General features: G+C 33.6%; 2 protein-coding genes across 2 annotated transcripts; both read right to left on the bottom strand.

Annotated features, from left to right (window-relative positions):
* Positions 1-23,728: 23,728 nt before the first annotated feature.
* On the bottom strand, positions 23,729-32,176 carry LOC107641234 (cytochrome P450 CYP736A12-like). Its single transcript, XM_088488610.1, has 3 exons — positions 31,716-32,176; positions 29,445-29,816; positions 23,729-24,740 (listed from the first exon to the last, which is right to left on the bottom strand). The coding sequence occupies exons 1-3, from the start codon at positions 32,010-32,012 to the stop codon at positions 23,877-23,879; spliced, it is 1,533 nt and encodes a 510-aa protein (XP_088344736.1). The 5' UTR covers positions 32,013-32,176; the 3' UTR covers positions 23,729-23,876.
* Positions 32,177-51,798: 19,622 nt separating this feature from the next.
* Positions 51,799-52,586, bottom strand: LOC107644326 (putative coatomer subunit beta'-3). The gene is made up of 4 exons (XM_088486177.1): positions 52,433-52,586; positions 52,249-52,272; positions 52,044-52,115; positions 51,799-51,927 (listed from the first exon to the last, which is right to left on the bottom strand). The coding sequence occupies exons 1-4, from the start codon at positions 52,499-52,501 to the stop codon at positions 51,799-51,801; spliced, it is 294 nt and encodes a 97-aa protein (XP_088342303.1). The 5' UTR covers positions 52,502-52,586.
* Between the last annotated feature and the right edge of the window lie 19,503 nt (positions 52,587-72,089).

Here is a 72,089-nt window from a genome sequence, read left to right on the forward strand (position 1 = left end):
CCCAAACGCATCAACAAATTCCTTTCCTCTCGACCCGAATTTAACGGCAGCTTCAATTCACAACTCCGTACACTTTCGTAATAGCATAAACAGCTCTAAATCACAACATGCAACATCGGTTACTAACTCCTAAAACAATAATATCGCGAAAACCTTAATAACACGTAACAGAACACTATCGCGGGATTTCCGAAACAGAAACTTACTGTAATAACAAAACGAATCAGCCGCAAACTCCAAGCACGACATGCAGCACCGATAATCAATCCTATGACAGATAAAGCTATAACACTTCAGCATAAGGTAGCAGAATATCGACTAAAAGGGCTTTTCGACACGTGAACGCTTACCAAGACAGAGGATTTAGCGGCGGTTTCCGACGGCAGAGGCGGTGGAGGCAAGACGCGTCGACACCCAGCGGCTCCTCCTCCCTCCACGTGACCTAGACGGCGGATATCTAGGCTTCGACGACAGCAGAAGTGGCGAGAAACAACGGCGAAGGTGCGGCGGTTCCAGGCCCGTGACCATCTCTCTCAGTTGTGAGCCCTTTTTCCTCGTGACTCTGTTCTCGACGGCGATGTGGCATGGTGGTGGCACGACGGACGGTGGCGGCGAGCTGAAGCATGAACAGCGACGGTTATGGCAGCGGTCTCCCTCCTCCACCGATGCTCTCTCTCTCTCTTCCTCGGATCTCCTCTCTTCTCTGTCAGCAGCGGCGGCGATAGTGGCAGTGACGCCCACCGTGCTGCCTTCCCTTCTCCCCACTTTACTTCCTTCCTTGATCCCCTTCCCTCTTCCCCTTTCTTTCTTTTCTTTCTCTTTTAGAACCGTGTGTATGTATGTGTGTGTTGGTGAGGGTGAGTGTCGTGGGTGAGGGGGTGTGAGAGAGGTGAGTGTAGTGTGCTAGGGTCTGGGATGGTGTGGGTTAGTTTAGATATTTTTATCAAAAATATGGGTAGTAATGTAATTTTATAAAATAAATAAAAAATAGAATAATAATTAAAAACCAAATTAAATTTAAAATATCTATCTTTAAAATATCTTTCAATTACCAATTTGTAAATTATTTTTAGTTAAATGCTAATCTAATAAAAATTAGAGATAAGTAAATTAATTCTCTTTTATTTATAAAATAAGGTTAAAAATCTAAATGTTAAAATTAAGGTGTAACTGTGTAAGACCTCGGATTTTTACAAAATTAAATAATAAATTTGTTTATGATTTATTATATTTAATTAAAATTATATTTTAAGAAATTTTATATATAAATTAAGCAATTTTTTATTTATGATTTAAAACTTTAGTAATTGAATAATAATAAAAAATTTATACGTTTTAAGTTGAATAATTAGGTTTTTAACTTTATTTCATGATTATAAATAAAATTGACTTTTATTATCGCTAATTATTGAATTTGAGTATTTATTTGAAAATAAATTTTAAGTTAATAACTAAATAATATTTTTATAGATATTATTATTGGATTAAATTTGATTTTTAATTAATACTCTACCAAACCCTAAATCCCTAAAGCACAACCCTAACCCTAATTTCCCTAACCCTAGCCGCCATACCCCTTTTCTCTTAAAACATAACACAACACTCACAGCTTCAGTAAACCAGAGAAAGAAAGAAGGAAAGGGAAGAGAAGTGAGGGGGCAACAGAGAACAACAGAGAGGGTGAAGGAAGGAGAAAAGGGAGAAGGAGAAATAGAGAGAAAGATCTGAGAGAGAAGAGGAAGAGGAGGAGGCGCCGCTGCCTCGCCGCCGCCGCCATCGGCACGCAGCCGCTGTCTGGTAGTCATCGCCGACGAACAGAAGGCGAGAAGGGAGAGAAGCTTTGCTCTGTTGTTGACGTCGTGCCACCACACAGCTGCCGTCGCCACTGGTCTGCTTTAGAACTGCCATCGAGAAATAGAACCGCGCGAGGAGGCACAGCCGTCGCGCCACCGTCGCTGTCTTCATCGCATGTGGAGTCGACATCGCTGGCAAGGCCAGTCGCTGCCCAATTGTGTCACTGTCATGAAGACCTTGCCGACGTCTTCTCCTTCGCAAATCGTTGCCATCATTGGAGCAGAGAGCGAGAGAGATATCGCGGTGGGGGAAACGGGGAGGCGCCGCCGTGCAATGCGAAGCTACCGCCGCCGTCGCGCGCTCTATCACCGCTGCTGCTAGGAGCTGCACCGCCGTGACCGAGCTTCTGTCGCCAAGAAACTCTGCTGCCATCACCAAAAAACACGGCCGGTAAGGTTTTAAGTATTGGGTTTCATTTCTTTTGAGTTTCCGAAAATGTTACAATCTCTGCATGTTGGTTTCAGTTGTCGTCACCGGAGTCCGGTCACTGCTGCCGCTGGAGGTGGCTGCCGGGGCTGCCGCCAGACCGGTTCAGAGACCGCCGTTGCTTTGTTTTGTCGTTACAGTAACTATTTATGTTTCGAGAAACCTCCGCGTTAGTGTCCTGTTATGTGTATTAAAGTCTTTGTGATATTGATGTGTTAGAAATTAGTAACCGAGCTTACATATAGCGATTAAGGCTGTTTCTGCTATTGGAAAAGCAAGCGGAGCTGAGGCTTAGGTTGCCTCTGATTTCGGGCTGAGAGAAAGGAGTTCAGTTGACGCGTTTGGGTTATGGTTTTGCGTATCGAGGTAGAGGTGTTTTTCTAAAAAGCTTATTTTATACTTTGGAATTGTTATAAATGTATATGGATGAGATAAATACAATTTTTGGTGATTATGTAAGTATTATGTATTGTCTGGCTGTTTTGGAATGATTATGGCTATTGTTTGATTGGATTATTGTTTGTTTTTGTTAAATTAATTCTTTAAAGTTTTGGAAATAAGTTTGATTCGTGAAAAAATGATTTGATTTTGAATCGATTTCCTTGAGATACGAAAATGATACGAATTTTTGAAATCAGCTTTATTTTAAACTGATTTGGTTTTGAACTCATTAGAAAAGGGTTGTGGAATGATTTGGTTGGGACCCAAAAAGGGTGGCAAGGTCCAAGTTTTAGGGGAGATGCTGCCGAAATTCCTATAAAATCCGAGATTTTATTGAAATGTTATTTGGAAAATTATGAGTTTAAGATTTTTTACTATTTTACTTGAATTATTCAGAAAAGTGATGAACCATGTTTTGAAATGAATTATTAAGAATGAAAATTTTAATTTAGTGGATTTAAAGGAAATTGGACTTTGATTGAGTAACTCTGTTTGTGATGATGTTTTGGAAGAAATCAGATAATTGGTTTTAAAAGTGAACTTGAAGGTGGTATTGATTTGAATGGGCTGGTTTTGTTCTAAGTGATTCTGCTTTGAGAATTGTTTAGGACTTCCGATTTCTGTGATTTGTTTTTGAGAAATTAACATTTGGTAGACTCTCCCTCAAAATCTTGAGACTATGTGGTGGTAATTAATTAATAATTCCTAATTTAAAGTGGTTAAGTGGATGGTTTAAGAATGAAATGATTTTGAAGTTGGTTTGGAAAAATTAGATGGTGTGGAAAAGAATGCTATAAAGAGAAAGGATTTTTGGTTTCAAGGTAAAGTGATTTGAGGAGAACGAGATATATGGCATAAATGAATGTATGTTTGAGATACCTGGGTAGTAGCAAAGATGGTGGTTCGTCCCGCTTGCTCCAGGTCAATGTTTGAGATACCTGGGTAGTAGTAAGGATGGTGGTTCGTCCTGCTTGCTCCAGGTCAGTGATTGTGACGCCTGGGTAGTAGCAAGGGTTATGGTTCGTCCCACTTGCTCGAGGTTGAGCTTTTAAACACCCGCCTGGGTAGTAGCCGCAGTAGTGGTTATTCCACTGGCTCTGGGTTAAGGGGGTTGTAACTCAAACCCACTTGCTCTGCATGGGTGTTTCAGTCCATGGTTAGCTACCAGGACGTGTCAGATTGGCTATATAACCGACAGATGATATCATCAGCCATAGGACAGGCATTCATCATGTGGATCTATGTGATATTGTTTGGGTGTGCATATTGTAATTGGTTTGCCTATGTGATTATTTATGTTTAATTGCTAATTGCTCTACTTAATATAATTGCTTGATTGTGTTTGAACCTTCTTACTTGTGTCTGTGACTGAAAGTTGGTTGGATTGTGGTGAATTGGTTGTTCATTGAGATGCTTGGGTCTAGGGCCGGTGCCGTGGTTGATTATGAGATGGGCCGAAGACCGTGTGGTTTGTGTTTTTGGTTTAGAAAAGTATGAAAAACTAAACTGGTTTAGCATAGACTTAATGAACCTATGCTTGAAACAGCTTGGTCATTCATACTGTTTAGGAAAAACTTTTAAAAGGATTTAGAATTTTTGAAGAATTAACAGCTTCCTCTTTTAAAAAGAATGCCGGATTTTGAATATTAAATTTTTGGTTTTGAAAAGATACATAAAACGGCTATTAATCACGGTACTTTAGATACAACGTTAGTTTCACGTATCCTGTTATAATAATTCCTTAACCCTATAGTGAGAACCAGTGAGGACGATGTTCTCACTCCCCTACAGGTCTTTTCTTTTTTAGGTCATGGACAACGAAGTTCGGAAGAGTTTATTACTTTTCTGTTTATCCTATATTTTGTATTGTTTTAGTATTTATGTTTTCCTCGCTTTTAATTTTACAAGTTTTGTAAGAGGGAATAAGAAATTGATATAAAACGCTTGTAAATTAATAATATATATATATATATATATATATATATATATATATATATATATATGTATTCTTGTGAGTATTGAAATTTGTAATGTAATTATGGATGTAAGTTTTAAGAAATACGGTTTAAGTTTTAAACAGGCTCATATTTTAGTATTAAATATTTTAAGAGTCGTCGTAAATACCCGAGCTATCAGAGTGGCGCAGTCGGAAGCGTGACATTTTGATAGTTAGGGTGTTACATAAGGCATATGAAATACTCATTATTTTTAAATTATAAAAATTCTAAATTATAAATCATAAATAATTCATTAATAACTTTTCAAAATTCGGAGTCTTACAAACACATCCAAATGAGACCAAATTGAGAATGAATACATCCAAGTGAGAATAATTGAAAAATATAATCTGATTTGTTAGTATAATTGATGGTAGGATAATACTGAGTCAGTTTTATAAACGTTTTAAGGATACAAATAGAACGATTTAAACATTAGAAATACAAATAGGACTTACCCCAAACGTTAGGGATAAAAACAATACTTTATTCTTCTTTTTTAATTCAAATTCACAATTAAACTATATAATTTATTATATTTTTGTATATTTGTATACTTAGTTTTATAAAAATATTTCTTGAAAATCATTATAATTTATTCAACTAATATTTTACAATAAGTTCAATTTTAAATTAAATTCGCAGCTAAAAAAATTTTATGTAAACGAATATTCTTGTATTTGAATAAAATATTTTTTTTCACTTCACAATACTCATTTAATTTATCTTAACATACATTGTCTGTCTTATTTTATTTTATTTTTATGTCTTTAGTAAATATTCTCTTAATGATGAATAATATTAATAATTTAAAATTATTGTTCATACCAATTTTATTTTAATATTCTCTTAACAATAAATACTAAAATTCAATACCACAATTTATATAAGAAAAATTAGATACAAATGTAATTAAATTTATTTTATAAAAATTATATAATTATATTATTTTATTTTATTTTTATTTAAATAAAAATTTATTGAAATATAATTTCAATAACACTTTATAACATATATATTTTGGTAGCCTGAAGTCATAACTTATTAGAGATAGAAATAAATAAATAACGTTCAAAAAACTTGATAGATATTATTATCATAATAAATAACCATTTTTAACCATAAAAAATTCAGGTGTTCTGACAAATATAACCATAAAAAATCAAAACTGATGTAATATCTATAGAAGATAAGTTTCTATTGACAAAACTATCTAAATCTTAAAAAATTATTCAAAATTTTCAAACTGTCCTTAATTTAACCTAATCCGAATTTCTATCTATATTCTGATTCTATTCATCCTTAATATCTGATCTCTCACTCCACCGCCATCCTCACCCCACCCTCAACCCAAACCCTAACCCTCTCTTCTTTTCCTAACACCACCTCACTCACTTAGCTTGTAGCTCTTTTTCTTGCTCCACCCACATCGCTCACTATTGGCTGGCCACTATCTCCATTATTGATGTCGCATTTGATCCCATGTATCCTAACTTGATCTCTACTTTCTTCTTGTTCTATCTTCTGTTGCTATTTTTTTTTGTTTTGCCTCCTCATAGACACCGTAGAACACATCAAGAAAATCACAAAAACAATCATTCTCTCGCCAAGAATCCCACGATATCATCCTGCCTCACTTCTTTTGGTGCTGCTGCCAAAAAAAGCCATTAACGCCAATAACTTTCGTGCTTTGGCCAAGACACCATTATACAACCAGAAAACAACGCACTTGGATGACATTCTTTGGGACAGAAGTGGTGGACTGCACGGCGGTGCTGGTGTTGGTGAGGTTGAGACAATTGTTGAGATTAGCTTTGCACTTGGGAGATGCCATCTTGAGGACGCTATAAACAAGATACATTATTCCATAAGTCCATAACAATAACGACAATAATGTGATTAGGTTATATTGGGCATTGTTGAATATGAAATCAATGTGAAGGAGGCAAAGGATGAATGAGAAAAGAAAGAAAGAAATGGAATGGGGTGGAGTATTAGAGTGAGATATTGTATTTGATTTCTTATTTTTGTTTTTAAATTTGTGTGCTTTTGTCATTGTGTTTATGTTGAGTGACAACTCGAAAAGTAAATGATATGGTAGTATTGATGACATTGAATAAGCAAAGAAAAAGTGAATATGGTGGTGGAAGAAGAAAAAGAAAAAAAATTGTGAGATAAGATGGAATGATGTTGAAATATTGTAATTAGAAATTGGGTTAAGTTAGATTATGTTAGGTTAAATTATAAAAGGTCATTTAAGAATTTTGAATAATTTTTTAGAATTTGGATAATTTTGTCGATCAAAATTTATCTTTCATAAATATAATATTAATTTTAATTTTTTATGGTTAAATTTGTCAACGTCTAAATTTTTTATAATAAAAAATAGCTATTTACTCTTATTATCATATCAATAATTTATAGAAATTAATTTAGAAATGGAGTAAAAGAGAGTGTTATGCAGCAATATTGGTACATGCTGTGTCACTACAAAAAAAGGGTTAAAATGGCGGTTTTTTATGGAAATTACGGCGGTTACAACCGCCATTATTACCAAAAATGGCGCTTCCAAAAAACGCCGGTATTCTGGGCGCCATTCTGGTTATTACGGCGGTTTTCAGAAAACCGCCGTAATAACCAGTGGATAATACAGCGGTTTTCTGACGGTTAAAATGGCGGTTTTAACCGCCATTTTAACCAAATAAAACGGCGGTTTTGTTGTTGTTTAATATGGCGGTTCATAACCGCCGTTTTTACCAAGGTTTAATGGCATCTTTTTGTTTAAAATGGCGGTTTTTAACCGCCGTTTTTACCTGAGTTTAATGGCATCGTTTTCATTTAAAATGGCGGTTTCTAACTGCCATTTTTACTAGGATATAATGGCACTGTTTTCGTTTAAAATGGCGATTTTTAACCGTCGTTTTTACCTAAGTTTGATGGCAATTTTATACTTTTTAAAATGAGATTGAAACTACCGATTTGAAGTGATATTTTTGGAACTCAAACTTTAAAATCTATTAATAATCAAGAAGGCATAAAATCTATTAATAATCAAAAGGCATAGCCTTAAATCAAACATTATAACAAGATTTTTAATTCATACATGGTCTCCGAAAATCAAGAGTCATAATCCAAAAATCCAAAAATAAAGTATCAAAGATAACATTTTTCAATAATTTCTCTTACAATATATATATATATATATATACACACACACACACACTTAATACATAAAATCTTTATCATGCAAGATCATGCTTCTTTGTTGCTCACTCCAAACTTCTTAACTCTTTTGGTGATGGAATTTCACTCTTTTGATACAATCCCTACAACAAAAATATAATTATGAGCACAATAAAAAAGGATAGAAAACTGAATCTCTATGCTGTATAAAAATGACAAGAATCAAAAGTACTGAATTTGATTTCATATTTATCACGTAAATGAAAGCTTAGGTGTCCAAGATGTTATCATTCACTAAACTTCACGGTTCCAAGAAATTAAAAACAGAAGTTCCAAGTTATAATACTATTTCTAGCATGGAAATACAGCATACATGCAGTAAGATACAGAGTATTAAGTAAAGAAAAACCTCCTTTTGAGTTTGAAAGACATAAACCACAGTAGAAGAAATTTCTTTATTGATGATCTTGTCAAATCTGTCCTATCACAGAATAAAAGAAAAAGGAAATAAACATTTAGAAAATTGGGAAAAGTCCATAAAACAAAACCAGAAATAATTGTCAAAATATTAATCAAGCAAAAACGATACGAATGGAAATTACAAATTAGTACGTAGCATACCTCAGCTGAAATGGTAGACACTTGTGAGGTGGCAGCCCCTCCCAAGCTTTGGAGTCTCAGGTTCCTAAACAAGCTAATCGGTTACGGTTACTTTTGTAATTCAATAATAACAGTTCAACTAAGATATACATGTATGAGAGAAAACTAGCTAATAATATTATAATGTCTTTTTCTTTTAATAGTGATTTTACCTTATTTGATATTCTTTTCATAATTTTATTAATTTATCTCAACCTTTTTAAAAATGACTTTTTTTTAAAAGATCTATAAGTTGACCATAATTTTTTTTCTAATCCTACTTGTCCTATTACTCAGTTTACTATTTACATGATTAGAAAATTCAAGCGAAACTAAAAATATAGTAAAGGACATCTAAATGTACCAGTAACCTTATTGCTTTTATCAGAATATCTAAATGGGGATTCAAGTTCTGTATTGGCTAAGTTGCTACCCTTTAGGAACAAGAACAGCCACCTGTGAATGTAAAGACAGAAAATTTAGTAGACATATACCCAAATAAGATCGAGGAAGTAAAAAGAAAGACATCAGAGGAACATTAAATTCACTCATTCTTTCACACTGTCAAGTCAGACTAGTAAGTCTGTGAAAGATTTATAAGTACAAATTTCAAAATCTAAAATTTGGCCTTAGGTATGAGCTCAAAAGAGAATCCATTGGTGAACAGTTTCCAATTTTCTCCATCACAAATCTTTCCTCACTTATAACCAACGTAGAAATGATATATAATACAAGTAGCAGCATATATCTTTGAACATGAATAAAAACAGAATCAATCAAAAAATTTCTAGTGCTGATGAATCTTTTTATAAGAAGGCTATTTTGAGTTATTACCATAACTAAGTATAACTAAATGATAATACTGGCTAAAATCACATTCTATTGGTGAAAATTTTCTAGTTCTTATACTGATTTGGAAAATGCTATAATAGATAAGGACCTATGGCTTAGAAACAATTCATCTCAATTATATCAACAAAGCAAAGGAGAATGATTGATGACCCAGGCACAAGAAATACATAAAGCATAAGCTCCTCAAAGAAAATATTAGACTCAAAGACAATAACACAGACAAGAAATTGCATGAAACATGTTTAAACTCAACTTATGAGAAAGATTACTAGAGAAATCATTTCAAAAATAGTCAAGTAACACCATTGTTCTTTAGATACTTCCTCTATGGCTTAGAAACAATTCATCTCAATCATATGGACATATTATATGGATAATGGTTCTGACACATCTTCCTCTCCCCACACCTCAAATTTCTCAACATACACAACAGAAACTCAACGCTTTTCCTTTTGCTTTCAGTTTCTAGACCCTTTACTTGCTCTTGTAGCTGCTTCACGACCTTGATATTATAAAAAGAACTGTGCAAAATTATTTTTTAAGGAAGAAAATTACTATCATCATAATCCATAAGTATCTAGCATACATACAAACAAAATTAGAAGAAAATTTACTGAATGCCTGACCTTGAATTTCTTCTGACAGTGAAGAAAATCAAAAACCTAGAATTAAAGAAAAAGACATAGTCATCGTTAGCATAGACCATGGAATATTTATAAATCATGAGTAAACAGAAGAAGATAATGCAAATTTGAATACTAACCTAGATGCTCAACGAAGCTCGATGGAGATGGAGAAGTCGCAGAACACAACTCGATGTCACAGGAAACACTTGCGCAACAGATCTCATCAATGGAAGAGAAGCGTTGATGGAGGAGATCACCGCCGGAGGAGATTGCCGCTGGAGAAGATCGTTGGAGGAAACACTTGCGCAACAGATCTCATAGTTTTATGAAGTTTCTACAACTTGATTTTCCATTTCAAACTTTTAGGTATCTTCGACAGCAGTAGAAAATTGAGAGAGGGAAAGAATATCAACCTTGCTCTCACACGGAGATTGTAGCAGGAGGAGAATGCACCGCCGGAGGAGAACCTGCCAGAGGAGATCATCGCTGGACAGAGCACACAATCTCGTCGTAGGATAATGCCGCTGAGAAGATCGTCGCCGGAGCAGTCCCTGTAGCAGAGCTCAGATCTTCGTTTCGGGTTTGGTGGCAGGGCGCGTTAGTTTCACCAATAATGGGTTTCTGGGTTAGGGTTTTGGGAAGGGTTTTATTTGGGGCTTTTTTTTTAAACGATGGGTTTTGAATAATGGCGGTTTTAAACCGCCAAAATTACCAAAAAGCCATTTTATGCACATTAATTATGGCAGCACCATAAAATGCCATATTATCTTAATATTATGGTAGTTTTTTAAAACCGCCATAATATAAATGCCATTTTAAACTTTTTTTTGTAGTGTGTTATCCAAATATGTGGATCTGGAAAATGCAGAGACCTGCAAAACGCAGGCTGCAATTTGCATGAAAAAAACAGCAACCGAAATATGTCATATATGTCCCCTACATACAAATAATAACCGACTATTTGACAACCTTGAACTGCCCAAAGCGCAGGTTGCGTTTGGCAAGTGACAGGCACAAAACGTAGCTTATGATTGGTAGGGGCAGAAGCTGCATGCTCGACATGTGTTCGAAGATGGCCGAAGGGAGTCTTTAAAAACAAAATGCAAGTGAGGTTTTGCAAGGTGAGGGTTCAGATTCAGTTTTAGTAAGTGAGGATTTGTGTTGTAAGGGAGAGAGGGTTTGAAGTTTTTGGTTGCAAGGAAGGAAAGAAGAAGAATAATAGAAAGAAGGAGTAGTTTAAGTGAATGAGTAGTAATCATTAGAAAAAAATTGTTTGTGATTTTACACTACCTGAAAAATATATTATTAAATATATGAATCATTCTCAATGGATAAGTATTTTTTTTAATTTTATGAAATATATTTATTTATATTTTATTTATTTGTATTTTAATTTGTAATTTTATTATTATTTTCATTATTATTATTATTATTATTATTATTAGTAGTAGTAGTAGTAGTGACGTTGTTGTTGTTCGTATTTTCCGTTATATTTGAGTAATTATTATTATGATTAAGTCTCCCAAAAAAATTATTATTATGATTAATATATTGTTAGTTTTTTATAATACTGTTTAGGATAAAAATAATGATAATTTATTATTATTTTTAAATAATAAATAATACTGTTTAATAATTTTTTATTTTTTTAATAATTTATTATTATTTTTTCTGATAATAATATTGTTTAATAAATTATTATTATCTTGTTCTTTTTATTATTTTTTAATATATTAATAACTATTATTATCAATATATTATTAACAGAATATTATTTTTAAAAACAAAAAATGATACGGCTCATAATATTTTAGTTATTATCATTCCGCCACAACGTTGTCTTCACTTACGACATGTGAACTATCATCAGTCAGACAAGGCAAATAAAATAAATAGTAGCGATAACTTTAATTAATAATCATAATATATCTATATTCGCATACTCAGGAAATTTCGGAGCATGCATGGCTTCGAGATCTAGAGTCTGCATAAAAGACGGAACACCAAAGGGGTGCTGACTTACAATCGTATCCGCTTCATTTTGCACCACCGGATTGTCTGCTAGGTCTCCGTCATTGTTTTCGTCATCGACTTCATAGTTGGCTTCGAACTCCTCTTCACTGTCGATGTTATCTTCTTCCCAATCTATATCCCTGAGCTCATCAATACTGATCTCTTCGCCAACCGCGTCCACCCCGTATGCTGTTCGAACTCAATGTACATCTCTATCATCGGCACGTGAAATCGGGTTTGTTGATAAATATAGAATATCTGCTGCATACTTGCGTCGTCAGTGATGGACATTATTTAAAACTGTATCAGCCCACAAAATACTTGTAAAGGATTCTTATATAAAATGTTGCTCACCTTTTCTGAAATGTGACTTTATATGTTATTACAAAGACCATTTTGCAACTCTACAAAACTCATGGTGCATGGAATAGCAAATGAAAACGGACATTTACAAACAAAAGTCACTCCTTCGTATGTGTTTGGTATAATCTCACCGTTATAATACACTTATAAATTTGTAATACTTTCCATAATCTCAACTTCACCTAACCCGACTTTTTTGACACAACTAATAATTGCCAAAAAAACTCAACTATGAAATATATGCAAGAAAGAGGAATATAATTGGAAAGTGAAGAAGGATGAATTTGCGTTTCTTATTTATAGACAATGCTCTCGATTAAAATATTGTTTTCTACACAAAACACAACCTGTGTTTTGAGGCCTTCAAGAAAAAATTTCTGACACTAAACAAAATGCAAGTTGCGTTTATGTATTTCAAAAAAAAATATTGCGCAGAGATAGAAATTATTAATATTTAAATTGTAATAAATTTATCTAAGACTTTTTTATTTAAATAAATAAAAAAATACATTAATTCTCTAAATACACAAAGATAGAAATTATTATCAAAATGTGCATAATCATTTCAGTTGCAGCACACGCAAAATGAATTAATCCTCCAATTTAAGTCTGGCGTCCACAACATGGTGTAAGTGATCCATGTTGCTGTTGGCGCCTATTCATGGGCGGCGGACACAAAATAAGGATCATTTCCTATGTACTACACCCATGAATGGCCCCATTTTACGTCCGCCACCATGAATAGCCTATTTCGTGGGTGCCAAATTTAAATTGGAGGCTTAGCTCATTTCTTGTATGCTGCAGTTGAAATGGTGATGGGCATTTTGATAACGATTTCTATTTTTGTGCATTTAAAAAATTAATATATTTTTTATTTATTTAAATAAAAAAACCTTTATCTAATTTATATTCAACATCAATTTAAACTGTATTAAAAATATTTTTTTATTATATTTAGCATTTTTTTTAAAATTGACACATACATGAAGGTGCTTTTACGACTTCACGCTTTTCATAGTAAGACGTGTTTGCATCCAGTGCTTTCTTTATCGGATTTGTGTTCTACTTCAACGCCACCTGCATAGTTATCCGCTTTTTAAAAGAATGCCTTCCAGTCAGCATGTCAAACACCATAACAAAATAATGACATCTGAATAAATAGTTTAAAGAAAACGAAGTTTTAGTAATATGTTTTGAAAATAGTAACACCAACAAATCTTAATTTATTTCTGTTTCAGTTGTTTTTTATAATTTCGATTGAATGTCGAACTTGTATCAAGATTTTAGTTTAAAAAATAAATACGATTTAAAAAAAAAAGTGAGTTCGATCCGAAAATTATTTAATATTTATATAAAAAATGATATAAAATACTCAATGATATTATATGACGGCAAATAATACAAAGAATTATAATAAATAAAATAAATAAAAATTTTAAATAACTAAAAAGGTAAAATTAAAATTAAAAGAAAGTAAAATACTCGAAGAAAGAAAAAAAATATTTAGAAAAAATAATGATAAAATAAATTAACAAAAAAAATTAAAAAATTAAAAGAAAAAAAAACAAAAGAAATAAATAAAAATAAACTCTAGACACTCACATGCACTTACATTCTATTGATTTTTATTATATTAGTATAATTGAAAATTTGTAGAATTTGATATAATAATGATATGTTTAGATTGAAGTCCCTTAATTTTTCTAATTTTTTTTTTATTTATAGACTGTAAAAGTGAACAAATTAAAAGTCATAATCTTACTTTAATCATAAAGAATCTTGATTCTCAAATTTAACATTTTACATCTTTTTTTATCATAGTCTTTAGATCTCACGTTCGCTCTTCAAATTACTCCCAAAATTCGTATCTATGTTCTCACATCTTTTCTTACCTATTATCTTTAGCTAATTCTTTAGATCGACATTATCTGTAATCCCTAATAATAAAAAAATTTTAATTTTTGTGCTAACAATTCCCTTCTAATTTTGTCCTACAAATTTTAATATCTTTCATATCACAAAGCACATATCAACGTTTTGGAGGATAAAATAAAAAAAAATTAATATTTAATTATAATTTAGTTTGAGACTAAATAATTTTTTTCTTTTTTCAAATTCTCTCTACTAAAAATATATGATTAGGTTAAAATTTTACAATAAAATCAAACAAATTAAATTGAAAAATCTCACAGGAAAAAAAAATTACGATCTATTGAAACGAAATCCTCTTGAAATTCGGTCTCACAACATAACGTAACTACTTCTCTTAATTGGTTATTCATTATTAATATAATACTACAAAAATTATAAACTTATGCTTCTCTTTGACATAGTCCAATAAAAGACTAACGCATACAGGCATACAGCAAATATTAAGGGTAAGATGTCATCTAATGCCTTCGCCACATTTTGTTTATAGGTGTAGATTGTTTTGCTATTTACAGCTAGCGGGTACAAATAGGTCGAACTGAACTGAATTTGAGTTTTAACGAGTCTGAATTATATTATAAATAGATGGTTTAAGATTAAATTTGTTATTTTTTATATGTAATTTTTTTTAGGTTTAATTCTGATCTGTTTAAAATTGGACAAGTTTACAAATCTATTTAAAAAATATGTTTTGTAAATTAAATTTAAAAAATAATAAATTTAAAAAATTTAAATTGACATTAAATAAATTCTAAAATTTATAATTCATAATTTATAAAAAAAAATTATTTATATATCAATTTTTACATATTATAATCATATTTATAATCTATAAACTTTTTTTGAATAAAAAACTACAATTTTAATTATTATTGGCAATTGATTCTTCTAGTTTTATTTTGTATTTAATATACGTGAATAGTTAAAAGTCTAAATTAAGAATAACTTATTTTTACAAAAAAACATATATTGACAAACTTACCTAACGGATATCGTAGACTTTTTTTAAACTTATGTCCTGACCTTTATAACTAACAAGTTAAAAAAAAAAAAACTCAAACTTTGTCTATTTAATAGAACGAGGCGAGTCGAGCCTAAAATGAACTGAATCACAAAATTTCGTCGAGTAACCCGACCTACTTTTCCCTATATACACTGTTGAGTGGCTAAAAGTGATGACTGAAAATGGTGTACATGTAACATAATTGATAAACTATATGTACATAGACCTGTTTTGTAAAATGGTATCAATCTTGAACAGCAAATCTGTTTTGTAAAATAGTATCAATCTTGAACAGCAAATTAACAACAAATGGAGATAGAGTTACTGTCATGAAATGACGAGAGAGAGAGAGAGAGAGAGAGAGAGAGAGAGAGAGAGAGAGAGAGAGAGAGAGAGAGAGAGAGAGAGAGAGAGAGAGAGAGAGAGAGAGAGAGAGAGAGAGAGAGAGAGAGAGAGAGAGAGAGAGAGAGAGAGAGATGTTGTGATGATGAATATTCTTATTGTAATTGAATGATACATCATGAGAACTTTACACTATGCTATACATTTTATATAGCTGTATAAAAGGTGTGAAAAAAAAAATAAAAATAACAAACTATATATTAGCTAGCTCTAACAAATTAGCCAGTTGTACAATCTAACAAATAAACAAAAATATACTAACAAATCTTTTACATTTGAAAATATTATTTTCAGCATCTATATTAACTAACACCCCCCCCCCACAAGCTGGTATTACTTGGTTTGTGTAAATCAAGTAATCCCAGCTTGGATAGCAAGTAGGAGAAGGATCCCGGTGCAAGAGGCTTTGTAAATAGATCAGTCAGCTGCTCACTAGAGGCAATATGTTAAAGATTTGAAACTCATTCTATATATTTGTTATGAGCTACATGGCAGTCAATTTCAATATATTTTGTTCATTCATGAAAAACCAATTTGAGGCAATATATATAGTAGATTTATTGTCACAGAATATATCAATGGGCAAGGGAGGAAAAATCTTGAATTCTTTTAGAAATTTTAGCAACCATACAAGTTCACAAGTTCTATTTGCTAAAGCTCGATATTCAGCTTCAAAAGAGAATCTAGAGACTATTGTTTGCTTTTCCAAGATATAAAAGTTTGGTCAAGAAAGAAGCAATTACCAATAATAGGTTTTCTAGTATCCTTACAAGCCCCCAATTAGAATCATTATATTTAGAGAGAATAAAAGAATTAGAGGCAGAAAAGAAAAGACCTGATGCTGGTGACTGTTTCAAATATCAAATCACTCCATAAGCTGCCTTGAGATGAACATTACTGGACAATCCATGAATTGAGTAAGACAACCTACATAGTAGCTCAAGTCGGGTCTGGTATTGGTGAGATAAAGAAGGCGACCAACAAGCCTTCTATAAAGAGAAGCATCAAGTAAAGGAGAGCCATAATTTCTTGACAAAGATGTAGTATAATCCATGAGTGTAGTGGCAGGTTTGGCTTCAAGTAAGCCACAATCATTGATCAAATCTAAAGCATATTTTCTTTGATAAAGAGCAATCCCTGTTTTGCTTCTTGCCACTTCCATGCCAATGAAAAATTTTAAAATACTCAGATCCTTTATCTTAAATTTGCTGTCCAAGAAGCGTTTTACAGCTTCAATTTCTAAGAGATCATTACCAGCCAACACAAGATCATCCACAAAGACCAAAATAGCAGTGAACCTAACATTAGTGGACTTGGTGAATAAAGAGTGATCATTTTCAGACTAAATATATCCTAATTCAAATAGAGCATTGGATAGTTTGATGTTCCATTGGGCGGCTCGCCTGTTTCAGATCATATAGAGATCTTTCTAATTTACAAACTAACTTGGGATTATCACACTTCATCCCTTTTGGTAACTTCATATAAACATCTTTATGGAGATCCCTATGAAGGAAAGAAGTATTGACATCAAGTTGATGAAAATACCAATTCTTTAATGCTGCAATTGATAAGAGGACTCTTACTGTGCTCATTTTAACAACCGAACTGAAGGTGTCAATATAATCAACGCCTGAAATTTGAGTGAACCCCTAAGCAATTAACCAAGCCTTGTGTCTTTCAGTTGTCCCATCTGGGTTGAATTTCGTGCGAAAAACCTATTTACAACCTACTGCATTCTTGGCTTCTTGCTAGGAGGAAGAGAACTGATGATCCAGATCTTGTTTTACTCAAGAGCAGCAAGTTCTGCATTAATAGCTTTTCTCCAGCAATCATGCATAACAGCCTCAGAGTAGTGCTTCGCGTCAGAGTTATTTATAAGTGCAAAAGTGAAGGCTAGGTGTTTTAGAGAGAATGATGCATATGACAAATGGTGTGATAAAGGGTACTTACAGCTTGAAGAAGAACGAACAGCATTGATGGGATCCTCATGTGACGCCATGCTGAAACAATGAAAGTTCTTAAAGTATTAGGGTAGTTTTCTATCCCTCTCAGACCTTCTCATGACAGGCTGAATTGGTTTAGGTTGAATGTGATCAACATGAGGGATAAAGGCAGCAGCATTATCACTATTTTCATGAATGTATGATGCAGATGCAGATGATTTAGAGTTCTTACTAATGTCATTATTCAAAGATGAAAGAGAGCTATTATTATTAGAGACATCAGCAGTGATTCCAGGATGTGATGATGTATGAATAATATCCTCATAATGTGATGCAAAAGGCAATTATAAATAGGAAAAAGGATCAAAATCTGTTGGACTAAAAGAGTGTTGTGGGTGAGAATTTGAGTTTGCATGAGTGATGTGCGGATTTTATGTCGGTAAAGAATTTCACAATAAAATAGTTCCGTTGCAAGTATAGTTCTAAATCAACAATGAATCCTCAAATCAAATTTAATATGGTTGTCACAAGTTCAACCCCAATAAAATAACCGAGAGTATTAATCCCGGGTCGTTCTCCCTAGGAATTACAATGAAGTGCTTAATTATTGGCTATGAAGAAATGTTTTGGGGGGTTTTGGAATGATAGACAAGAAATGTAAATTGCAAGAAAGTAAAGGAACTCAAATGGTAAAAAGGTATTGGCAAGGGTTGATGGTTAAGGATCTTTATCCTTGTCACTAACCACAACATGATAATTGCAAGGATCAATCTCATTAAGTCATCCTCTAACAAGTGAAGGAAAGTCAAATGAGCTTTATCAATCCCAATCCATAAGTCCTAGCTACTCACTAATTAACTTAGTGAAAGCTAGTGTCAATGGACATCAATTATTAATCACTTGGACATTAGTAACTCTAAGTCACCCAAGTTACCATCCCAAGCTAAGAGTAACAAAATGCTACACTAAAATCCAACCAAAAATTTTATCAAACACTTGGAAGGCATAAAAGGAAAGCATAATAAATTGACAAGAAATATAAAATCTAACACTACCAAATGCAAGGAAATAACAATAACAAAGCAATTAAACAATAAAGGAACATAAAACATGAAATTGCATTAATTGAAATCAAAGGGAACAAGAGTGCATGAACATGAGAATAACAAAATAAAGGAAATAACAAATAAAACTAAGAGAGTAAAGATGTAGGAACAAGAAATGGTAAAGGAAACTAAATCAAAGGAAGAATTAAAAGCTAGATCTAAGAGAAATTAATCCTAAGAACCCTAACCTAATTCTAGAGAGAAGAGAGAGCTTCTCTCTCTAGAAACCTAACCTAAAACATGAAGAAAACTAAACTATGACTACTTGGTTCATTCCTCTCCAATCTTTGGGTTCAATAGCATCAGAAATGTGTTGGATTGGGCCTAAAATGCTTCAGAAATCGCTGGCCACGAATTGCCTTTAGTGAGTCATGCTGATCCTGCGATGCGCACACATGGGCCACTCATGCACGTCGTCTAAATGCAAGTCAACTCTGACAAACTTTATATCATTTTAAATCCTCGGATATTAGCTTTCCAACGCAACTGGAACTGCCTCATTTGGACCTCTGTAGCTCAAGTGATGATCGATTAAGTGCGAAGAGGTCAGGATTGACAGCTTTGCGATTCCTTCATTTCTTCATGAGTTCTCCATTTTTACATGCTTTTTTTCTTCGTTCCCTCAATCCAATCTTTGCCTTCTAAACCTAAAATCACTTAACAAACATATCAAGGCATCTAATGAAATTAAGGTGAATTAAATTTAGCTATTTTAAGACCTAAAAAGCATGTTTTCACTCTTAAGCACAATTAAAGGAGAATTACAAAATCATGCTATTTCATTGAATAAATGTGAAAAAAGATGATAAAATTTCTCTAAATTCAACACAAGATAAACCCTAAAAATGGAGTTTATCAATGAGTCCTGGTTGTTGTTTGAATAAATCTGAAAGGAAAAATATGTTCAAAAAATTTTGTATTTCGTGAGATAAAAATTTCTTTTATGTTTAAATCAAACAAAATAGAACCTTCGGTTCCCGACTTGTATACTAAGAAATACACTTTCGAGCTCTAGGATCTAGTTTTGTTTTACCAGCTGTAAGTGTTGAAGCAAACACAAGACAATCAAAAACTTTAAGCTCATTTAGATCAGGTTTTGAATGAAATAAAGCCTCATATGGAGTTATATTGTTCAAAAATGCACTAGGTAACCTATTAATTAAATGAACTGAGTGTTGCATAGCATAATGCCAAAAGCATTTGGGAATATTTGAATAAAATAATAATGCTCTTGCAACTGTCAGTAGGTGTTGATGCTTTCTCTCCACAACACCATTTTGGTGTGGAGTTTTAACACAAGAAATTTGATGTTCTATACCTTTTGAACTATAAAATGAGTCTATTTTGAATTTCATACCATTATCAGTTTGAATTTGCTTAATTCTTTTGCTGAATTGTGTTTGCACAAGTTGGACAAAGTCTTGAACCAATTTTCTAGTTTCAGATTTCAATTTCATGCTATAAATTCATGTGAACCGAGTTTTATCCTCAACTATAGTTAGAAAATATTTATGACCTGAAGTTGATTGAATAGAAAGAGGTTCCCAAATATCAATATGCAATAAATCAAAAGTATTTTCAGAATTCGTATTACTTGTTGTGAAAGATAATTTCCTCTATCTAGCATATTAACAAGAAGCACAAACATGTGAAGAAGTAATGCAATCAATAAAAAAAAAAACTATTTTTCATGGTAATCATTCTGCTGAAGGTAAATGACCTAGTCTAGCATGCCAAAGAGCTCCTAGGTCTTGTTGTACACTGAGAGTTATAGATTGTATCCTAAAATCTAATGAAGGCAGTTTCATATGTTCAGCATTCATCACATGTAGGTCTCCTTACATCTCAACTTGTCCAATCATCTTCAATGAAGGAAGTACTTGTATTTCACAGTAAGAATTAGTGAATCTAAATTCACAATGTAATAATTTAGTAAGCTTGGAAACAGAAATCAAATTATATTTAAAGTGAGATATGAATAAAACATTAGTAAGGATCAAAGAGGTTGACAATTGCACAGTTCTACAAAAATTTATTGAGATTTTAGATCCATCCGGTAGATTAATCAAAACAGGCTTTATATGATAAAAAGTTTTAAAAAAATCTTGAAGATAACAGACATGATCAGTAACACCACTGTCTAACATCCAAGAAGTTTTAGTAAAACATGCATTCAAAATCTTGAAGATAACAGGCTTTATATGATAAAAAATTTTAAAAAAATCTTGAAGATAACAGGCATGATCAGTAGCACCATTGTCTAGTATCTAAGAAGTTTTAGTAAAACATACATTCAAAATATGTCTACCTTTTGGTTGAGTTAAGGTAGCTAAGGAAGTGATATGATTCACACTACTTGGAGCTGTCATGAGTGGTTGCTGGAGAAATGCAATTAAAGTTTGCTTCTGGTCCAGAGTTAAGGCAAGAACAATTTCATTACCACCTTTTTCTTGACCAGAATCAATAATGTCACCACCAGCATCTAAATCTTCAATTTAACCTTCAGTATTGATGTGATTTGCACTTTTCTACTTCCAGTGTGCAAGAAAGTCATTTTTCTTGTAGCAATTCTCAACCAAATGTCCAATTCTTTTGTAGTAAGTGCATAATTTGAAAGTGTATCCTTTACCAAAAGTCTTCTTAGCAATGTTTCTCTTGCCACCACCTTGACCTCTTCCTCTACCTCTTGAGGAAGAATTACCTCTTTGTTGATGTTGTACTTCCATAGAATTTGTGATTATCTTTGTATCCAAGAAATCTGAACTTAGTTCCCTCTCTTATTGAGTTAGCGTTGCCAGAACAACATTAATATCAAGCAAAGGTTTTAGTAGCATAATTTGAGATTTCACAGTAGAGTATTGCTCATTCAGACCTCTGAAAAATTTCACAACATATTCCTCAAAAGCATAATCCCTAATAATTTTTTAATTCACAGTTGCAGCCATTAAGACGAGCTATACAGCTAGAGATTGTATGAAGGTTCTCTAATTCTTCCCAAACAGACTTCAATTTGGTAAAGTAGGAAGTAACAGTTAAATCACCTTGCTTGATAGTGTAGAATTCCTCTTTCAACTCTCCAACTCTGAAGATGTCTCCATGTGAGTAACGGTTCTTCAAGTCCTTTCACAAATCTGAAGCATTGCTAATCCACATCACACTCTTAGCAATTTCTGGGGAAAGCGAGAAGTTGAGCCATGAAAGCAAGATGTTATTGCAGCAATTCCAAACTTCAAAAAAGGTTGATTCTCAACTGATTTCAGAATTGAACCATCCAAGAACTTCACCTTGTTCTTCGATCTGAGTGCTCTCCACATATCGTGTGACCATTGGTAGTAGTTTTGAGAAGTAAGCTAAAGTGAAATCAAAACCGTACCTGGGCTTTCACTCGGATGCAGGTAATACAGGCTGATGGGGTCAGAGATTGGAGAAGAAGAGTTCGATCTGTTGAGCTAAGCTTGAAATTGCGAGAACTGACGCATGAACGTTGTGAATTGTTCAAAATCTGCAGCGAAATCTACTTGAGTGTTGGCATTTGAGCTGTTTTCTTCGTTTGTCGCCATTGATGTAACCTAACTCTGATACCATGTAAAATGGTATCAATCTTGAGCAGTAAATTAATAACAAATAAAGAAATTAAAGAGTTACTGTCAGTCAGTGAAATGGCTGCAGCAGAATGAAGAAAAAATGGAGAAAAAAAAACAGAGAGAGAGAGAGAAAGAGAGAGAGAGGGGAGGAATGTTGTGATGATAAATATTCTGATTACAATTGAATGATACATCATAAAAATTTTACACTATTCTATACAGTTTATATAGCTGTATAAAAAGCATGAAAAGAAAAATAAAAATAATAAATTATATATTAGTTAGTCCTAACAAACTAGTGACCTGTAGAATCTAACAAACAAACAAAAATATACTAATAAATCTTTTAATTTAAAAATATTATTTTTAGTATCTATATTAACTAACATGTTTCAAGCAATGAAATTTCGTAATATTTCAATTAAGAATATTTTGTTACATTTTAAATTTAATTTTTCCTATATAATATTGTAATTGTAGGCTGTTGGGCAATAAGTGTATAAGATTTATTGAGATTCACAAACAATTAAAGGTATGTTGCCATATTCAAAGGTAGAAATATGAGCAATACATAAAGAATTAGTAGTGCAATTGCAGAAAGATAGAAAGAACAAAGTTCCATTTGAAATTTTTTTGAATTTTTGATTTATAAAAAGTATTAGTATTAAAGTTTAGTGTAATTTTTAAAATTAAATTGTAGTTTTTTAAAAAGTTATTTAAGAATTTATAGAAAAGTTAAAAAAAATAACTTCTCTCATAATAAAATTTTTTTTAACACATTTCTTTTAAAATAAACAGTTTAAGAACTAAAAATTCAAATACAAAATAATTTATTTATAAATTATTTTTAATATAATTATTTATTATTTATTATTTTTTTAAATAACACTTAATTAAGCTATTTATTCATACTGGACTAAGTACAGAAAGAAATTGAATGCGATGTGCTAATGAATTGGTTAAATAATATATTCTTCACTTTATTCAGCTAGCCTTTATCTTCTTATTCCATTACTCCCTAGCTATGAATTAAATTTAGGGATAAGTGACCTGTCAGATTAATTTTCCCCGTTAATCCATCATCATTTAGTTAATTAGTAACTAACATTTTCTAAACAACATTTAGTTAATAACTTCGTCATTCATTCTCTTTCTTGTTAATTGAAAAAATGTTTATTTAAAATTTTTGTTGATTGAAAAGAGATAATTGCTTAAGAGTAATGTTAGGAGGATAATGACACAAAATTATCTTATTTAAAATATATATATATATATATATATATATATATATATATCTAAAAAATTATTTATTTATTTTAATAATAATTAAGAAATACAAAATAAGAAAATAAAAAACCCTTTTTTTAAACTACTACTATTGCTCCTAAACATTATTCTTGCTTAATTATTAGACCCTGAAAGATATAATTTATCTTAGTCTCACAATAAATTACTTAACTAGACAACGAGCGAGTATTAAATAAATGAGCCAAAAAAAAGTTCTTATCAGCATTATTCTTTATCACTAGCAGCTTCAGCTATTAGCCTAAAAGTTGGAATAGCTAGCAAGTGTGTAGTTCTTGGTATAGTGACGCCAAATGTTTCATTCATGTCTAATTCATCACAAGACATGCCAAAAGGGAGCTGCCAGTTAAAGCAATGCACCAACTGAGCCACAACAAACTTGATAGTTGCAAATCCCAATTGAGCTCCAGGGCACCCTCTTCGACCAGAACCAAATGGTATGAATCTAAAGTCACCTCCAAGAATGTCTACATTATCATGTTCGAATCTCTCTGGATAGAACTTCTCTGCATTTTCTGACCAAACTCTTGGATCCCTTCCAATTGCCCATGCGTTTATTATGATTTGTGTATTTCTTTTTATGTAATAACCTTCAATAACGACGTCGTTTCGAGACACATGAGGCACTAACAAAGGTGCAACTGGGTATAATCTTAAGGTCTCTTTCACAACCATATCCAAATAAGGCATATTCTCTATTTCATTCTCTTCAACTTGTTTGTTAATTCCTCCGACTGCATGTTGTATCTCGTGTTGAAGTTTCTTCATCACATTAGGATGCTTTAGTAGCTCTGACATAACCCATTCAATTGCCGAAGTTGATGTTTCATATGCTGCACCAATCATGTCCATCATAACAGCCTTGATGTCATTTCTTGTCAGAACGTGTTTGTGTTGTTCTTCATCAGGATCCATGGGTTGATCCAAAAATGATAGCAATATGTCAACAAAATCCTTTTTCTGTGGACTATTATCATCATCATCGTAGTTGGTATTCTGATGATCTTCAATAATATGCTCCAGTGCCTCGTTAATTGGCTTTCTTAATTTATTTACTTTCTTTCTTATTCCCTGAAAAAGATAATAGCTAGTTAGTATTTATGTGTTTGCAAGTCTTTTTTTGTTTTTTTTTCAAGAAAATTCAGAACCTGCAAGTTTTTCGTTGAGCATGGAGAGATATGTTTGTAAGTTTGTATAAACAAAAATTAAACATATTATATTTGATTATAATATGAATTTAATTTTAAAAATTTTACATTTTTTTTAGCAAAGATAAAAGACTTAAACTCACAACCTCTTAAGTGAGTATGGAGAGATTATGTCATTTGAGCTATTACTCATTAGATTTTATTGACCGTTTGAATAATCATTAAAAATAATCGATATAATTGAACGAAAAAATCTTATAATATATTTTTTAATAAATTTTTAAAAAATTTTAAAATTATCTTAAAAATTTAATTTAATTAATTTATGTTCTTATAATCTGAATTAAGCTTCAATTTTACCGTATCAGTTAATTATTAACAGTTAAAATTAAATCAAAATTCATTTACCGACTTTATCCATATTACTACTACTACTACTACTACGCCATCATTATCATCATGATCATCATCTATCTCTCAACATCCTCAACTGTCAAGAACTTCACTAGATTCCCATCCCATCCAACAACCGTTCTCCCTTCCTCTCCCATCCCAAATTTTGCTGCCATGGCCATCTCTGTCTCCTTTATAGCGCACTCTTTCTTTCTCACTCTTTTCCTGTCAATTTCTCCCTCCGCCTCTGACGACACTTCCTCATTCGTCCTCGTCACTACATCCCCACCTCCACCGTCGTCACTGCCTTTGCCCTTTCTTCTCACCCCGTCATAATTCCAACTAACAACCAAATCCTAACTCCATCACCGTTTCTAGCTACAAACAAAAAATCAACACTAATAATGAGATAGAGACAAAGAGAAAGAGATCGAAGAAATAAACATATTGAAATCAAGTGCAAAAGGAAGAGCGATGAAGTTTTGCAGTGAGAGAGTGCACGTCGGAAGGGAAAGAGACAAAGAGATCAATAAAAGTTGTGGAGAGAAATAAAAAGAGAAACCATTGGAAAAAGAGGAACAAGAGAGGAGGGAGAGTAGATGCACAGTGGAGTGGGAAAAATGTGGTTTCCTGATGGGATAGAGGTTGATACTGATCTTGAAAGTGATGGTGGCCATGGCTGAGGGGTGAGGTGGGTGGCGTGGTGGTGTGATGGGGTGAGGGGGAGAGAAAAAGAAGGATGTACCCATGATGAAGATGATAATGATGTATGTAAGGGCGAAGTAAAATTTGTAAAAGAATTGACTTAACATTTACTCTTAAAGAATTAAAATTTATTTTAAGTGTTAGAAAAAAAAAAGATTGAATCAAATAAAATACGAGTTTAATTTTAATGAATGAATACTATAATATGTTTTATATTTATTTTATTGGATAATTATCTACGTGATTAATAAAAAAAATAAAATTCTGAAAATCAAATTGATTATAGAATTGTTTTAATTATTAATCTATTGCTTTAGTGATTTAACTAGTTTAATTATAATTCAATCGAAATACATAAAAAAATACACAAAACTAAAAATATAACATCATTCAAATTAAAATTTTATAATTTTATTTAAGTATAACACAAAAATAAAAAAATAAAAGAAATATTCAATAATAATAATAATAATAATAATAATAATAATAATAATAATAATAAATAGGTAAATCCAACGTAATGGCACATTAGAAAATAGATTCTTTTAATTGAAAGACAAATTATAATAAAAAATATAAATCAAATATAATGACAAGTTATAAAACAGAGATTTCGTTTAATATTTTTTATAGCATATTTTTATGTTAAATGTTATATTATATGATTTTTGATAAAAAAAAATGTATGATATTATTTTATATTAATATCTCAAAGATAAATCTAATTAATACAAAATATATATATTAAAAATACAAGTCTTATTCTTGTCATAAAAAAATCTTATGTAAATAATAATAAAAAAATCATTCCTATGAAGCACGGACACTTCGCAAAGTTGTCGTGTCCGCATGTTGGACACATTTTGGACACGACACTCACCGATACTCGTTCGACACGCGTGTCTGTTGTATCCAACTGTATCTTAATAAAAAATAAAATATTCTTCTCCGGGCACATCTAGACACACCTAAATATTATCACGTATCAGCGTGTCCAGTCTTATTCTTAACATATATTCTTAAAATAAATTTAGATATAGTATATATTATTATTTGTTAAAACAAAAAAATATTTTAAATACTTGATATAATTAAAATAAGACATTAAAATAAATTTAGATATAGTATATATTATTATTTGTTAAAACAAAAAAATATTTTAAATACTTGATATAATTAAAATAAGACATTAGGGTAGGGTTTGGACCCTACCCTAACCCTACCCGCGGGTTGAAAATTTTATTAAAACTTTACCTATCCTACCCGCGAGTTGAGAATCTCTCAACCCTAACCCTACCCGCACCCTAAAATTCTAAACCCTACCCTACGCTACCCTACCTGCAGATATATCAAATTTTTTTAAAGTAAATATAAAATTCAATCATTTCGAATTTTATACATATTAATAACAAAAAATAAAAAACTAATGCTCCAAATTACTAAATTAACTAACTAGTTTTAGTGGTTGTTCACTTATTGTAAGTCATTACATAAGGGAGGTTGTAGGTTCAACTCTCAATTCCTTTACTATATACCTAATTTTTATAAAATATGTGTTATATATGAGATGCGGGTAAGGTAGGGTAGAGTACATCCTAAACCCGTACCTGGCCTACCCTACCCGCAGGCATACCCAAACCGTACCCTACCCTACCCGCGACGGATCGGGTAGCCTACCCTACCTGAACGGGTTGGACCGGATTGGGTAACCGCGGGTAGGGTATGAATTGCCGGCCCTAAGTGAGGAAGGGGAATGGCATATTTCTGACTTGTGTATGCCATTCATTTTAGGAAATTTAGAATTTTATTAATTTTTGTTTTTTTAAGTGGTTAACTATCCATTTAATACCCGAAAGATTTAGTTGCTGACAAATAAAAATCTTAAAAGATGTTATCAATAAAATAAGTTTAAATAATTTGAAAATGTGACAAAAATAACTAATAATTATTTATTTTTATAAGTGACAAAAAACTTTGTATTTAGCAAATTAATTTATTCATTTGATCTAAATTTTTGTGATAATATTTGAATAAATATTTAAAATGGGTAAAAAAAATTCGGAACAAAATTTGATTCTAAGTTTTTTTTTTTTTTTTTAAAATATGCAATCCACAATAAGAAAACTTTTTAAAAACTTTAACTTGACATAAAATTACTAAATTTTAAAGATGAAAAAATCTTATTTTTCTAATAATGATTGCAAATTTTTTTATCAAAATTTGATCTCTAAAGTCTTTTTTTAGAATATATATTTAATATCTAGTTTTTTTTTTGTCATATTTTTAAATATTTCGGAAGCTTATTTGTTATTAGTATTTTTCGAGTTCTCTTTGTCAGTAATGTATATTTTCAATACCATTTTAATAGTTTTCTCTTTTTCTTAAATTCAACTATAAAATGATGTCGTTTAGAGTATTTGTAATTAAGAAATTGGACAGATTTAAGTAGGTTTGACCTATTTAATATTTAATTCTTTTTGTCATATTTTTAAAATTTTCAAAGACTTATTTGCATTTTTTGAGTTATTTTTGTTAGTAGTGTATATTTTTAAATATCATTTTAGAAATTTATTATTTTTTTTTAAATTTAACCCTAAAATGATATCGTTTAGAATATTTGTAAAAAATCGAACGGATTTCGATGAAGTCTGACCTATTAATATTTGGTCGGTTTATCAGTTCACTAGCAATTTTTAAAATTGATGATTTAACTTATAAACCGGTTGGATTTTTAAATCATTCTTGGTTTGACAAATTCGATATGGTTTTTAGAATATTAGAAAAATTAGTTATTTTTTTAATTTAATCTCATATGATTTGATATATGTATAAAATTATTTTATACTCAAAATATATCAAAATTAAATTTATAAAACATTAGAAGTATTTTTTCTAAAACATTAAAGATGAAAAAAATTAATTTATACTTATATTTACTTAATGACAATTTAGTGTTATAAAGGACCATTCTTCTCCATCGTAACATATATTCACTTTCGTTTAATCTTATAAAGGACCTCGATCGCCAGTCCCTCTTATCCTTTTTTTTTTTTTTTGTCGTTTTGTTTCTTTGGTCTCATTTATTTATAGACATGAAATATTGAAATATGAATAACAAAATACAAAATTATATTTAATAGATAAAATATGAATATAGATATTGTATCGTAAGACATAAAATTAGTATATTGTATATCTTTTCTAATAAAAAAGACAAAAAAAATAATAAAAAATACAGCTATTTTTTTATTTTTTTATTATTCTTATCAATTTTTTATAATTATACTTTTATTATTATATATATATTTTAATTTTTTGTATAAAAAATAAAAATAAATTACTAAAATAATTAAATTTTTATAATTTATTTTTATATATAATTTATCATCAAATAAAATACTAAAATATTAATTTTTGTATTTTGGCATTTTATTCTTGAAACTAAACCCAGCTTCTTAGACAAAATTAAAAGAAAAGAAAAAAATTAATGCATCTTGAATTATTGTGTTGGAGGTATTGGATTTGATACCTGAAAATCAAAGATGCCAAGGATAGGCACGTAATCCGCAATATTGAAAGCTCCAGCAGAACCGACTAAGTCAACAAGGGCCTCTAAGTTGAACCTATTATTGTCATGGGTTCGACCGAATACCATCTTGTAAGTGATATTCTCAGAAAACTCCTTCAGCATCACACTAAGATTCAAAACCTCACCCGACGCAGAAGCATTGCATAAAGACTTCACCAACATTCCCAACTCTTTCCTCCTTAAAGGACCATACATCTCAACTTTTGATCCACTCAAAAGTTGCAATGTGCACAACTTCCTCACGTGCCGCCAATACCAACCGTACTGTGCCATACCAATCCCCTTACTGCCACTGAAAAACGTCTCCACAACCTGAACAACTCATACACATCCAAACAACTTTGTTACATAATAATAAAATGTTTAATAACTAACAATTTTCTTTCCATGATATGTACCTATAGTTATGATAGCTATGTAATTTTAGAATAAGTAAAAAATGTTGCTAATCCTAAAGTAATATATTTTTAGAGTAAATTATCGTTTTTGTCCTAACGTTTGGGGGTAAGTTCTATTTGTGTCCCTAACATTTAAATTGTCTTATTTGTATCCTAAATGTTTATAAAAGTGATTCAATATTATCCTACTATCAATTATGCTAACAAATCAGATTATATTTTTCAATTATTTTCACTTGGATGTATTCATTCTCAATTAGGTCTCACTTGAATATGGTCGATTTTAATATTATACCCACTATTTGTGTTTAGATTCAATTATGTCCTTAGAAAAGTGAATTATGTAAATGTTGTAGGAATTAGTTTCAACATTTGATGAGCTATTTTTCGGAGTAGATTATCGATTCTATCACAGACATTTATATTCTAATTTCAAGAAGAGGTTTTAAAACTCAAACTAAAGCGCTCATGATGTGTAATTGACGGCAGGATAACATTGAATCACTTTTATAAACGTTAGGGATACAAATAGGACGATTTAAACGTTAGCGATACAAATAGGATTTATCCCAAACGTTGGGGACAAAAACGATACTTTACTCTATATTTTTATTATTTAACAATAATTTTTAATTTAAAAATAAAAACATATGACTTTAATTTTAATTAAAAATATTTTTTAATTATTATTATTAATCATAAATGGTTGAGTGCGTCTAGTTTTATATGTGACAAAAAAATACCTTTAAAACTTAAAGGTAAATTCTATTGCACTGCTATCAGACCGGCTATGCTTTATGGTATAGAGTGATGGGCACTCAAAGGAGAGCACGAACATAAGTTAAGTGTAACAGAGATGAAGATGTTGAGATAGATAGATGAGTGGACATACGCAATTGGATAGAATAAGGAATGAAGATATAAGAGAGAGAGTTGGAGTAGCATCTATTATGAAAAAGATGGTAGAATCGCGTTTCAGGTGGTTCGGACATGTCAGAAGAAGATCGACAGAGCATTCAGTCAGGAGGGTGAATGAGATGGAAGATGAAAAAGAAGTGAAAGACAGAGGAAAATCTAAAAAAACTATAAAGTGGTCAAACGAGATCAACGATCTTTCTATAGACAATATATGATAGAATTTAATGACGCTGTTTGTTCATATAACTGACATTATCTAGTGGGATAAAACTTTGTTGTTATTTGTTTGTATTAAAATTGTTTATTCATTATAATCACCGTAGCCATGCATAGGCACCATAGGTTCTCTCTCTTTTCTCCCTATATAGATATATACAATAATACTGTGTATACAAAAAAAATCAATCTAATTTAGGTATTTTATATTTATGGATAAATATATATGTTATTTTAGTTTAATTAGTTTATATTTAATATATATTTTATATAAATATCTGATTTAGTAGTTAATTTTTAATATATCTGCACTATAATATTTATAATTACATATTTATTATATATTAATAATTTAATATTATTTAATTATTCTAGTAATAATTAAAAATATAAAATAAAATAAGTAAAAATAAAAAATATAAAATAAAATAACTTTAGAATGATTCGAACTTATTTATATTCTAAACAATTATTTCAAACAGGATACATGTTACATAGAATATGGTTCATATGTAACACCTGCCAAAAATGGTCGTCTTAAATAATACAGCTAACTATACCCAATGTGTTAGCAATGGGACATAAATAAACGATGGGTCGTGTCCCCCCCCCCCCCCCCCCCGGGTTTTAGTATTAAGTTATCGGTTGTCTTTTTTGTTCATTATTAATTATCACTGACCTGAAATTTAGGCCTGTTTGCAAAATCTAGGTCATGGGTCTTGAGAAAGAGCTCAGCAGCTTCTGGAGAAGAAACAACGACAGTTGGAACTTGCCCTAGCTTCAAGAACATTATGGGTCCGTATTTTGCGGCGAGGGCTTGGAGGGTGCGGTGTGGTTGTTTTCGTAGCATGTGGAGGTTACCGATGAGTGGCAATGCCTTCGGACCTGGTGGAACTTTATTCCGATTATCGTTTGGATGCAGCCAAACAATAATGGCGACTACAAATACTAATATGCCAAGGAGTATGGCTACCATACTTGATGAATATATATATCCTAATTAGTTTGTATGAAGATTTATGATTATTTGGTTGATAGAAAATATGAAGCTAGGTTATGGGGGTATTTATATGTGATGTTAGCCATAAAGTGTGGTTTATTACAGGGGCTTTTAATTTTATTTAAATAAATAAATAAATATTCAGTTCCTAATTTATGTAAGAATAAGAAGAATTATATTTTTGTGTATTAATTTTCAATTTTTTTATTAGATTAAGTGTTATTTTTGTGTTAGTTTAGAAAAAATTAATTTATTTTTAGCTTTTCAGGTAGTAATTTCAAATTTACTTTCTATATTAATTTTTGGAGTCTAAGAATGCAAAGTTATTGTGTCAGCGAAATAAAAAAATAATACACAAAAACGTGATTTTATTGTTAAATAAATAAATAAATAAGGAAGTTTTTTATTTGAATAAAAAACCGTGGTTCATACTATTTTGAATATTTTCTAATAACAATTAATATTAGAGTGTGACTTGTAGTTGTGTGTGTGTTTAAGTCTCTCTTTTGCTTATAGTTGTATGTGTTTAAATCTCTCTCTTGCTTTTCTCTACTGATGCGGTAACTTTTGGTCGCAATCTTGTCAAATATATGGCAACAACCTGTGTGGTTAGCATTGGGTCCCCCTTGTGGGTCACAGGTCACTAGAATTGGTAGGGGTGTTTGCGGTGCGGTTTGGTTCGGTTTTTGAAAAAAATGTCATTCGATTTGATCGTCTAATTAAATTGCGGTTCAGTTTGGTTTAATTTTTTGTCGAGGCCATCCGAACCAAACCAAACCAATTAAAATCGATTTGGTTTGGTTCGGTTTATTCAGTTTTTCAATCAATTAAAAAAAAATATTACAATACTATTTCACAAAGTCTTATACAATGAAATCGTCCAACACAAATACACAATTGAAATCAATGATCCGGTGTCACCCATATTCTCAATTGAACTGACATCAAACTTACCAAACAAATACATTAAACAACAAAATCAATTTACAAGCAATTTACCAAATCAAGATCTTGTTTACAAAATCAAGATCCTGTTTACAAAATCAAGCAATTTACAAAATCATTAACCAACCAGTAACAATACCAACAATAAAGTAATTCAACAATAATTCAGTAATTCAAAACTTCCAACACTTGATCCAAAACCTCCAACACTTGATCCAAAACCTCAAATTAAATAAGTAAAACAGAGAACACTATAAACTTAGATAATAAAAATAAGAACACAGAACAAATTTTCAAACAGAAATTATCAAACAGAACCACAAATTACCAAAGCTGCAAGAACAAATTAGAAAGAACAGAACCAAAAATCCTAAACCAAAAATCATATAGCAAAATAAAAATAGAACCAATTATTAAAACAGAACTAAGAACAACTAATTAGATCCCAAAAAATTAGAACAAAACTAGCAATAAACAGCAACCACCAAATTACCAACAATAAACAGCAACCAGCAAGGCAGCAAGCCAGCAACAAAATCAACAATAAAATAATTCATCAAATCAACAATGCACCCACCAGTAAACAGCAAGTAGCAACAAATAAACAATGCACCAGTAAACAGCAAATGGTTCAAAGTACCTGAATCGGTGGCTCGGGCTCCATATTGACTTGGGAGGAAGGACAGAAACCAGCAATAAACTGAAGTTTAAATCAATGACCAGCAACTACTAAGAATAAACTGAACAAAACCTGATAATCTGAACAATAAATCAAGGACAGAAACCAGCAATAAACTGAAGCTTAAATCAATAACCAGTAATAAACCAGCAATGCCTGAACAAAACCTAATAAACTGAACAAAACCTGAACAATAAATTGATAACCCTAAACTGAACAATAAATCAGCAAGACCAAATTACCAACAATAAACTGAATAGATGGTAAACAGCAATACCAACAATAACCCTAAACTAAATAAACTAAACAATAACCAGCAATACCAACAATGCATCAGTAAAGATTACCTGAATAGATGGCTCGGGCTCCATATTCACTTGAATCGGTGGCTGGGTGGGAGACTGGGAGGTGCTGTCCTGATCGTGGGTGACCCTAAACCCAGAACCCAGAAACGCTGCTGGGTGGAGGCGGCGAGGTCGGAGGTGGCGAGGTCGGAGGTCCTGTGTTGATCGTCACCCGTCGATGCTGTCTGGCGTGTCTGCTGTGCTGCCCTGTGGCTGTTGGGTCAGTGGGTGACTGGGTGGTGGCGAGCCAGGCGAGGTGCTGTGTTGAGCTGGGTCTTCGTCTTCGTGGTGCACCAGCGGTGGGGGATCTGCTCTCTTCGGCGGTGGGATTTGGAGGAAGGCTTCGAGACTCAAGGACGTGGGTGGCTCAGGTTGGCTCCGTGGTTGGGTGAGTGGATGCGCAGGCCGCAGAGGGCGAGATATGGTGGCTCAGGCTGGCTCCGATCTGAGATTTGGGGGTTAGTTTTTCATGGGGGATTTGGGGAGGGAGGGAGTCGCGCAGCACTAGGACTCGTTTGGGGGGTGGGCGTCTGGGGGGGTGGGGTAGGTAGATTTTAATTTTTAGGGTTTTTGGTAGAACCGGTTCAGTTAGGGTTTTGGTGGTAAGAACCAAAAATCGAACCGAACCGTAAAAAAACAGCAAAATAACATTTTTTCGGTTTTTTCAGTTTTCAGTTAGTTTGGTTTTCGGTTCGATTCTTCGGTTTAGTTCGGTCCGGATCGATTTTGAACACCCCTAAGAACTAGTGGTGTTTTTTTATATAATTTAAAGAGTAGGCTATTAAAATGGGATTCGAAAGTTTGTATGATTGACAAAATAAATTCTAAAAAATGCTAACGACAAAGAAATTTTTTAAAGATTTAAAAACATAACAAAAAGAATTAGATATTAAATATATATTATAAAAAATAATTTTAAAAATCAAATTTTGATGTAAATATTTGTAATCATGATTAGAAAAATAAGATTTTTTTCATTTTTAAAATTTGGTAACTTTTTGTGAAGTGAATTTTTTTAAAAAAATTAATTGTGAATGACTACAATTTTTTAAAAAATAAAAAGAAAAATTTAGTGATCAAATTTTGCTCTGAATTTTTTTGTACACTTTTAAATATTTATTCTAATGTTGCCAAAAATTTAGATCTAATGGATAAGTCGTTTGCTAAATATGAAATTTTTTTGTTACTTACAAAAATTATAATATTTATTAGTTGTTTTTGTCGTATTTAATTTTCAAATCATTCAGGAACTATTTTATTGATAACATTTTTTAGGATCTTTCTATTAGTGATTGAATCTTTCGAATACCAAATTAGCAGTTAACCCTTATTTAAATTAAAAATTATTGTTTAACAGTTAAATAAAAGGGTAATTCACCCCAATAAACCAAACCAAGTTGAAAATTATCTGAATCCTCCAAATCCAAAAACGTTACCTAATTGTCTCTATTTACATTTCTATGTAAATTGAATTCAATGAATTTGAATTACAGGCTTAGGTAGTAAATCGAATCTATAAGGTTCGAAGTACTTTATTTTCATGGTCATACGTAAATCGAATTAAGTGAATTCGATTCAGGCCCAATAATAGTAAATCAAATCAGAAAGTAACGATTTAATCCCCATAGTAAATCGAATTCATTGAATTTGATTTATAGCTGGTAATGGATAATAGTAAATTGATTCCGTTAGCTTTGATTTAGTATGAATTCTACTATATATATAAATCGAAAGGAGTTAATTCGATTTAGTATATGCCTAACGTATATAAATAGGAGTTGAACGTAAAATTTTCACCATAGTGAGATTCATAATGGCTAGTGATGAGAGTTTTTTAGTTCTTGTGCACGATAGAGAGTCGATCAAGAAGAAAACGCGAACGGGAATTAAATTTATTGATAAGGACCCGCTGAGTGTTTTCCTCAAACCTTCGATGAGTTTCACTGATTTTCAGAATACCATACTCCAAAGACTAGGGATGCATAGCGTGAAACGGGTGGAGAAGTTATTCTATAGAATCCCAATTTTCATGTTGCGCGACGATGTGAAGTACGATTCATTCGTCATAAGCAGTGACGAAGATTTACAAGTTCTGATCCATTGTTGCCGGTAGTTTCCCGAGGTGAGGACCCCAGAGCTACTGGCGAAACTTGTGGATGTGGTATGTAGTTCTAGAGGTTCAAACCGGAATCGTCAATCTTCCGGACATCCAGCCTGCTCTAGTTTTATGCCTGTTGGTGCCTCGTCAGCTGTGCCGGTGATTGTTCCTAAGGCAGTTTTAGTTGCATACCCGTCCTTTGTAGCTAATCAGAACCGCAGTGTTGATGCAGGAGTTGGTGAGATTGGACCCCTGGGGGAGGTTGCGATTGCGATGCTCGGTACTCCTATTATGGTCCCGATTTTCGGAGAGGGTGGAGTGCTGGATGGGGTTGAGGATGCACTACATGATGATGATGATGATGATGATGATGATGATGATGATGATGATGTAGAGCCCGCCACGTTAGCTGATGGTAGTGACGATGACATACCACAGACCACTCCAATTGTGGGTGGCGGGGCATCTAGTTCAGGAACTAATCAGTACTCCTGCACTTCTTAACTTTAGACTTGGATGCCATAGCACAGCAGAAAAATCCAGGAGTACCTGTTGGTTTTGGGGTCAGAGATGCACAGAATACAGGAGTTGTATCTAATTTTCACATTGATGGCATCCTCCAACCACCTCCACTTACGCTGGATCGATTGTGTCCCTACACGATGTCTCCGCTCAACACAACGTCGGTCCGGGACATCAGGCACCTGGTCCATATCGAGGACTCATTTGGGACCTCGCTGTATCGCCTGGGCTGGTATCACAGCTGCTCTGGGGTCACATAGGAGGAGCTCAGGTGACAAGAATCTCCTGCCGTACTGCTACCACCACTCCAAGTACTCATATGAAGGTCATGGATCTAGAACCATGGTTGTCAAACTCGCGAGTTAACTCGTAAACTCGTACGAGTTTACGAGTTTAGGTAGTGGAATCGAGTTGACTCGGACACAAACTCGTTTCTGGGTAGACTCGGGTTGACTCGGCTAGACTCGGATAAAATCGCTCAAACTCGCGAGTTTGAATTTGTTACCCATTTTTGCCAAAACGTTGTCGTTTTGAGCCACAAAAAAAACCCTACAGGCTACAGCTAACTCAAACCCAGTAAGTGTAACCCTAATGGCCTAATTCGAAACCCTCAGTCCCTCACACTCCAGTGACTCCACCAAGCCCTCACGGCCTCACTGCTCACTCTTTTCTTCTCCAACGTCACTGAGTGGCATCTACCGGCGCCGTTGTCTGCGCCGCCACGCAGAGGCTGGACGCCAGACGGATCCCTTATCCCTCACCTTGTCGCCTCGCCTTGCCTCGCCTCGTCGCCTCGCCTTGCCTCATCCCTCATCCCTCACTGCTCACCCCACGCAGAGTCGCAGAGACCACCACGTAGTGAAGGACCACCACCACCACGCAGAGGCCACGCAGAGCCCACTACCACGCAGAGTCGCAGAGCGCCAGAGCCCACCACCACGCAGTGAAGGTTCACCGCCCCTGTTCTGCCCTCGTCGGCCGTCCCACTCCTCCGTGTTCTGCTTGATTGCATTTGCCTCCCCTCCCCTGTTCGTCGCCCTTGTTCAGTTGTTCTTCATTGCCGATCTCCAAGGTAATTTTGTTAAACTAATTCAAATGCTAACAATTTTGGTATCAATTATTCAATTCTGCAATTTTATTAAGGCCCTGATATGTGTTTGATATGTTGAAAAAAAAAATTAAACTGCTGTTGCTTCAATAAGTTAGTAAACTGATGCTGCTTGCCTGCTTCTGTGCTTCATGCTTCATGCTTCATGGTACTAAACTGATGCTGCTTGCCTGCTTCCGTGGTTTACTGGTTGTCTGGTTAAGTGCTTTTTTTTTGTTAATGTGTCTCATTGTCTGAATATCTGATTGGTTAATGTGTCTGCTTCTATGCTTCATGTTTTTTTCTGTGGTTTACTGGTTGTCTCATAATTTGGCTAAGTTTTTAATTGTAATTTGCAATGTGCTCTCCACTTTAATCCTTATTCTCTTAATCGGTGCTTGTTTAAATGAAAGTGTATATGTTGTGTGATAAGGTGAGTATTGGAGTGCTGATTAAGTCTTCTGATGCTGAAAATTTTTCATCCTTTGAACATTATTGTTGTAAGTGTAGCTGAAACTAGTGTTAGTTATGAATTTAGTTAATGGATAATCTGAATCTGAATTTAGTTAGTGGATAATTTGAATCCAAATTTGTTATTTGGGTTGTTGAATTTAGTTAGTGGATAATCTGAATCTGAATTTATTTGTTATTTGTTAATAGAGGAAGAAGATGAACATGTGAATGATGATGATGATTTTGTTGGCCTTGTTGAACCTGAGCCTGAAAGAAATGATGTTTCTGATGAAGATGGTGAAGATGATGATGTTGATACCATGGAAGATGAAGATATTGGAGGATTTGAGTTTTAGAGTTTATTAGAACATTTAATTGTTGCCTTGTTGTTTTCTTTTGTGTTTTGGTTGTGTCTTATGAAGCTTTGATTGTGTGTTTTATGTTGAACTAGATACATACTTGTGAAGAATTTAAATGTGTGATCTACAGTACTTGTTGAGTTGTTGTAACTTGTAATTGTAGTATTAATGTATTATGTTAATTTATTATGTATTTTGATGTTGAAATTGTTAAGTTTGAATGTCTATATTTGAGTAAATATATATATTATACATGATATATATATATATATATATATATATATATATATATATATATATATATATTTATAAAAAATGTATAACAGGTAAACTCGTACGAGTCTATGAGTCGAGTCTAGGTCAGCTCCACGAGTTTACCTAGACTCGCGAGTTTGACAACCTTGTCTAGAACCACATCAAATTGTAACACATGCTCAGCCCTGTTGGCCTAATAAATGTGTCAACCTTGTAACGTATCAGGAAACTACTGATCTTTGCCTCTCCCATCCTTGGACATCAAGAAATCTATGTCCAGTGCAGTACGGGGTCAATGCTAAACCTTACTAAACTGCGGTAGCATCCGATCCACCTGATGCCACTCTATGACAACAAAATAGATCAGTGTTGTCGCGGCCCTCTACAACGCCATATGTCATGGCTCCAATATCGCAGAGTGCACCACCTGAATGACATCAGGCAAGGTATATGGCATCCACACGAACTTTGAACACAAGTACGTATCGTTAGTCATCATAAACAGTAAAAGTACGAAAACAACAATCGAGATGAACAAATTGAAACCATAAATACTCACATCCCTAGGATGGAGTAAATCTATCCTAAGCCTCCAATAATGCACGACCAGAGGCCCCTTGTCGCTCAACGTTGGCTGGTAACCTAACCATCTGAAAACAAAAACCTTTAATCAACAAGAAAGTAAATCGATGAATTCTTAAAAAGATGACGTTGAACCCAAAAGAGAGTACCTCGACGCCAATGGCCAATGAAAGAAATCAAATCCATCCAGCCAGAAACTAGGAAATCTCCAGAAGATCCACGATTGCAGGAGTTGCAATGGACCGGCCAACTTGATGATATTCCTGTTGGCCACATGACACATGCACATGTATAACCATGACAGTGCAGCAGATCCCCCACTATATGACCCATGTCCTCTAGCCTGGCGACGTAGGGTAGCCAACGGATGTATGTGAAGACGTGTACTAGACTTATCCCTGAATAGTTGTGTCGATAAGAGCATCATGATATACGCACGGGCATACCTCCTAACCATCTCATTGTTTGTCCCCTGCGGAAGCTCACTAAATGTGTCCTGCATCTAAGTGCACTTCACTATGAACTTGTCGATATAGTTCGCAGGAGGCAAAACACCCAACAGCTCCTCAAACCATACCCATGCTGCGCGGCCACCCTCAATATGTCGCTCAAAGTCCCTGAGGCATCCGCTGACATACTGATCGTCAATCGGGAGCCCTAGGTAGTACACTACATCCTGTAGCATGATCATGCAATCTCCGAACGGCATGTAAAAAGTATGCTTCTTCGAATGCCATCTTTCCACGAATGCATTTACCAATGGCTCGTCAAATCGAAACCAAGTCTCGTTCAGTTTTGCAAGATGGTATAAACCGGTCATCTGCAAGTACGAAACGATCCTATGATCCAATGGCATACCGTGTTGCCTTCTCATGCTGGTGATACATCGATGAGGTTGGACAATGATAGAAAATTCCTTATCACAATCATAACAAAACAGTGTTCAATGCATAAAATTCTAAAAATGCTAAACATTGCATGCTCTAATTTTTAAAAAATCGTTTACAATAATGCCCAACAAATTCTTCATAAGATCCAATACAAAACACTAAATAATTCATGATCCAATTCCAAAAAAAAAAAACAAATTTACCAAAGCAGATAGTCTCACACGTTCACACAAAATAGAAAATACTAAAATTAAACTGGCTTAAGTGATCACAACATTAAAAAAATTATATTTTATTTATCAAAAACATCAAAAAATTTATATTTAACCCTAACCCTAAACTAAATCTCGCTAAATATAAAACTAATAACTTCAAAATTCTAACATAGCCTACAATCCTAACTAACCTTTTTAGGTACCATTTCAAGTTCTCAAAATTTAACCAGCTAATAGTTTACTACTTCTAACAAGCACTTATATTAAAAAAATTAAATTTCTAATTCGTAATTAACAACTCTAAACAACTACTACACGAACTATGTTAACATTACTAGGATAACTAATTTATGTTGAAAACAAAAAATTTTGTTCACTAACCTCTTTATGGACGGCACCAGCAATATGCACGACTCCATCTAATCGATAGAGACGATTCGGATCGTCTTTTATGTGTTTACATTCGAATTTTTCTGAGATTGTTTTTCAAGATTTGGGAGCTATGTGTTGGGACTCGTGGAGGGGTTGTTTGTTTTGTAATTCGAATGAACTGATTTTGAATTCTATATATAGGCACATTCACACTAAATCGATCCCATTTGATTCGATTTAGTATGGAACCTTCTTGTATGTAAATCGAATCTATGTGCATCAATTTACCAATACCATCAAATTGAAACTATTGGCTTCGATTTACTGCGGGTGTGTTAAATCAATCCAATTCATTGTAAATCAAATCTCCTTCATTCGATTTAGTAGTGGAGATAGCAACCAAGTAATTCGAATCTTATAAATTCGATTTACTACGAAAACACATAATTCGAACTCCATGAATTCGATTTACATAGATATGTAAATTGAGACATCCACATAGCCTTTTTTACTTTAAAAAATACTCGTAAAATTGATTTACAAATGGTTTATAAAGGTCATTTACCCTAAATAAAAAATCATCAAATTATCCGAGTAGGTATTAAAATAATAAATAATAAATTTTTTTTAAATAAAAATCCTTCTTTCATATTTTTTGCATTTTATATTAATTATTTTAGTTTTGCACAAATTTTAAAAAGTAATTAAATTTTATTAAAAATATAAATAATCAAAAGAAAAAGACAAACATATTAACTTTAAGATTATGCATTCTATTTAATAATAAAAGACATAATAAGTAAAAGTTAATTATTAAATTTTTAAAATTAAAAAATAACACTTAATTTTAGACAACAAAAAAAAAAACAACACTTAATCTAAAATAAAAAAAATGAAAAGACACTTAATATAAATAATAATGTTAGAGAGATAATAATCTAAAATTATTTTATTTAATTTAACATTTATAATTATATATATAATAACTATAATTACACATTTATATTACATATAATATTACTTAATTATTTTAACAGTAATTAATAAATAAAAAATAAAATAACCTTACACTGTTTTGAGCTTATTTCTATTGTCAACAATGCGAAAATTTGTTCAAGTTTAAGATATTATTGCTACGTCTCTTTTAATCTCTCGTGAACTATTTGTGAACTCTTTCAACCTGTGTACACAACGGTGTAAAGGCAAATTTCAGTGGGAAGATAAATATCAAGATAAAAACTTGTTGATAATCAATAGCATCTATAAAAAAAAATTGTAAATCGAATCTTCAATGCAAATGCCTTAGAAGTTAGAACATACTATGAAGTCTATCTGAAACCATCGATAACATGAGAAATAGTCTGTCACTAGAATTCTTGCCGAGTTCCTAAGTTTTTGGTAGTATTTTTCAAAATGATAATTAAGTATTTTATTTTATGCTCGGTTAAAAAAAATATCGTATATGGTATGATAATATTGCAATAGTCTTATAAAATTAGGTATTTAAATAGAATATTTGAAATATTAGCGACAACTTTTGTTTATACCTTGTTCCAAGGCATAAGTCAGATTCAGTTAGCTTAAAAGGCCCAATCTAGGAGATTGACGCTCGCCGTTTATCCAACCTCTATAAAGAGATCGGAATCAACACCAATATGCAGTCAACACTCATCTAAGTGAGTAACTGCCTCCTAGAATCTCTCACCCACTTCTAGAAGAGAGATCCAAACAACCCTAAGATAAAGGGACGGTTATCCACCATCAGAAGTGGAACTACTTCAGCGGTGGATATTGGTTCCTTCCCTATAAATACACTAACACATTCAGGTAAACCTAAGTTCCAATACTCTAAAACCTGCTTACCCCCTTACTAACTTAGGCATCGGAGTATCTTTGCAGGTACCACCCCCATTCTTTCAAACACGCAACTCGGACGGCGGCTCCCAGACATAAGGCAAGTCGGAGACCCCCTTTCTCCAATGCTTGGGCCTTCCATTCAAGCCCAATCATCCGATTCTAGGTAAAACCCGGAACATTGGCACCGTTGCCTGGGACCCGAGGATCAACGCATAATGGCGGACGACCAGCATGAAGACGGACACACTGCATCTGAGTCCGATCAAGAACATCAGGACGCGGTCAACAACGACCAAGCGATGATATCTCTACAAGGAACGGAAGGACAGCATGGTGAAGGACCCTCGAATACCCAGGGACCAAAGAAAATCTCCTCTGGGGTTTTTCGTCCCAGGAAAGAGGGGCAACCTCATTCTACCGACCTCATGGGGCTGCTACATGGCCATCAAGGTCGGCTCGAACAGTTAGAACAAGAGATGGAGCGACAGCGTGAAGCAGAGAGCAACCTAAGGAGGGAAGTCGAGCAACGAAAAGAGCTTGAAGAAAAGCTCTCAAGGCTGGAATCCAATCTCCGAAATAGGGATTTTCGTAGAGATCGGGAGGACACCACATTGGGGGAAGAAGACCCGTTCGTTGAGGAGATCATGAGGGTCAAAGTTCCTAGAATCTTCAAAAGCTCTGACATGGACCTGTATGATGGGACGACCGACCCAAAGCATCACTTTAGCAACTTCAAAAGTCATATATACTTGGCCGATGCATCAGATGCTACCCACTGTAAGGCCTTTCCGACGTTTTTGACAAAGGCAGCCATCAAGTGGTTTGATAGCCTACCCGCTAGGTCAGTCACCAGCTTTGACGACCTCTCGCGTAAGTTCCTCACGCGATTTTCAATTCAGAAGGACAAAGTCAAGCATACACCTAGTCTACTCGGAGTAAAACAGGAAGTAGGAGAATTCCTGAGAGACTACATGGAAAGATTCAACAAGGCGTGTTTGGAAATTCAAGATTTACCTACTGAAGCAGTGATAATGGGTCTCGTTAATAGACTCCAAGAATATCCCTTCTCCCAGTCCATCTCAAAGAGACACCCGACTTCCTTGAGTAATGTACAAGAACGAGCTGAGAAGTACATCGATATGGAAGAAAATGACAGGTTTCGGGAACCTAGTTGGTGGCTAGGGCACCCCCACCAATCAAAAGAAAAGGAGAAGGAGCCCAAGAAAAAGGAAGAAGTCGGGTCCGAGAGGCCCAGAAGATACCACTCCTACACTCCTTTACGAGTTTCCCTAGTCGACGTCTACAGGAAAATTTGTCATACTGAAAAGCTTCCTGCCCCACAACCTATTAAGAACAAAGGGGGGGGAACGGTAATGAATACTGTGAATATAACAAACTGTACGGACACTCTACTAATGATTGCTACGACATAAAAAAATGTGATAGAAAAGCTGGTCAGGGAAGGTTGGCTAGATAGATATCTCATGGAAAGTTTAGGCAATCGTGGAAAAAGAAAAAGAGATGATAAAGGTCACGGACGAAGATGTCCGCCCCCGCAGAATCTAGAACGACATATCCATATGATATCGGGAGGGTTCGCAGGAGGTGGATTGACCAAATCATCTTGAAAAAGGCATTTTAAGAAAGTCTACCAACTCGGGAATGAAGGGCCCGACCTCCCGACTATTTCTTTTACCAAGGAGGATGGGCAAGGTATTGTGCCCAGGCACGACGACTCGGTAGTAATCACTATGATTCTCGTCAACGCTCATCTGCATAAAACTTTGGTGGATCAAGGGAGCTCATCTGACATCTTGTTCAAACAAGCATTTGATAAGTTGGGACTGGACGAGAAGGAGCTAAGGGCCTACCCTGACACTCTCTTCGGATTAGGGGACACTCCCATTAAGCCACTGGGCTTCATGTCCCTGCATACAACTTTTGAAAAAGGGATGAAATCCAAGACTCTAAACATCGACTTCATTGTCATCGATGTAGCCTCTGCCTACAATGCCTTGATAGGCAGAACAACCCTAAATCGGCTTGGAGCAGTGGTTTCTACCCCCCATCTTTGCATGAAGTTTCCAACACCGGAAGGGATTGCTACCATCAGAGGAGACCAGAAGCTGGCGAGAAAGTGTTATAATGAAAGCCTAAACCTAAGAGGTAAAGGCAAAGAAGTCAATACCATTGAGTTCGGAGGAATCCGAGTTAAGGAAGAACTACGACCACAACCCGGAGGAAAGAACAAAGAGATACAGATCGGGCAAGAAATCGGGAAGAACACGAACATAAGAGCCAATTTAACAGAAGACCTGAAGCAGAAACTGGTACAACTCCTACAAAAAAATTCCGATCTCTTCGCTTGGAAAGCTTCTGACATGCCTGAGATAGATCCCAAACTCATGTCAAAAGATTGGCTGTTCATCCGGGATCCCGACCTGTTCAGCAAAGAAGACGGAAGCTAGGACCTGAATGGGCTCAAGTGGTCGAAGAGCAAGTGCAAGCCCTGCTTGAGGCAGGCTCTATTAAAGAAGTCAAGTATCCGGCCTGGCTGGCAAACGTGGTGTTAGTCAAGAAACAGAACGGCAAATGGAGGATGTGTGTCGACTACATTGACCTTAACAAGGCGTGTCCTAAAGACCCATATCCTCTACCAAATATTGATACCCTAGTGGATTCCAGTCTGGGGTATCAATACTTGTCGTTCATGGATGCATACTCGGGATATAACCAAATCCCTATTTATAGGCCAGACCAAGAGAAAACATCGTTCATCATGCCCAGAGCAAATTATTGCTACGTGGTCATACCATTTGGATTAAAAAATACAAAGACCACATATCAAAGGTTGATGAATAAGGTGTTTGCACCTCATCTGGGAGAATTAATGGAGGTATATGTAGATGACATGCTGGTGAAAACCAAGGATGATGCCGGCCTCCTGTACGATCTCTTGCAAGTCTTCAACACCATAAGATTGCATAGGATGAGATTAAATCCCGATAAGTACACCTTTGCAGTGGAGGCTGAAAAATTTCTAGGATTCATGCTAACACAAAGAGGGATTGAAGCTAACCCCGATAAGTATAGAGCGGTCCTGAAAATGAAGAGCCCGACCTGTTTAAAGGAAGTTCAGCAGCTGAACGGTCGACTTGCAGCTCTATCCAGGTTTTTGGCAGGATCAGCATTAAGATCCTTACCACTTTTTACCCTACTGAAAAAAGGATGCCAATTCGAATGGACTTCTGAATGTGAAGAAGCCTTTCAGGAGTTCAAAAGGTTTCTGAGCCATCCTCCCATTCTTACCCGGCCAAAAGCAGGGGAAGAACTCGTGTTATATGTAGCAGTCGCTGAGAAGGCCGTGACGTCAGCATTAATACAGGAAGATGAGGTCGGACAACATCCTGTCTACTTCACAAGTAAGGTACTACAAGGCCCTGAACTAAGGTATCAAAAATTTGAGAAGTTCGCATACGCCTTAGTTGTAGCATCTAGAAGGCTTCGGCCTTATTTTCAAACTCATACTATAAGAGTTCGGACGAACCAGCCCATGAAGCGAATCCTTCAGAAAACAGATGTTGCGAGCAAAATGGTTCAATGGGCTATAGAGTTATCCGAGTTTGACTTGAAATACGAAACTTGGACAGCTATCAAAGCCCAATGCCTCACCGACTTCGTGGCCGAATACGCAGGAGATCGAGAGGAGGCCTCCACAACCTGAGAATTGTACGTGGATGGCTCCTCTAACTAAGTCAGAAGTGGCACAGACATAATACTGGTTAATTAAGAAGGAACTCAAATAGATATCTCCTTGAAATTTGAATTTCCGGCCTCCAATAATCAGGCAAAATATGAAGCCCTGATTGCTGGGCTAAAGTTAGCCAAAGAAGTCGGAGCAGCCAAAGTAGTAGCCTTCAGTGACTCTCAAGTTGTGACTTCTCAAATCAATGGAGAATATCAGGCCAAAGACCCAAATATGAAAAGGTACTTGGAAAAAACCATGGAGTACCTCAGGCAATTTTCAGAAACCGAGGTCAAGTACATAACTTGGGAGCTCAACAGTAGAGCTGATGCCCTCTCCAAGTTGGCAAGCACCAAACCAGGGGAAAATAATACAAGCCTGATACAAGAAACTCTCCAAGAGTCCTTGGTCGCAAAGACGGATAACAGGCAGGATGTTTTGCCAGTCTTCGGCCTAGATCTCATATGGATGACACCACTAATCGAATACCTAAAATTCGACATCCTTTCCGAGGAACAAAAGGAGGCTCAAAGACTTAGAAGGGAAGCACAGAACTATACCTTGGTGCGAAACGTCCTTTATCGAAGAGGGTTATCTACACCATTGCTAAAATGTGTCCCGATCTTTAGTACAGGAGAAGTATTAGAAGAGGTACATAACGGGATTTGTGGAAATCACCTCGGAGTAAGGTCTTTAGCCAGAAAGGTGATACGAGCCAGGTTCTTTTAACCGACCTTGCAAAAGGACGCTACCGACTTCGTCAAGAAATGTCAGCGTAAATTCTCCCTGGCCTTTTGTAAAATGGAGATTGGACCTATTGGGACCTTTTCCTCAAGCACCTGGATAAGTAAAATACCTTATAGTGGGGGTAGACTACTTCACAAAGTTTTACCTACCACAATTCTAGTTTTTTCTTTTACATTTCCCTCTTTTTGCCACATCCGCTTCATTTCCCATTCCTATCGCGCCGTCATTCTTGCTGTCACCAACGCACCTCAGCGTGGCCACCTTTCCTCCCCTGTAGATGCTATGCCGCACCCTCCCCGTGGAGCGATGCTGCTGCGTTGTGCCGTTCGTTGTCCATCCCTACGTCACGCCTAGATTCGCCCGTCTCTGCCTCCATGCTGCGTCGTCGCGTCAGGGTCGTTCCCTTCACTTCTGCCACGTGTGCCATCACGCCTCCTCCTCCTCCTCCACCGCCGCCGCCGCCGCCGTGTTGTCAAGCCGCACCACTCCAAAAGTTAGTAGATGTTTTTTTTTCAGTTCAGCGAATGTTTCTTCCCTATTCCGCAGTTCTGAAACTAAGTAGAAGGTTTCATATGAGATTGGATGTTTCTTTTATTAAGATTGAATGTTTATTATCTCTGCATCGGCGACGTGAACGGCGTTTTACGCGGTGCAATGCAGTGGCAGCGAGACAGTATTTTATGCATCAGAATTAATGCAAATAGACACAACGACCGGTGAGGCATATCGACGCAGTAAACAACAGCTCGACCGGAGGGGTGTGATCACATAACCGACGTAATTTGTCCTTGAAGTAGCAACGTGAACAGCGTTATGCATTATGAGGCGAAACAGCATTCTGCATGTCTGAAAACGGTGCGCGCATTGCAAAGGTGATGGCTCGATCTGAGCGACAGAAGGTCAACACGAGGAGAAAAATGATTATTATGAGAGAATATGTTTAGGGTGGTTAATTTACCTAATCCTAATTATTCAAAACTTAATTAATTTTGATTATTCAAATTCTGATTTTTTTTTAAAAAAAATTTAAAATTAATTATTAAATCGAGTTGTTTAAATTTGCTAGTTTAAGAGTTCGCCCCTCTATAATTTTTCATAAGTATAATCGACATCCAAAAAAGGAATATACAAGCAATTGAATTGGGTAGTGATGATAATATCCACGTATGCAAAAAGTTCATGATAATGATAAACGCTACGCAAGCAAGCTCAGCTCCTTACACTCAATTATCGTTAGGATGATGTTAGGTAGACAAAAAAAATAGTCAGAACTTATCTTATTTAATATTAATTAATTATCGTAACAATTAATAAATTTTAAATAAGACAAGTTATAATATCGTAATAATTTTTATATTATTTTAATTATTATTTAAATCAACCAAATAATTATCACTATATATATATATATATATATATATATATATATATATATATTATAAATAAAAAATTGTCATTTAACACATAAAAATAAATTAATCATTTTCTCAAATTAAAATTCTTAATGAGCCATTTTACTTTCTTAAATAAGATGTGTCCTACTCATGTTATGCAAACACTCCTTTCTTTAATGTGAAAGTTGCATTGTCCCCCCCCCCCCTTTTTTTTCCCCTAAAAAAGGAATATATATATATATATATATATATATATATATATATATATATATAATTCTTTGAAAATATATTAAAAATATATAAGTTAATATTCTTAATGGAATCTGTTTTACGTTGATTTCTTAATCAAAGAGAAGGGCACACTCTTTGATTAACAGACACAATAAGATAAGAGGAATATTAGGGACAGTAATTTTTGTGATTTGTAGATATCAAATAGTCATCAATGATAATTTTAATGGTGTGAGATTGGTATAAGATTTCATCTAAAGACTCACTTTTCTTTGCTGGTTACATGCTGGCTAGAATTTAACAAAGTTGCTGGCCCTAAACTTTTCCATAAACCATAAAAGAATACTCTTCTCTTCTTTATTTACAAAATAAAATCGATACTTAATTTGGTCCATATTTATTTACACAACTGACACAATATAATCTTAAAAAAAAAAAAAGAAATGAACAACATAATCCCTAACCATATTATTTTGAAAAAAATTATCTTTAAAATGATGTCATAAAAAAATTAAAGTACAAAAACCTTTTAAAAAAAAAAAGCATTGAAAGCAAGAGATGAGACAAGAGAATAGTGATATTCATGGTGTTGGCTTTGGTAACAGAGAAGATAATATGATGAGATATGGTAACACAATAAAAATAGTCTGTACAGGTAGAAGTTTTAATAATAAAGATGAGAGAGGTGGTGGTAGTGATTGGTCGATCTTGTTGCTACATAGAATTTTATGGCAGTTTAAAACCCACACATATTACATATAATATTTAAAACTGCCACAGAATTAATTTTTGATAGTATTATGTGTAAGCTCTTTTAATAGCTGGATCTTGTTATTTCAAAATAATATTATCAGAGAGACCATATATATTATCTTCTTTTTTTTTTTAAGAACCGTGCTATCCTTCGTGTAAACGAATTAGGATTGGATATAAATTAGTGATGATTGTTTGATTGATTAAAATAATAATAATAATAGTAATATAAAATATTTTAAGTTGTTAAAAAACGTTTAATTTAAATTTTTATATATTATAAATTAATGATAAAATATTTAAATTAAACAGTAACAACGTAAAATATATTTATTATTATAATAATAAATTTATTTATTTTAAATATTTTATTATCAATCATGTAATACCTAAAAAATTTAAATTAAATATTTTTTACAAATTAAATTATTTTATATTATGATTATTTTAATCAATCAAATAATTATCATTAATTTATGTATATAATTATAATGATTATTAAAGGGCAATTTACAGAAATAAAATGATTGAAGGAAATCTTTACGCAAATACAACATTGGCAAACTCCAGACGCAAATACAACAAACGCAATTGTATGTAATCCATTACACCCTGTAGTGGAACCCAATTCCACGTAATCCGCTACAGGCTATCACGAATTACGTTGATGACTTCAATACTCATAAACCACTACACCCTGTAGCGGTTTATGACCAAATTGTGTGTGTGCATATTCCGCTACACCCTGTAGCGGATTATGAGTAGAGTGGTTGATTATATATATATATATATATATATATATATATATATATATATATATATACACCTGTGTAATAGTAACAACTGATGATGCAAAATGCAAGAATTGATACAAAATGTAATCGTCATTTGCAATAAGTCGTACGAAAATAATAGCCACCAGGCATTAACAATAACACAAAATAAGTTAACTACATAACTCATACAAATATAACTATCACAAGTCGTTAACCCTATCAGAAAATAAATAAGTCATAATTCATACAAGGATAACGGTCGGAAATAAGACAATGGGAGCTACTGCTGGTCACCATCAACATCATGGTCGCCCACGAATGGACCAAGTAGGTGCGAGCCTGTGCCACATCGAGTCGGACGCCTAACCCTGGCCTCTCGCCGATCTCCGGGTGGAGCCTCCTGTAGCCCAACTCCAACTGTAGATGGTGGCGTCCCCCCCATGCCGAACCAAGTGTCGTACGGGCTGCCTGCGGGCTCATTCAGGTCGACCGGGAGCTGGGTCTTAGGAACCTGGGACAGCATATCCGCTGGCTGTGGCCTATACTCCGGAGGGTCGGACGAGCCGCGTGGAATCATACTCTGGTACTGATGAACGTCGTCACCCCGTATGATCTCAGCAAAATCTGCATAGAAGTGGGGTCCAGCCAGTTAATCGTCCAAATCCATGGTGACCACGGGACGATCCAGCCTCGTCATCATGGTGGACGGGAGGTGCTTGTCCAGCACGAGCATCCCGTCGTCTAGCACTAGATCGACGAAGGCGATGATCTGCCTGGCCTCCGTCATCACCACCAACCTGCTCCTCCTGCATCGTGTCATCTAGCCAGTGCCACTCGCGATCAGTGCACATGTCCCAATGTGTCGTCTTTGCTCCACACGTCTGTTATCCGGCATATCCGACGCTGGAACTCTAGTCGGCGCCTACGACGACCCTCTGAGTATAGCATCGTCCGGAACCTGAGTCAGCCTGAGGTCGGCGAAAGCAATTCCTGGTGACAGAATCCTATGTGCAACACGGTGCCACCAGTCCAGGTACTCAGCGGATGGACCAGGATCAGCCACTCTCTTGACACTCAAGAACTCGCTCGTCCAAATGCTGACATTACAAGAGAGTACGGACATTGCGGCGGTTTTTTTTATTATTATTAGCGGTGGTTTTTAAACCGCCACAAAATCAAATACAGGCGGTTAAGTAAACCGCCCTGGATAGTGGCGCGGGCAATTGTTTTAGCGGCGGTTTCCAGCGATCGCTGGTATAACCACCGCTAAATGGAATGAGTTATTTGTGGTGGTTTTAAACTGCCGTTATTTGAAAAACAGGTTTTAAAAAAAAAAGTTGTGGCGGTCAGGAACCGCCGCAATTCAGCATGCATTTTTTTAAAAAAAAAATAGCAAATGTTTATAACCCCCACAATCTTCACTATTATATTAAAAAAATAATTTCTCCACAAAGTTACCTAATTTTTTCTACAACTAGCCAAAAAAACAAATTTTGATATTCCTTCAGCTTCTTCTAAAGAAGAATACAACGGTAATAACTCACTCAAATCCATCACATGATTCAAACAATCCTCAGCCATATCTAACTGCAAGACAACAAGGCACTCACTTCAGAATATTTTGACATGGATAGATTAGAAATGAAATTCAACTTAGGTGTTGGAGAAATACAATTTAAGTTTCAAATAACATAGAAAAGTACCCTTCCATTAGACATAGCTAATTCTCTCATTTGCTTCCATTTAGACTCACTCTGCATTTCTATTGCAATACTCTGCAGTGAAAGAGGGCAAAAATTATTCATGGCATGAAATAACAAGTGAAACACAAATATAGAAATTTGATAACCAAGTTAACAACTTTTACAAGCCAACTAATATCTATTTGTAAGCATTACAAGAACAAACCTTTACAACTTCTAATCTTCCAAGCTGTATTGTGCAAAGAAAAATAGTTCACCTATGATTTGGAAATTCTGAAACTTTCATATGAAAATAAGAGCAACAATCGAACAAAGAAGTAAAAAAAGAAATATAGTAGCTTGTGCAGATACTTGTCGCACACAAGTCTGAACTGAATGAAAAATCTTACCATCAATTGCATCGGTATAGTAGCGAAGCATCTCTCTAGCTCTACCTCTTCTAAAATACACTTTGACATTTTGCGAGAAAAGAAAATACAGGTAATTAATATCAATAAATAATAAAATTCTGCACAGCTACTAGATCTAAGGAATTATAGAATATGCAAGAATTTGAACCTAAGTTAGAAGGAGCTTCATATGAAGCAGACTCATGATATTTGGACTTTGGATTATAAGCAAAAGTTGTTTGTCTTCATGACAAGAAAATCAATCATCACAGAACTTTCATAATTATCCAAGTTCAGGATTATTTATAGAGGTAAATCACCTTTTTGTCAAGGTTAATTGCTTTTGTACAATCCGCCTCAGCTTGGAGGTCATTGCATAAAAAGTTAAAGGATAATAATAAAATAAAATAAAAAATCATAATGCTTGCTAAATAACTTTTGAGAAGTGAAAGGCAAGAATGATATGCTACCTTCCAAGTTCTAGATAAGTTTGGGACCTATCACTGTCGTATGTTGCATTGTTGCTGTTTAGTTTTATGGCTTTCGAATAAAATCCAATGGCTTTCTGCCACTACTTGTCTTTGTAACCTTGATTTCCCTGATTAAGTAACAAACTGAAAAAGTTAAAAAATAAATTAACAAAATAGTAATAATAATACAAGAAGGAAGAAAGAAAATTCAGCGTATAATGTACATGGATTCAAATGAAAGATAAGCATGGTTTATAACAGCTGAGTTTTAGCCAAATATGATGTCGTAAAATGTGCCAACCATGTTGCATAATTATATCAGAACTCATAAAGTGCTGAACTAATCTAACACAGTTGCAGAAATACCTTTTCTTTCACAATTTCAGCAGATTCTTCCCTAGTGACAACATTTCTTGGTGATTTACTTTTAACAGCAATATCAACCAGCTCTTGCAGGCATTACAAGAACAAACCTTTGCAACTTCTAATCTTCCAAGCTATATTGCTAGTTCAAATCTGTAATCAAGGTTAGTAGCTACTTTAAGAGCATCCTCTATCATCCCCCGTGATTCCAAGGATCGAGCCACGCTACCAAAAATATACTTCTAATTAACTTCATTAAAATCATAAAATGTGAAACATACAATAAATTATAGAAAGAGATGTAAAGCAGAAATAACGATGTACAATCTTTCAGGCTCAATCATTATCTACAACTTAAATCACGTCATGCAAAGTGGAAAAAAATGTAAGTAACAAGTCAACCATAATTGCATAGTTTATAAGGCCTCATCATTATGCAATACCAATATTCAACTATTACCAAATTATTCCAGTCCCATAAATTACTGCATAATAAATTAGCAGAGAATAATATTATAAAATTGATCATTATTTCATTAGAATTTGGGCATAGTCAAAAGCAAAATAAAACTCAAAAATAGTACTCAATTAAGCTACCAAGTTTGCCCTTCATCCTTTTTCACGATGCACAATAATTCAGGTATTCATACATACATTGTCCATGTCCTTAGTGTTATATGTGGCACATTTAGAATTCATGGTACCTTGTTTACATTTTTAAAGGTTTTTAGTTTTGTTATGGTTTGGTTTGATTATGCTGGTTCTTTTTTGTTCCTGGCTTTATAAAAATGTAGAAGTAGCTGAGTAACTCTAATGCTATGCATTGCATTATGGTTTCTGATTATTTGTTAATGTACTTTTATTTTTTGTTTTTACCACATTGTAAGGAAGTTGTTCTGTATGCTAGATATAATACAGGGGCCAATTATCAGAATATAAGAAGTAGCTCTAGAACTAGGTGCATCAGTTGAGTTATGAGTGTTTAACGACCAAACTAATAAGTTTAGGGAAAAGAAAACAAACAGTAACAACACCTATAAACACCATAAATTGAATAGCATACTATTTCTTGTAATCTGAAAAGTAAGAATATCATTTTAGAACATGAAAACTCATCAGGTTTCCTTTTGTGTTCAGAGTATAAAAGAGATTTTACAAAAAATTTCAACATAACTAGTGTAAGTACATGCATAAAAGAATTATTTATCTTCTAAATAAAATTTCTTGCTGAGGTTTTTTATTTTTATCAATAATAGAATTCCTCTCCTCGGTGATCTTCGAAATAAGATCCCTTGCCTGAAGTAATAAGTTTGGTACAGATAGTAGAGATAAGATGGCATTAATTATGAGTCTCCTATAAAATAAAGCTAGTTTAAGTGTAGAATTATTAAGTATTTATAATATACCATAGAGGTAATAAAGTAATTAGTAATAAGTTATTTTGTTATAAATTTTATTCATATAACATAAATAAGATATAAACATTCTAGTTATTAATAAAAGATATTTTTATTAATAACTAGATAGAATAGTTATTTTTGATTCAATCAATAAAACACACTTCATTCAGTTTACATCTTGGCTAAATGATCTCTTTTTTTTCTGTTCTTTCTTTTTTGATTCTACAAATTCTGCAGATTATGCTTCATGATCAAGAAGTTTTTACTCTGAAAATCTTCTTTTCTTTTTCCATTACTATTTGTATATGTATGTATTGTTTCAATCTTAATTTTTCTAATCTCATCTTATCGTCTTTTAAATTGAATTGGAACATATTTTAATTTGAAACGAACTCATTTCAGATCTTATCACACTATAAGAAATGGAGTCTACTAGTTCATTTGTTCAACCATTACAATCACTAATGTAACTAAAATGAAATAAAATGAATAAAATGTCTTATCACACTATGCTTTGCCTGTTATTAACAAAATAAGGTCTTATCGTAATAAAATAAGTTTTTTTCCTCACTGAGAAAACAAAACAGAGCCTTTGGGGATATAATTGGCTTAGACATTGCAAAGCATGTTTCGGGGATGGATGCTTACAAAGAATTGCAAAGCATGTAAGAGTATAAAAATATTTGTTATATAAAGCTTACTTATTTCTACTAATTAATTTGTTATACCACTCCATTTTGATGCGCTTGATCTTTATTTCTCTATAATTTAAACATTAGTATGATAATATTCATCATTTTGAACAAATACCGACTAAGATAGTAGATAGTAATAACTGATTAACTAGAAAATTGGTGGTTATGGCACTGATTAATCTAATCTAAGAAATTATTCTATATTAAAAACCATATACCTAGTCCTGCTGGACAATGAGATAGGATGGTTAGAAGACAACAAGTGCGGCCAAAACTAACTATTGGTATGCGATTAAGAAGATAACGATTAATGTGGACAGATTTGAATTCTGAAACCAAAAGGAAAATAGCACAAACTTGAACGAGAGGTTTTGTACATACTAGTAATCTAAACAAAGAAGCTGATCGGTAATGGACCCATTGGCAACGGGAAGCGTGTTGCAGCTGGTATTGACGAGCGGAGGGGAACGGCGACAAGGATTCGCGCGCGGAGGTGTGTTTCATGCCTCTGCCCCTTTTGTGTTCGTGCGACGAAGATAAAAAGTGCGAATCTAATTCTTTACTATATATACCCGAATCAAGAAGAACAAGATCAATCTAAGACAAATTGAAAAGTGAAACCAAAAAGAAAAGTCAACCAAATTGAAATAGGGCTTAGCAAACCTAGGTTTTGGACCGATGTTAGAGGGAGGGAAAGCGACTCAATGATGGACACAGCAATGGCAAGGAGCCAGGAGAAGCCTACTGGAATTGACTGAGGGGAGCACCACGGCGGCAAGGACTCTCAGAGAAATGGTTCCCACCCCTGCACAATTGACTTCACGCGAAAAAGATTCTATGAACGCGCTATGTTAATTTGTTATATATATCATTGTGTTGTTTTTCAGCGGTTGGGACGTGTCACCGCCGCTATGCTATTTAATTTTGGTGTAGTTGTCAAATTGCTACGACAACTGGCACTATCCTGCCAATCTGCGATGGATTTGTAAATGGCCGCCAATTTTCTACCGCCATCCTCCGTATCTGTTGTAGTGTGATGCCATGTCCTATAGTATGTGGGGAACCATCTATCTCCACCCCTGCCGTCCTTACTATGAAGATACTCTATGTTAAGCGCTGTCTCAGGCAAATGCTGTACACCCCTAGTTGTGGAAAGACCCTATCTACCTGATGCCACTCAATCACTGCAAAGTATATTAGACTGGTGACGGTCCGCCATAACCGGCTGTGCTCCTCAGCCAGTATCTCCAGATGGATGACTGCCAATACGTCCAGAGAACCATAAGGCTCCCACACAATCTGATAGTCAGGAGGCAAGTCAGCATTGTACCAATGTATACATATAAGTAGGGGAAGAGCTAATAAAATAATGAACAACAAAAACAAATTACTTACATCTCGATGTGCCAGTCGATCCAATGCCAGACGATATTGAATAATTCATTGCTCCTTCCCATCAGAAGTGGGCAAATATGTGGCCCATCTGAGTTGCATAAATAGAACGTAAGTATGTAATTTCATATATAAAACATTATGAACTTGAAAGAATATGTGATGTAAATTATACCTGGATGCCAATGGAAAAGAGAAAGTGTCAAAACCCTATGGCCTCAGTTGGGGAACCGCCAAAAGATCCATGACTGCAGCAATTGTAGGGGTCCAGCCAAGTTGGTGACATTTCTGTTCGCCACCCAGCACATGCATCAGTACAACCACGCCAACGCAGCGGCGCCCCAGCTATAGCTGCCCATGTCGTCAAGTCTCGCCACAAAAGGCAACCAGAGATGGTGGACCCGATTAGCACTCTTGTACATGAACAACTGTGTCGACAGAAGCATCATAATATACGCACGTGCATATATGTGCATGGTCTCCTCCGAAGCATCAGCTGGTAACACCCTGAACCGCTCATGGAACCATGTGAAGTGGACTGTGTATAACTTTCTCTTATCCGGTGGCGGAAGCTCACCAAATAAGTCCTCGAACCACTCCCATGCCGGTCTGGCCCCCTCGATGTGCAGGTAGAAGTCTGTCATGCACCCAGAAACAGCCTGGCCATCCACGGGCAGCCCGAGCTGGTATGCCACATCCTGGAGCATGATAGTACACTCTCCGAACGGCATATGGAAAGTGTGGGTCTCAAGCCGCCACCTCTCGATAAATGCCCTGACTAGCGGTTCATCCAACCAAAACCAATGCGCGTTCAGCCTAACCAGGTGGTACAACCCAGCCCTCTCCAAGTAAGGTATGATCCTATCATGTAACGGCATATTCTGTTGCCTACGGATGCTATAAATACATCGGGTTGGCTGCATATTCAAAAGTAAAGAATATCGGCTTAATTTCTAACAATGACATCACCAAACTATATAGCTTATGTTTCTATTCTTAAGCTACTTGGGTTTTAAAATTACTAATTTACCATCCACAACTTAAAATCATATTTCTCTACCTTTACTATTAAATGTTAAATGTCAAAGTTTCAATTTCAAATTTTCATTTTCAAACCAAAAGCTAAAATAAGTCTCTATCTTTCTAATTAATAAATTACTTCCCTAATATTGAATAAAATATACAGTTATTAAAATATTGAAAGAAAATAAAGACACTTACCTCTTCATCGATGGTTCCGGCTACGTGGGCAACGCCGTCGAGCCGATACAACCACCGTTCATCCTCCATTCTTCAAATGCTCAAGAATCTTTTGTCCCTTCTCTCTGCTTTCTCTCTCTAACTTTCTTTCTAAATTACTTTAAATGATTTCCGCTACAGCCTCACGTGGTATATATAATCAACCACTCTACTCATAATCCGCTACAGGGTGTAGCGGATTATGCATACTCACAATTTGGTCATAAACCGCTACAGGGTGTAGCGGTTTATGAGTATTAAAGTCCTCAATTCGTGATAGCCTATAGTGGATTATGTGGAATTGGGTTCCGCTACAGGGTGTAGCGGATTACATACAGTTGCGTTTGTTGCATTTGCATATGGAGTTTGCCAATGTTGTATTTGTGTAAAGGTTTTCTTCAATCATTTTATTTTTGTAAATTGCCCAAAAACTCACGTTTAGATAATTCAGTGATTCATTGTCAGAGATGAGATGACAGAACCAATAGTTTTTTATAATACTCTATCCGAAAAGTCAATATTTATCAAATATATTTTTATTTAATAAAATACTATTGGATCAAATGATAAAAATATTGTTGAAAATAAAAAAAAAATTCGGATAAAATGATTGTTGCTATTTGCTCAAAAATATTGTTGAGAAAAAATGACTTTTTTTTTCGGATAAAATGATTGTTACTATTTAATCCACTAATAAATAATTGGCTTAACCGAATAACTAAATTAAATAGATAGAATATTAAAACAAAGTAAAATTTTTAATTTTTTACTACGTCTAGCGCAAAAAAAAAAAAAAACCTCAAAAAAAGCAAATTATAATGATTTTTTTTATTTTTGGTTTTTTATCTCTCAAATTTAACTGTTAGAATAATTAGTTATTTTAAATATAATAATATATAATTATAATATTATATATATGGTTATAAATATTAAATTAAATAATTTGTTATATACTCTGGCCAACAATATTAAATTGTATAAACTTTGATTCCAAATTAATAATTAAGTTTAATTCAACTCTAAAAATTAATTAAAAAATATGAAAATATTTAATAATAAAAAATTAACTAAAAACAGTAAGAATTTATTTTATCTAATATTTATTAATTATAGTAATAATTAATGAATATTAAATAAGATAAATTTTGACTTTTTTTTGTTTTCTTAACATTATCAAAAAAATAAGTGGTCAATATTTTTTATTTATAAACACTTTAAAAATTATATTTTTAAGGGATATAAAACATATAATAAACTCAAAATATAGTTGTAATCAATTAGACTCGTTTAAAGTGAGAAATTTTGAAAAAATAAGAAAATGAGTGTCTAAATTCTTAAATTAAGATAATAAAATTTTTACATTATAAAATCGATATGACGATCAATTTTTATTTTATTTTATAAATCTTTAAAATTTAGAATTTACATAATTTTTTTTTAGTTGTGACTAGAGGTGTCAAAAATCTTCAGAAGGTGGGATCTCGCGGGACCGTCTCGAATGGAGTCCCAATGGTAGAGAATTTTTTCCGTGAGAATGAAGATGGATAGCGAAATTCTCCCGAGACAGGCGCGGGGACTCAAGCGGGGATTTCCGTTCCATCCCCGATAATTCCCCGAATTTTTGAATTTACTTAATAACTCTTACTTTATTTCTAATATAGGGGTTCTTTTAGTAATTTCACTCATTGAAAAACCCTAACCCTATTGTTCAAGATTTTATTTTATGGACTATGATTTGCTATGTTATATTTCTGGACTTATAATCTTGGATAAAATATGTTTGTGTGTTTGTAATAATATTTTGTAGTTTGTTTTTTGGTTTTTTTTTATATTTTTTATTATAATTTTCATATGAATATTAAACATAAGAAGATGGGAAATAAAGCCCTACAAAAAATACGAAAAATAGGGATAGAAACAATTATTCTCCTATAACAAAAAACAAAAACAGAAACGAAAATTAATTCTGAAGATAGAAACGAGAATCCTGCTCCCGCCTCGTCCCATTAACATTCTTAGTTGTGACTTAAGGTGTTATAAATAAATTAATGAAACAAATCAAAAGTATTTTGTTGCTAAAATATTTAGGCAATTACTCCCATGAAGATGCCAAAAACATCTTCTCATGATGATCATTATTTAAAAAGTGTAACTTATTTGTTTAGCAACACTTTGAATAAATATAACACTTTTACTTCAAATAAAAATCAAGTCCTACAATCTATCATCCAATGATCAAAATAAAATATCTTCACATGATGACAATCATCAAATCTTCATTGAAATAGCCACCAAATATTTATGGTAATTAAAGATGCGTGATGAGTCACGCATATTGATGAGATTGCTTGGCGTGCGAAATTGAAAAGTATGATCACACATTCACACTACTCTACTCTCTTCATTTTCAGTGATAATTAAGCTAAGCCCCACTTATTAGATATGGACATTTATTAAGAAGCAATGAAACTTACTGTTTTAGATATATATGATGTTTATATATATGGACATTTAACAACCAACAAGACTTTATTGGATGGTATTTATAGTTTAATTTCATTTTTTATTATTTTTTTATTCCACTTATAAAATTAAAAGGTGAGAGATTATACTTTATTTTTTTAAGTGTTAAAAAAAATTGAAGAAAATTCATTTTCATAAGGAGCAATGTTAAGTAACCAAAAAATAATTACAATATAAAAATGTCATGTAAAAATTTTTATTCTCTTGATAAGCAAGTGACATACACCTCTTTATCACTTATTCTTCTTATCACCTACCATTTTACTGCATATTTGGTGTCATTAATGTTCTTTCCAAAATCAGTTTCAGTTTCTCTCAAATCAAATCCTTAACATCTCTCAATCATATTATTATCCATTAAATGCAATAATTCTTTGCAAAAATTATGTAAGTTAAATTAAAAATTTTTAACAACTTCTACTATACAACTTATATTTTACATATAGACTATTAAAAAATAAAAAATAAAATATAAAATATAAACAAATTATATATTTATTTATAGTTACTTATACAATAACTAAAAAATGATACGTGTATGTGTAAGATCCAAGACTTTCGAAAAGTCTTATTTTGAATCAATCTCAAATTATATATTTATTTATGGTTTTAATTTCAGAAATTATTTTTATTGAAAATAATTAAAGGCAATTAATTGGACTTGAAATAAATTAAGGTTTTTATCCAAATTCTACACCTATGGATTATTTTTCTATTTATGATTTAAAGTTCTAGAAATTTGAAAATAACAAGGTTTGGCTATTTAAATTAGAATTTTGTCTAATTTTATCATTATTGAATTATTTTTTATATTTAAATTATAAAATTGGTAGTTATGAAATAATAAGAATTTTATATGATTTGATTTTAGATAATTTAATTTATATCATTTAATACATTAGTTAAAGATAAAGAAAAATTAATTATATTACCATGAATTTTAAATTAGAGTAATTTATTGAGAATCAATTAGTGTTTTTATACCACAAATAATATTTTAAAGTAACTTTAGAGATTAAATTAGTTTTTCAAATATTAATACTTTATGCTTCAATTTTATTAAAATTATTTTACTCAAATCAAACCCAAAATCCCCAATTTCATATACAAACACTAACCCTAATTAACACACATTTCTCCTCTATTCCAAATGAACCCGAGCCGCCACACTTGTTTTCTTTCATTCAGTAAACATATCAGAAAAAAGAAAAAAAGAAAGAAAGAAAGAAAGAAGTAGAAGAATGAAGAAAAGAAAGAAGGAAAGGGGAGGAAGAAGAGGGAGGCGGCGCGGTGGGTGTCACTACCACCGTCACCGTCGCTGCTGACAGAGGAGAGGGGAGATCTGAGAGAGAAGGAGAGTGCCGCGAGGGAGCCACCGCGCCGCTCAGGACCGCCGTCGCGTCACGTCGCCGTTTGCGCCAGCGCTGAGGAGACCGCGCGGGGAGGAGAGAGAGCGAGATCTGAGGCTGAGTTGTGGTCCAACCACTGCGTCGGAGACCTTTTCATGTCACCAACATCGCAATAATCACCGTGAAACCCGTCGCCGCCGCTGCTGTACCCGTGTCGTCGTCGTCCTCATCATGGAGTCGGTTGCCGCCACTTATGGCGGAGCCAGAGAGAGAAAAAGAGAGCGAGCTCGGGAGCAGAGGAGAGAAAGGAGAGACCCGCGCCAATCACCACCCCTTCTGTCGCTCGAAACCCTGTTGCCGCCGCCGGAGAACACACTGTTGGTAAGGGTTTTAAAGTTTGGTTTATGTTCTTTTGGGTTCCGGGAACCTTTATCGTCTCTGCATGTTTATTTCAGTCGTATGCCGCTGCTGCTTGTTGTTCTGAACTGCTGCACCATTGTTGCCGCCGTTCTGGTTACCGGGTGTGGCGTGGGTGATCACCGGAACCACCATCGGAGTTACCGTTATTTCAGTTCAGCCATTCGTCCTTATTTAGGTAAGCGATGCATTCCGAAATATTTAAATTAGTATTTCTGTTTTAAGTTGTTTGCGGTTCTGAGGTCTTGGCGTCATAGGATCGAGTTACGGGTCTTGATTACTGAGTTTTATGGCTGTTGTATACAGCATCAAGGTGCTACGTCTTCACCGGAGCTGCCGGTGCTCCATTTTCTCGATTATTCGTAATCCAAGTAAGTCGTTCCTTGTTCCAAACTCTTTTAGTTGCTTTTCTATTATAGATTATTAAGTTTTACGTGACATTAATGTTTTAGGATTGAGCTAAGGCTGTGTTTAGAGGCTGTGGCTGCTGCGAGGACGGTCGGTATTGATGCTGTTGCTGTGGGATAAGAATAGAAATGCAGTTTGTCGCGTAGTTGAATCGCGAACGAGGTAGGGATTTTTCTTAAAACTTAATTTTATCTTACAGAGTTGTTATAAATAGATATCAATTGGAAATATATATTTCTGTGATTATGTTTGTCCTATGGATGTGGCTATTGCTGTATTGAGTTACTAATTACTCCAGTGATGTGTGGTTCTTGATAAAAGAGTGGTTCGTAAAGTTTTTGATTTGATGTTATTAAATGTGGGTCTTTTTCTCATCTTGAAGTTAGTTTGCTAATGTAACTGATTCGGTTTTTGAGATGACTTGAGGTATGAAAATGATTGGATTTTTGGAAGCGGTTTAGTTTTAAATTAGTTTGATTTTATAAATTACTTGATATTGGAGCTGGTTTGATTTTGAAGAAAGGATTTATTATTGGAAGTAGTTTGATTTGAAAATAATTTGATATTGGAACTGGTTCAACTCTGGAAAATGTTTGAGATTTGGAAATGGTTGAGAAAATGTTTGAGAAATGTTTGGATGGGACCCAAAAAGGGGGACAATGTCCGAGTTTTAAAGGAAATGCTGCCGAAATTTTATAAAATTGGAAGTTTTATTTAAAGTAATTAATTAAAAAATTTGTTTTTAAATATTATATGTTTTAAGATTGATTTATTTATCAAATAAAGAATTATGTTTTGAGTTGGGATTGTTAATAAACGGAATGGAAAGAAGAATGATGGTGATTTTCTTTGAAATATGGTTTTTGAATGAATTTGGAAATGAGATTTGGATTGATGAATGATTATGATGTTGAAAATGTTGGGATATCGATTGAGAATGTTGAGATATGATCTTTGAATTATTCATATGGCTTATGAATTTGAATTATCTGAGATACGAGGTTCCCTGGATAAAGTACCATGGCTTGCCACCACGTGTACCAGGTTGAAAACTCGATACACTGTTGACCCTACGACGTAAGTGTGACCGGACACTATATAAATTCCCGGGAATGTTACCCCAATTGAGCAATATTGATTATTTGAGAAAAAGCTATGCATAGACTCTTGGGGATGCATGTTGGAGGACAGTCTAAGGACAATTCAGACTTGTTGGGTTGGCTGGATAACCGATAGATGAGCCTCATCAGCCATAGGATAGGCATGCATCATATTCATTTGTATGCTTTGCTTGGGTTTTAACTTGTTTTGGTTTGCCTAATTGCTAAACTGTTCTTAACTGTTACTTGAACTATTTGCTGTAACTGCTACCTACTTGTGCTTTTCTTGTCTGTCTTGCCTGTGTTTGTCCTGGTGTGCTACATTTGAGAATGAACTTTAGTGCTGAATTAATAACTGTTATTTGATTGCGTGGTTGGTTTCTGATTGAGATTTTCTTATAAGAAAGGAAAGGTTTTGGATTTCTGAAAGATTGAACATTGTTTCTTTGAAAACGTTTTGAACAATTACCTATTGGTTTTTAAAAGATTCATAAGGCAATGATAATAGCTGAGCTTGAAAACAATTTTCTTGTTAAATATCTTCTTATGACAACTTTGAAACTCCGTGGTGAGACCATGTGGTTAGGTTCTCTCCCCCTACAGCTTTACCTTTTCAGGAACCGGATGAAGAAGCATTAAGAAGATTTATACTGCGTTTGGTTTATATGTTGTTGTGTTAATTAGATTATTTTCTTTCCTCGTCTTTGTTATTACAAGTTTGTAAGAGGGATAGGAGTTGTATATTTTATATGTATATTATATTATGAGATATTATGTAAGGAGTCTTGTATATGAATCTATGCCTGCTTGTATTTTTCTTAAGATAAAGTATTTATTTCCGGTTTTCAAAGAAATCAGCGATACAGTGTCGAGTCACAGGCTCTTATCTTAATATTTAGTATGTAAAGTAGTCGTAATACTTCTTGCTATCATAGTAGCGCAGCCGGAAGTGTGATTTCTGATAGTGAGGGTGTTACATTATAGTATCAGAGTGGTCTTTCCTGTAGAGCCTGTGGAATGGACTGATTATGCTTCAATTGCATACTCTGAGAGTCTGTCATGTAGTAGGTCTTGTTTGAATAACGAGAATTAGAGCTTATGCACATGACGGTCTATTGATTAATGCCATTAGTCTTGCATTGCATAATTCCTGGTATTAAGTTTGGCCGGCTTAGCACTAGTGAATTATATATATGGAAGCACGAATGGGTTATCATAGACAATATGCGAGTCATAGATAATGCAAATCGCAGATTTTGGGAACATTAGGAGTTAATTCTTGAGGTTACTCGGTTAGGTGTCTTGAACTCTGCGAATATCACGTATCTTATTCCTACTTTGTATGTTCTAAGGTTCTTATCTGCGATACTTTTCTTGGAAAATGATCAGATTATCTTTCAATCTACTTTCTTGCTCACGTACGCTCTTGTTTGATCCTGATTACATATGCCTGTTTAAAACCCTTGGCGTATTTACGTTCTTTATTTAGGCACTTCCTCTTGAATCATGTACTCTTTGATATACATTTGAATCTGTTTTGATGCATTACACCTTTTTAAGTTCATATTTCGAGTCCTTTGTAAACAAATTGTAACTTAGTTTTCTTCTTATTTGATGATAATTACAGCCATTCTTTAAATCTTAACAAAACCGCTTTTGATTTGAAATATACAATCGCTTTTAATTTGATATATACTTCTTTATATAAACGTTGAAAGTTTATTATACAGTTTACAACTAATTGTTTCCAATACCTTGCCTGTTTCTTCACTTATTTATGGAAATGTATATATACTTTAAATACAATTTGATTTTCTAACAATTTTATTACAGTTTTTACGAATATCCTTATTTGATTATATATTTAGATATTTTTCAAATAAAGGTTTTTATCTCTTCCTAGTTGGTTTTTGTTTGGTAAACTTCACCTATTTTATTTTTAATTTGAATTTTGTTTAGCATACTACATGGTTTATGCAATTGTTGTTCTTTTAGAAAAAATATTGGACTCATGTCTTTCTTCTTGTGAATAGACCAATTTCTTCCTTAAGCTTTTCATTTCTGAGAATGTCATATTTGATTCTGTTTTTAATTACTCTCTTACTTTTTTTTTTTAACGTCATCATTAGTCTTAGTTTTCCATTTCTTGTGAATCTCATGCTCATCTGAGTCAACTTGAATTCGTTTCCATCTAATGCACCATTTGTCCTTTTATTTGTCTTTCTTTAGTCAAAGATTCTTTCTTGAGAATTTTCTATTGATTAAGTTGTCTTTCATGACGCGTTTTATATTCCTTTGGACCAATTGGAAACTTATTTGATAATCCATGCCTAGTGAGTTCTTGTTCGAATTCCCTTGATTTAAAGATTCTTTCTTTCATGGGCTGATTTCCTTTTAAGCTCATCGTAATTTTCTTAAATGATTTTTTTTGCGAGGTGGTTATTCCAAGTATACTTTCAAAATTTTGTTTTGGACCATTTTGATGAAGATTTGAGTTATTTTGAAGAAATTTAAGTTTTGAATCAACTTTTTAAGTTGCTGAGTTCCTTTTTAAGCTTTTCGTTTCTATGAATGAGATGTTTTATGAATCCTAATTGAAATCCTTTTGATTTAAGTTCCTTTTTTAAAATGAGTTAGTTTCCTTTTTAGCATATCTTAAATTTATTGAACATTCTTATAAAGTTGTGACTTCAAGTATATTACTGGAGTTCTGTTTTAAACCTTTTTAAACAAGTTTTGATTTATTCTTATGCAAAGTTGTCCCTGACTTTAAATTGCTTTACTTGAGTAGTGCCTCTCTTTGATGTGATTTGAACTTATTTTGGATTGATATAACCGTCTATTGAAGTTTTAATAAAATCGCTTTCAATTCAGCCTACACTCCTTTACCTTATACTCTGAAAATTTCTGTATGTGATTTAAACCTGTTCAATTGTAATGCATCATCTTTTCTTTTATGAGTAAAACTTTATGTCAGGTTTTTTTCCAACAAGATTGTAGTTTTCATACATGCTTGAAAAAGAAGAGAAAATACAATTTTGCTCTTAGCCAAATTAATCTTTTCATTTACAAAATTTGTGTAATCTATTTCCACTTGAATTTATATAAAAATAATGCCACATTTATGCTTTTATTAATCTTTTGAAGGATGTTTGTTACCCATTTTCTCTTTTAGAACATGAAATGATTTCCCCTTAAGTTTTTCATTCTTTACGAACAATACATTCAAAAATATTTTTAAACCATACTCTTGAGTTCTATAAACTTTGTCTTTGGTTTGGATATTCTTCTTCTGTAAACCTCATATTTTTTTATTCAGCTTGAATTCGTTTCAAAACACTGTGTTGTTTTTCATCTTATTGGTCCTATCAAATCCCTTCGACTCGAGAGTTACCCTTAAAGTTATCAGTTGATTCTCTTTCCAGCATTCTTCATTACTTGTTTATTCTTGTCTACTTGTGATTTCAACAATTCTTTCAAATTCTCGCGAATACGATCCTTGCCGCTTTTCTTTCTTTTCTAAGGTCTGTTATCCTTCTGAGTATACTCGAGATTAGTTTTGGTATCTTGTGTGATTGTTGGACTTAGTAAACGACACATTAATTCTTTAGGGTATGTTTGGTAGACGCAAAAGGTGAAACTCATAAATGTACGACATCACAAGAAATTGTGGAACCTTGTTTTACGTGACATAGTTCTGTTGATGTGGATTTTATGACCAGTAATAAGATTTGCAAAGTGTTTAACGAAGTTAAGAACCGTCGGATGAGTTGCCCAATGAAATAGGGTTGAAAATGGTGGAGATAAGTTATGTTGAAATTTGAATAGTTGAATCTCTGAAGTTGGTATGAGATTAGTATGTGGACGATAAGTACATCGTTTAAACCCCAGCAGGTTTCATACCTTTTGACGCCTTGCCTTACCATCACATGTCTGAAAACATATTATCTTGTACATCAAGCCTATTTTGTAACTTCTCTTTGCATCACACTTATACCCTTTAATACCCTTATGCCATATGATAATCCTAGTATTTGAAACTATATGTATATATATACTGAGAACTTTTCGCCTTTTCTTTAAATAAGTTCAAGAGTGAAGTAACATGAAATATTTTTTATTTTATATCAATTTTCGAGGACAAAAATTTTTATAAGGTGAGTAGGATGTAAGACCCAAGAATTTTGAAAAGTCCTATTTTGAATCAATCTCAAATTATATATTTATTTATGGTTTTAATTTCAGAAATTATTTTTATTGAAAATAATTAAAGGCAATTAATTGGACTTGAAATAAATTAAGATTTTTATCCAAATTCTACACCTATGGATTATTTTTCTATTTATGATTTAAAGTTCTGGAAATTTGAAAATAATGAGGTTTGGCTATTTAAATTAGAATTTTGTCTAATTTTATAATTATTGAATTATTTTCTATATTTAAATTATAAAATTGGTAGTTATGAAATAATAAGAATTTTATAAGATTTGATTTTAGATAATTTAATTTATACCATTTAATACATTAGTTAAAGATAAAGAAAAATTAATTATATTACCATGAATTTTCAATTAGAGTAATTTATTGAGAATCAATTAGTGTTTTTATACCACAAATAATATTTTAAAGTAACTTTAGAGATTAAATTAGTTTTTCAAATATTAATACTTTATACTTCAATTTTATTAAAATTATTTTACTCAAATCAAACCCAAAATCCCCAATTCCATATACAAACCCTAACCCTAATTAACACACATTTTTCCTCTATTCCAAATGAACCCTAGCCGCCACACTTGTTTTCTTTCATTCAGTAAACATAACAGAAAAAAGAAAAGAAAGAAAGAAAGAAAGAAGTAGAAGAATGAAGAAAAGAAAGAAGAAAAGGGGAGGAAGAAAAGGGAGGCGGCGCGGTGGGTGTCACTACCACCGTCGCCATCGCTGCTGACAGAGGAGAGAGGAGATCTGAGCGAGAAGGAGAGTGCCACGAGGGAGCCGCCGCGCCGCTCAGGACTGCCATTGCGTTGCGTCGCCGTTTGCGCCAGCGCCGAGAAGACCGCGCGGGGAGGAGAGAGAGCGAGATCTGAGGCCGAGCTGAGGTCCAACCACCGTGTCGGAGACCTTTTTGTGTCGCCAGCGTCGCAATAACCATGAAACCCGTCGCCGCCGCTGCTGTACCCGTGTCGTCGTCATCCTTATCATGGAGTCGGTTGCCGCCACTTATGGCGGAGCCAGAGAGAGAAAGAGAGAGCGAGCTCAGGAGCAGAGGAGAGAAAGGAGAGATCCGCGCCAGCCACCACCCCTTCTGACGCTCGAAAGCCTGTTGCCGCCGCTGGAGAACGCTTTGTTGGTAAGGGTTTTAAATTTTAGTTTCTGTTCTTTTGGGTTCCGGGAACCTTTATTGTCACTGCATGTTTATTTCAGTCGTCCGCCGCCGCTGCTTGTTGTTCTGAACTGCTGCACCGTTGTTGCCACCGTTCTGGTCACCGGGTGTGGCGTGGGTGATCACCGGAACCACCATCGGAGTTACCGTTATTTCAGTTCAGCCGTTCGTCCTTGTTTGGGTAAGCGATACATTCCGAAACCTTTAAATTAGTATTTTTGTTTTAATTTGTTTGAGGATCTGAGGTCTTGGTGTCATAGGATCGAGTTACGGGTCTTGATTGCTAAGTTTTATGGCTGTTGCATACAGCATCAAGGTGCTACGTCGTCACTGGAGCTGCTGTTGCTCTGTTTTCTCGATTATTCGTAAGCCCAGTAAGTCGTTCCTTGTTCCAAACTCTTTTAGTTACTTTTTTGTTATAGATTATTAAGTTTTACGCGACATTAATGTTTTAGGATTGAGCTAAGGCTGTGTTTAGAGGCTGTGGCTGCTGCGGGGACAGTCGTATTGATGCTGTTGCTGTGGGATAAGAATAGAAATGCAGTTTGTCGTGTAGTTGAATCGCGAACGAGGTAGGAGTTTTTCTTAAAACTTAATTTTATCTTACAGGGTAGTTATAAATAGATATCGATGGGAAGTATATATTTCTGTGATTACATTTGTCCTATGGATGTGGCTGTTGCTGTATTGAGTTACTAATTGCTCCAGTGATGTGTGGTTCTTGATAAAAGAGTGGTTCATAAAGTTTTTGATTTCATGTTATTAAATGTGGCTTTTTTTCTGGTCTTGAAGTTAGTTTGCTAATGTAACTAATTCGGTTTTTGAAATGACTTGTGGTATGAAAATGAATGGATTTTTGGAAGCAGTTTGGTTTTAAATTAGTTTGATTTTATAAATTACTTGATATTGGAGCTGGTTTGATTTTGAAGAAAGGATTTATTATTGGAAGTGGTTTGATTTGAAAATAATTTGATATTGAAACTGGTTCAACTCTGAAAAATGTTTGAGATTTGGAAATGGTTGAGAAAAGGTTTGAGAAATGTTTGGATGGGACACAAAAAGGGTGGCACTGTCCTAGTTTTAGAGGAAATGCTGCCGTAATTTTATAAAGTTGGAAGTTTTATTTGAAGTAATTAATTAAAAAGATTTGTTTTTAAATATTATATGTTTTAAGATTGATTTATTTATCAAAGAAAGAATTATGTTTTGAGTTGGGATTGTTAATGAACGGAATGGAAAGAAGAATGATGATGATTTTTTTTGAAATATGGTTCTTGAATGAATTTGAAAATGAGATTTGGATTGATGAATGATTATGATGTTGAGAATGTTGAGAATGTTGGGATATCGATTGAGAATGTTGATATATGATCTTTGAATTATTCATATGGCTTATGAATTTGAATTATCTGATATACGAGGTTCCCTGGATAAAGTACCATGCTTGCCACCGCGTGTACCAGGTTGAAAACTCGATACTCTGTTGACCCTACGACGTAAGTGTGACCAGGCACTATATAAATTCCCGGGAATGTTACCCCATTGAGCAATATTGATTATTTGAGAAAAAGCTATGCATAGACTCTTGGGGATGCACGTCGGGGGACAGTCTAAGGACAATTCAGACTTGTCGGGTTGGCTGGATAACCGATAGATGAGCCTCATCATCCATAGGACAGACATGCATCATATGCATTTGTATGCTTTGCCTGAGTTTGAACTTGTTTTGGTTTGCCTAATTGCTAAACTGTTCTTAACTGTTACTTGAACTATTTGTTGTAACTGCTACCTACTTGTGCTTTCCTTGTCTGTCTTGCCTGTGTTTGTCCTGGTGAGAACCATTTTCATAAGGAGCAATGCTAGGTAACCAAAAAATAATTACAATATAAAAATGTCATGTAAAAATTTCTATTCTCTTGATAAGCAAGTGACATACACCTCCTTATCACTTATTCTCCTTATCACCTACCATTTTACTGCATATTTGGTGTCATTAATGTTTTTTCCAAAATCAGTTTTAGTTTCTCTCAAATCAAATCCTTAACATCTCTCAATCACATTATTATCTATTAAATGCAATAATTCTCTGCAAATATTATGTAAGTTAAATTAAAATTTTTTAACAACTTCTACTATACAACTTATATTTTACATATAGACTATTAAAAAATAAAAAATAAAGTATAAAATATAAACAAAAATTTAAAAATAATTTTTTAAAAATAATTATTAACTCGTCATATTAAAATCAATAAATAAGCATACAAATGAATATTAAATAAAAATACTAAAATAATTAAAATCATGACCTACTAGTGCACATATGAGATAATTTAAAAAATACAATAAGATGTATAGTTAAAAATTTGATAATATTAATTATAAAAATTTATTAACTATAGACATCAAAGGTATGAAATTATGAATATTATGAGTATAAATTATGGATGTTATTAATATGAAATTATGGATGTTATGTGTATGAATTTATGAATGTTATGAGTAAATTTATTAATTGAATAAATTAATTTAAGAATTTGACATTTTTTTAAATTCAATTATGATAAAATTTAAAAATATTTGTATTAAATTTATAGTTACTTATACAATAACTAAAAAATGATACGTGTATGTGTAAGACCCAAGACTTTTGAAATGTCCTATTTTGAATCAATCTCAAATTATATATTTATTTATGGTTTTAATTTCAGAAATTATTTTTATTGAAAATAATTAAAGGCAATTAATTGGACTTGAAATAAATTAAGGTTTTTATCCAAATTCTACACCTAGGGATTATTTTTCTATTTAAGATTTAAAGTTCTAGAAATTTAAAAATAATGAGGTTTGGCTATTTAAATTAGAATTTTGTCTAATTTTATCATTATTGAATTATTTTATATATTTAAATTATAAAA

Source organism: Arachis ipaensis, chromosome B5 (genome assembly GCF_059453495.1).
Source record: "Arachis ipaensis isolate K30076 ecotype BB chromosome B5, ASM5945349v1, whole genome shotgun sequence".
In the NCBI taxonomy this organism is placed as follows: Eukaryota; Viridiplantae; Streptophyta; class Magnoliopsida; order Fabales; family Fabaceae; genus Arachis; species Arachis ipaensis.

Coding starts and splice junctions, on each gene's coding strand:
- LOC107641234 (XM_088488610.1), bottom strand. CDS start 32,012: ATGGTAGCCATACTCCTTGGCATATTAGTATTTGTAGTCGCCATTATT. Junction 29,817..31,715: donor CAAACAGGCCTAAATTTCAG/GTCAGTGATAAT, acceptor TGAGTTGTTCAG/GTTGTGGAGACGTTTTTCAG. Junction 24,741..29,444: donor TTGGCATCTTTGATTTTCAG/GTATCAAATCCA, acceptor TATCTTTTTCAG/GGAATAAGAAAGAAAGTAAA.
- LOC107644326 (XM_088486177.1), bottom strand. CDS start 52,501: ATGTCAAAGTGTATTTTAGAAGAGGTAGAGCTAGAGAGATGCTTCGCT. Junction 52,273..52,432: donor CTATACCGATGCAATTGATG/GTAAGATTTTTC, acceptor TGCACAATACAG/CTTGGAAGATTAGAAGTTGT. Junction 52,116..52,248: donor GAAGATTAGAAGTTGTAAAG/GTTTGTTCTTGT, acceptor CTTTCACTGCAG/AGTATTGCAATAGAAATGCA.